Source organism: Benincasa hispida, chromosome 4, assembly GCF_027475165.1.
Source record: "Benincasa hispida cultivar pf3 chromosome 4, pf3_genome.v1.1, whole genome shotgun sequence".
NCBI classification, from domain to species: Eukaryota; Viridiplantae; Streptophyta; class Magnoliopsida; order Cucurbitales; family Cucurbitaceae; genus Benincasa; species Benincasa hispida.
The window spans coordinates 22,038,572-22,110,660 of record NC_143481.1 but is presented as its reverse complement, the minus strand read 5'-3'; the positions used below and the strand labels follow the sequence as shown (position 1 = coordinate 22,110,660).

The following is a 72,089-nucleotide window of genomic DNA, read 5'->3' as shown; positions in this document are numbered from 1 at the left end:
TACCTTCGTTTTGGCTTGCCCCCATGGGTATCATGTGGACATCCAACTATGAGCAAGAGTTATTTTCAAAATAAACTCTTACCTTGGAATTCAGTATAGGCAGTGGATTTGTAATTATTTTTTTGGGTAATTGCAATTGGTAGCATTTTTAGGAATAATAACCAAGTGTATAACATTATTTTAAAAAAAAAATGCAAATATAGACAAGTCTATTACCAATGATAGACTCCTACCAATAATATGGTCTATTACTGATAGACTCCTACCAATAATATGGTCTATCACTGATAGACTATTTAAATTTGGCCATATTTGTAATTTTCTTTACATTATGTTATATCTACTAATACTTTGGGTCTAATGTCTATATTTGCCACTATCCCTATTTTCATCTTGCGTTGATCATGATTCCCACCTTCATTTTGACTTGCCCCCACGGTTGTCATGCATTCATCCAACTAGCAAGTTCCAATCTCAATGCCACTTATTTTTAATTTTTTTTTTTTTTTATGAACAAGAAGATTATAAAAAAAATGAATGCCTTTAGCTCAAACCTTACCCCCGGCAACAGTACCAAAAATTTTTCTGTATAATTTTTTTATTTGTTTTTTGTTGCGTTTCTCTATATTGTTGTCGTGTTTTTAGCCTTTAGCCTTAAGTTGTGCCTAAATGATGTATGTAATGAATATGATAATGCAGCACAAGTTTTCCTTGTTTGAACCTAAGTCTAAATCCTAACAAGGTTTCCTGGTAAGTCTAGGATCGAAAACAGGGACTTAGTAATGTGAATGTCTTGAATGCTTTAATGATCTATTGCGGTGAAATGTGAATTATATGCAATACTCGTAGATGTGGTTTAATTACGTATGCTCTAAAAACTATGGAGACGATGAAATGGTGGCGATGAATATGATATGGTGTATGGTGAAGTGCATTGATATAGTGGTTTAAACAATCACTAAGAACAGTAGGCGCTGAAAATGAAGAAAAATTCAATTGATGAATTAGGGTTAAGAACGTTCATTAACATTTCCTTAAGCAATGCACATATAGGCGTTCATGTTTCAATTTCTTACAATCAATTCACCTCTCTGTGTTAAATGCCACATTTATTCTATCTCTAGAATGCATGATGAGTTGATTTCATACAAAATATCTAACTTTATCTCTTAAGCTAATTCTTTCCTTGTTTAATGATGTCTAAGTTATTTACTATCTCGAGCAGTTGACTACATTCTACTTAACCCAAGTTCTCACCAAATTAGGCATCGAATTAAACACAGATTAAACAAGATGTACTTCTACGTATGCATGCTTTTGGAGATGTTGCTTTATCTTTTCAACCCATTGAAAATTTAGTTACTCGTGATGAAAGAAGTAAGAAACATGGATGAGAGGAAATGAATGATATTCATATTCATATTAAGAATGATAGAATTCACAAACATATAATTCTTGATACAACTATGAAATGAAAGACAAAAAGTAAAAGTGGTAGAAAGAAGTGTCAAGTCACTGGTTGCAAGCTCTTGCTCCATTTGGCTTTAATGCTATTTGCTTGAAGTGATTGTTGTCGAGATGGAGGATGAGTTCTCTCACTTTCCAGAGAAGAGACTAAGTTCTCATTAGAATCTTCAGAGTAAAGTCAAGAGGTTGAAGATGAAGGAATTATGACAGAGCTTTCCTAATCTCTTGTAAAAGTCTCCTCTTTTGTTCTTGAGCTATTATGGGCTATTTATAGGTGTCAAAAAGAACATCCAGAGCATCTCTCTAAGGATGATCTAACACCCTTGCATTTAGTTTCATGCCTTGTTGCACCGTCTAAACATGTCACTGATGCATTAGATCTAGCATGCTTAAGTCAAATTCGGCTACCAACTTGCTCTATGATTTGACAGTTTACAAACAACGCTTGTCGTTTTATGGTTGTCATCGCATGTTTTGATTTTATCATGTGGTACTTCTACGCATTCAAGTTGTATCGCCTTTCTTCCTTTTCTGCGATCAAGGTTGTAGCTTCCATTTCTTAAGAATATTCACCTCTTTCACCAAAATCCTGAATTCAAAGATATCAAAATTTATAGATTTCAAGATATTAGCTTTTTAAAACATGTGATCATGTAGCTTAGATTATTCCCATGAATTCATCTCAAGTTAATGCATTTTCTTCTCATTTTCCTTAATTATTCTAAATAAAAAGCTACAATAAATTGTGTTTCCACAAGTTATCACTACAATCTACATTTTGAACTGCATTCCATCCAAGAGTGTTTCTGAAACACCTTTGAAATTATGGAATGGTCGTAAAGGCAGTTTGCGCCATTTTGGGATTTTTGGTTGCCCAGCATATATGCTTGAGGAAAATCCTAAGAAATTGGAACTTCATTCAAGATTATTCTTATTTGTAGGTTGTCCCAAGGAAATGAGGGGTGGTTACTTCAACAATCCTAAAGATAATAAAATATTTGTGTCGAAAAATGCTACATTTTTAGAATAAGACCACATCAGGGAGCATAAGTCCCACAGTAAAATTGTGTCAAGCGAGCTTTCCAAATAAGCTACTGAAACTTCAATAAGAGTTGTTGAAGAGGCTACTACATCAACAAGAGTTGTTGATGTAGGTTCATCTAGTCGAACACATCCACCTCAACCGTTGAGGGAACCTCAACATAATAGGAACCTCATCGTAATGGGAGGGTTACGAACCCACCTGTTCATTACAGGGGTTTAATAGAAGCCCTGATCGTCATATCAAATGTCGACACTGAGGATCTATTGTCCTATGAATAGGTAATGGAAGATGTGGACAAAGATGAATGGGTTAAAGCTATGGATCTCAAAATGGAATCGATGTACTTTATTTCATTCTGGGATCTTATAGATCAACCTGATGGGGTCAAACCTATAGGTTGAAAGGGGATCTACAAAAGGAAAAGTGGTGCAGATAGTGAGGTACAGACCTTTAAGGCTAGACTGGTGGCAAAAAGTTATACCCAGGTTGAGGGACTAGACTATAAAGAAACTTTCTCACATGTTGTCATGTTAAAGTTTATTCGGATTCTCCTGTCCATTGCCTCATATTATGACTATGAGATTTGGCAAATGGACGTCAAGACTGCCTTTCTAAATGGTAATCTTAAAGAGACCATCTTTATGTAACAACTAGAGGGATTCATCTCCCAAGGTCAAAAGCAAATGGTTTGCAAGCTTAATTGGTCCATTTATGGATTGAAGCAAACAACTCGATCTTCGAATATAAGGTTTAGTACTGCGATCAAATCTTATGGCTTTAATCAAAATGCTGATGAACTTTGTGTCTACAAAAAAGTCATCAACAATTTAGTAGTTTTTTTAGTATTACACTAGACGATATTTTACTTATTGGAAATGATGTAGGTCTACTGGCAGATGTAAAATAGTAGTTAGAAGCCCAATTCTAAATGAAAGATTTGGGGGAGACTCTATTTGTTCTAGGGATCCAGGTTTTCAAGGATCGTAAAAACAAAACACTAGCCTTGTCTCAAGTTGATGGAATACACAAACCATGCAACGGAAGCAAACAGAATCAATAAGCACTCTAATTACATTTAATTTGAGTTTTAAAGTATGCACATTCAAATAGGTTTCAAGTTACATATCTTTTGTGATGAAATCTCCAAATCCAAGCTGCTCTTTACTCCAATTAAGCTCCAAAATAGTCCGTGAACCACCAAGAGATCTTCTCTACTATTCTCAGCCTTGAATTTGAGTGGTAGAACTCAGATTTGAGTAAATTTGGTGAGTATTTTGTGGGTTTGAAGAGGAATAAGTAGTTGAAGCAGAAACTCTCTTTCAGCCTTGAATTTTCAATCCATTCACCTTCTGTCAACCAATTTTTGAAGTGTTTTTGTTACTCAACTACATGCAGGTAGCATCGGTAATGGAATTGGCCAGCAGCTACTTTAATTGGAGAGTGGATTTGTGTGAAGATGGATGAGTTGCACATCATGCTTTAAGATAAATTAGGGAAAACCCATTTTCATGTTTTTCCAATTTCCATTTTTTTTCCTCACAGATTGTTCGTAATACCGACTAGGTCAATGTGTTGTTTTACCCTCGATAATATGTCTTGTTCCTTAAGTTCCAATAGATTCTCTAATGAGCAATTGGTTTATGATCCAATTACTAAACTGGATCCCTCTCAACCAGTGGGAGGGTAGGGCCCTTTGTTCAAGACCTGGATTCAATACTTTAAAGAACAACCTTTCTCCTATCCCTAAATCGGGTAGGCGTGAATTCCGTCTTGCACCCTATGTCCCTAACTATCTACCCTGTCTTACCCCTGAAATGGGAGGCTCATTGAGTCGGCGTTGTTGAGCCAACCCTCACCTATGTAAATCTAACGATAATCTCGAATAAACAGAAGTTCATAGTTAGCTCAGGATTAAGATCGAGTTACCTAGATCATCTAAGTGAAATAGTCAGTCTTAAATAGTAAACAACATTAAAAGGTAAGAGTGCCTTATTTCTTGGCCCGGTCTTATGCAAACTCGTTGCATAAGACGCCCCTCACTCCTCATGTCAATACATGAACGAATCTGGATCACTTCGTTTGCAGTATCTTTACAACAACTTGTAACAGCTACAAAGTAGGTCACATCCAATAGTGTTACCAGAATAAGTTAATCATGTACTATAGATCGTTTTGGCTATTTACTCAAACTTGATCCATCTTTATATCCCTACATGAATTTCATATATTCATATAGTAGCCATAGATCTTAGTTTATTGTATTTAGACTCTATGAATGCAATTAATAGATTCAATACCTTTATTGAAGAAATGTTGAATAACATCTTTTATTGATAATAGAATATGTTTAATTTTACAAACTGCGAATTTTAGGACATAAAACCCAATACGGGCATCATACATTGACAAGATATTTGTCAAATATTCGATGCAGAATGTCAAGAGAGGTTTATTACCTTTCAGACATGGAATTTTCTTGTCTAAGGAACAGTGTCCTAAGACATCTCAAGAGGTTGAGGAAATTAGATGGATTCCCTATGCATTGGTTGTTGGCAACCTAATGTATGCAATGTTATGTAATAGACCTAACATTTGCTATACAGCGAGGATTGTCAATAGATATCAGTCTAATTCAGTATTAGATCACTGGACAAAAGTCAAAACTGTCCTCGAGTATCTTCGAAGAACAATGGACTACATGCTTATGTATGGATCTAAGGATTTAATCTTTATAGGATACACTTACTCTGATTTTCAAATTGATATGGATTCTAGAAAATCTACTTTAGGATCAGTTTTCACCCTTAAAAGAGGAGTTGTAGTATGGAGAAGCACATAGCAAGGTTGCATTGCTGACTCTACCATGGAGGCAGAGTATGTAGCGGGTTGTGAAGCTACCAAGGAGATTGTATGGATTAAGAAGTTTTTGACTAATCTGGAAGTTGTTCCAGACATATCAAATCCCATCACCCTTTATTGTGATAATAGTGATGTTGTGATGAATTCTAGGGAGCCTAGAAGCCACAAGCGAGGGAATCATATAGAGTGCAAATATCATCTTATACAGGAGATTCTGCATCGAAGGGACGTGATCATCCCAAAGATCGCTTCAGAGCACAATGTTGTTGATCCATTTACAAAGGCTCTCACGACTAAAGTGTTTGAGGGTCACCTGAAGAGTCTAAGTCTACGAGACATGACTCATCTTGTCTAAGGCAAGTGGAAGCAATTACTAGGCATGGTGTATGCCTTAGTTTATTGTTTTGTGTACTATACTTTGTTTTTGTACTTTATATTTGTACATCCCACTAGCTTTGGGACAAATAGGAGATTGTTTGGGTTAATGCCCTAAATCTCATGATCTTGTAGTTTGTAAACTTTATTTATACAAAAAAGTATTTATTTAATAAAATAAGTTGTTATTTTTTACATTTAGTTGCATTAACCCAAAACCAATAAACTAAGATTCAAGGTTACTTGATGAAACTTAAACATGTATGTGGTGACATACAGGTGAACCATGTTTAAGTATAACCCGAACGGTTTGTAGTAGATGGATAAGGTTGGGTGCTTTATCCTAGTGACACTACGGATACAACCCGTTTTGTAATTGTTACAATTATTGTAAAGTGTTACAAATGATCTAATCCTAATCATTCATGTGGAGACATGTGAGCGGGGATATCCTATATAAAAAGTTTGTATAAGATCGGACCATGAAATTATTAATCTCTCTTTATAACGCCGTTACTATAAGAGGTGGTTTGGATTTAGGGAATTGGGATAGGAATAAGGGTGAGAATGGGTAAAGGATACTCATCCCCTTGTTTAATACAAGTTTTGAAGCTTTAGACATGAGAATAAGCTTTTCCCATGCATCCTTTATACCCATGAATGATACCCATCCAAAAAGGTAAGTTTTCTTCATTCCTACTCTCTCTCCTCTTTTAATACATTTATTTAATTTTTTATTTTTATATATTATTAAAATGGATTATTTTGAATTATTTATTATATGAAAATTGAATTTATATTTTATCCTCTTTTAATACAAGGTAACATTGTGGTGGTGTCCTCATTGTTGTGAATCAGTGTTCATCAAAGGAACATGTTCTTCGTGATCTTGTTCTTGGAGAGGGGATTCAAGAAGAAACGGTTCTTCAAGGGTACATTTTTATCCCTTTCCTCTCTGTAAAGTTTAGTAGAAAAACATGCTTACGTTTATGTATGTTTATCTTGTTTCTACCTCTTCTATTTTTGTAAGTTTTGAAAATAAAATTCTAAAACACGAATGCGTTCATACGCTTCCGCTTCGAGAATTCAATTCCTTCAACACTGACATCTGATGTCGGGCTATCAAAGGAGCTAGGTAACATGTGGACAATATTTCTAACTCTATTGGATAGGGTTGAATCCTAGCAATGAAGCAAACTTGCCTGCGACATCGTGGTGAGTGTATTGAGTGAATATTGCACCACAACGTTCTAAAGGGGTCATTGTGGGATATTTTGTACAAAATTCTTTGAATACGATGTGACTTAGACCCCTTTAGATACACTTAGGTAGGATAACAGTCCCTTGTTTCGGCGTCAATTAACTATACAATTACGGGCTAACAAAGCCTTCTTTTAATACTTTATGCAACTATTTTTAGTAAAATATGACCTTCTTGCATTTTTTTTAATATAACAATTGTGCCAAATTGACACAGTTTCATGCACAATGTCATGTAACCTCGAGGTAAAAGTTGCTCGAGATCCAGTAAGATCTAAAGACTATTTGCATTATGTATTAAATCTTGTGGTATATATTGCCCGAGATCTAAAGACTATTTTCATTCTATATTAAATCTTGAGGTACATGTGTTGGGGTTGATGCCCTAAAGTCTCGTGTCTTGTAGTTTGTAAACAATATGTACGAACTCTTGTGATGTTAATATATGATATTTACTTCACATCTTGTTTTTTGCTCGGTTATTTGTTTTATTTGCTTTACCACAAACCAATAAACATAAAATCTCTGGTTATCTGCATGTGACTCAAGCATGTATGTGGTGACACACAAGTGGATCATGTCTTGAATGATAACCAAAATGGTCTGTAGTAAATGGATAAAGGAGGGAAACCTTATCCTGGTAACGCTACGGACACAACCCGCTTTGTGGAATGGTCACAAGTGTTATGACTTGTCACAGATGGTCTGATCCTAATCATTCGTGTTAGGGACATGCGAGTGGGGGCGTCCTATACAAAGAGTTTGTATAAGACCTGACCACGAAGTGTTAATGTCTTGTTATATAATATCGTTCATGACAGAGACTTCAATTCATTAGGATGACCATAGGTAACATGACCTCAATCCTGAGTAAGTTGGGACTCCTGCCATTGAGGGCGGTCCTTTGATTTGTATGGGTGCGAGTGGTCAAGTCACCGATTCAAACCTACCATTTTGGGGATTCGTCTGATTTAGGAGTTGGGAACTCAGCTACATAAGATGGAATTCACTCCTTCCTCGAGACAAGGGTAAGTAGATAGATGGCTCCTTTAAAGGCTGATTTGGGGGCATGAACGATGTGGCGCCACACACCTTCTCTTGGCCCGAGAGGTGTTCACACATAGTTGGACTATGTTGTATTGTTCATTAGAGGAATCAGTGATACTTAAGGAGTAAGATGTAACTACATGGGCAAAACGATAATTTAGCTCAACTGTACTTACGAGCATCCGTGAAGGGTCATCGTACTCATGATTGGTTATATCCGATGGATACAGAAATATATCTATAGTAAGAAGAGTTCAGCTATTGGTCTTTAGTGGAATCACTGATAGTTAACAGATGGTGGATCTCGTGGCTAAAGAGTTTAGTCAGCTATTCACGTACCGTTGAAGCTTTGAGCCACAGGTCCATTAGGTCACCTGGGTGGCTTGGATAAAGTTGAGAACCAGTGTTTGGGTTAATTTGAAATGTTCAAATTGACAAGAGGAAGTTCAATTATATATGATATAATTGGCTAATTGTATGAGATACATTATTTTGGAGGAAATTAGATATAAATATGATTTATATCAAGTAGAGGAGAAAATACTATAGTAAATATAATATGATTATATTTATTATTTAAATTAGTTGATTAATTACTTGATAATTAACTAATTTGTTCACGTTCGGACGTGGGAAGTGAGCTGCGTAGGTTATGGTAACCGGCGGATTAAAAATGAATTCGTTTTCATTTTTTACAATCGTGCATTCATATTTTCGTCCACGCCCAAAAGAATTCGTGAAAGCGATCGCGAGAGCCTATACAATAGAAGCTCGTCCATCTAAACGATCGTCTACCTCACTTTTTCTCAAAACGATCGTTCAGCCTTTCATACACGTCGTGTAGCTCTTTTATACGATAAGCACTTCCGCTATACGATAGCACAGTTTAATCTCCCACTTGCTTATCGTCTACACAACGCGTTGTCCTCCGTCCTCTACCAAACTCACCAAAGCCCACTCTTTGGGTTTTCACTCCGAGGATACCTAGGTTTCACTAGTGGTGGTGTCATCCCCGCTGCAGTGTTCGTGTCTGTACTGATCGCGTTGTTGCAGTCGACATATAACAAGGTGTTGGTAGATCCGTTGGAGGGTTTCCATTGCTTAGGGTTCAGACGTTCGAAGAGAGTCTTCAACAGGTATGAACCCTTTCCCTGTTATTTATTGTGTTCTGAGCATGCCGATAATTAGGTTTATATGCATAACTGTTTGTATTGAATGTATATCTATTGTGTTTCGGTCATTGTGAAATTGGAGCAATCTGAACATGTGGAACTCTCTATATGAGATCGTTCAATTGGTATCAGAGCCAGGTTCGCATAATCATGCATTCTTTGCCGGAGAGCTTCCTGCACTTTGTTAGCAATGTGATTCTTAACAAAGTGAAGTATAACCTTACAACTCTACTCAACGAGTTGCAGACATACCAATCTTTACTGAAAAATAAGGAGAAGCAGAAGGGTGAGGCAAATGTTGCTTCGTCCTTCAGGATGTTCCATCGAGGTTCGACCTCAGGAACGAAGTCTGCACCTTCTACTTCTAACTCTGCAAAGAGGAAGAAGAAGAAGGGTGGTAAGGGGAAAAGGAAGGCACCTGCTAACCCACCGCCTGTCACCCTGAGGAGGCGTCCAGCAGCTGTTAAGAAAAAGTGTTTCCATTACAACCAAGATGGACATTGGAAGAGGAACTGTCCTTGGTATCTGAAGGAGAAGAAAGCAGCCAAAGGTAAATATGATTTACTAGTGCTTGAAACTTGTTTAGTGGAGAATGATGATTCTACCTGGATAATTGATTCAAGCGCCACTAACCATGTTTGTTCTTCTTTTCAACGGATTAGATCTTGGCGACAACTAAAGGCTAGTGAGATGACGATGCGAGTAGGCACCGAGCACGTCGTCTCAGCTGTGGCAGTGGGAGGACTCCAGTTAGCTTTACAGAATAGGTTTCTAATTTTAAATGATGTATATTTTGTTCCTGAACTAAAAAGAAACCTTATTTCTGTAAAGTGTTTATTGCAATGTAAATACACTGTTTCTTTTAATTTGAATAAAGCGTTTATTCATAAAGATGATGTTTTTATTTGTACAGCAAATCTGGAATCAAATTTATATGTGCTAAAGTCGTTAGCCATTAATTCCCTCCATTTTCAGCTCCAAAATCTTCTGAATCCTTGTGTAGACCACCACAAGATCTTCCCTACTATCCTCTTGGTGCTCTAGATTGAGTTGTGGGACTCAAAATAAGTTGGAATCAAAGGGAATATAGAGAAAACTCACTAAACAGAACCCATTGAAGAACACCTTCTTCATCCGATTTTTTCAGCAAAAATTCAGTCAGTTCTCATGCCTTTCTTCACTCCAATCTCTTCAATATATTACAAACTATCATGCAAAGAGATGTGTTGCATGAGATGCAGCTCATGCTTGGAGTAAAGCAAAGGAGAAGTGGTGGGTTCTTTGTAAGCTACTTGAAGATGACTTGAAAAAACCCATTTCTTCAAGTTTGTGTGATTTTTCAATTTCCAAAAATCTAGTTTTGATTTTAAAATCATATTTTATTTCTAAAATCAAAATTTATTAATTTCAAAAATTAATTTCTAATAAAATTATTAAATAATTATTTAAACAATTTAAATGGTTCTAATTAATTTAATATTTAATATTAAATTAATTTTAACACAAATTCTTCTTCATATATTTAAATCATATTTAAATATATTTTCTCCAATTCCTTTTGATTCTAATTTGAACGTTTCAAATTAACTTATTACACTACTCTAGAGCTAATCCATTTCCAAGCTAGTAGGGGGACCTCATGGACCTACAGATCATGGGCTCCAACGATCCGAGATTAATCGGCTAAACTCATTAAACCGATCTAACCCCCATTCGTTAATTAATGGATCACTCCACTAAAGCCCATAGTTGAACTCCCCTCACTGTAGATATATTATGTCCACTCGATATAACCATGATTAGTAAGTTGACTCTTCATAGGTTGTTCGTAATAACGGTTGGGTCAAATCTCTATTTTACCTCCAAAATTACCTCTTGTTCCTTAAGTCCCCACTGATCCCCTAATGAACAATTGTTTTATGATCCAATCATAAAACTGAATCCCTCTCATGCCAAATGAGAGGGCGGGATCCCTTGTTCAAGCCCCAGAATCAACACTTAAGGGAACAACCTCTCTACTATCCCTAAAGCGGGTAGGAGTGAATTCCCTCTTGCACCCTATGTCCCCAGCTATATATCCAATCTTACCCTTGAAATGGCAGTCATATTTGACCGACGCTGTTGAGTCAACCCTCACCTATGCAAATCTAAGGGTAATCTCGAATAAACAGGAGTTCATAGTTAGCTCAGGATTAAGGTCAAGTTACCTAGGTCATCACTTTGAAATAACCAGTCTTAAACAGTAAACAGCATTATAAAGTAAGAGTGACTCATTCTGTAGTCCGATCTTGTACAGACTCTTTTGCACAAGAACATCCCCACTCCTCATGTCCAACATGAACGAATTAGGATCACTTCAATTGTAGTACTTAGTGTGACCAGAGTAAGGTACCCACATGTACTATAGATCATTTTGACTATTTACTCGAATCTGATCCACCTTTATGTCTCCACATAAAGTTCAAGTACTCATCCAATATTCAAGAAAATTTTATGTTTATTGGATTTCTATTCAAGTAATAGATCTATTCAATAACACCTTTATTGAATTTTCAAATTAAGCTTCATTGTTTACATATCACGAGTTTTAGGACATAAAACTCAACAATATAAAGACTATTTGCATTCTGTATTAAGTCTCGAGGTACATATTTCCTGAGACAGTTCGAGATCTATTTGTATTTGCATTTTGTATTAAATCTCGAGGTACATGTTGCCCGAGATCTAGTGAGATCTAAAGACTAATGAAAACAATCATACAAATAAAGGGAAAGTCAAATTCAAGATACTTCATATGAAAAAAATGAGTATACAACATAGACTAAATATATAATGGTTAAGTTTAAAAAAGACAAAAATAAATAAATACGAGGATTAAGAAAAAAAAAATATCCATCTAAATGTTCTCTAAAGGGTTGGTTGACATGTCTTCCTATTATGCCCAACCTTGCGACAATGAATAACCTGTGAATCTATTTATGGATTTCACCATTTGGTGGGATTCGCACAGTTGGACAACAAGCCTCGAAGGTAAGACTAATCTATCCTTAAACCCGGGTGATGTCTTCCACTCTGATGAATGACATATAGGGAATATAGGCTCCATAACTAACCAACCAAGACATAACTGTGTACGCACTAGAGCATAGACTATATGGATCAATATTTCTAACCCGAAAAGTGGCGAGAGCATGTGAGCAAGGGATCTCATAGTGATCAAATTCGCCACACATGCAAATCTTCTCATTCAAATTAATACGAGGGTTGAGATGACCGTCTACAATCTCAAGCTCGTGGTGATAGATCGATCACACAATGTATGTCTTGGAACTGATATCTGCATGTTTCATAAGTTCTTCACCATGGTCTAACAAAAACGTTTCTCGCTTTGATGCTAATGTCCGATGCTCAGAAAACCATTCTTGGTGAAGACCTCTGATATGATCCAATAGTGCAATGATCGAAAGGGATTGAGCATCTTTCAATACTACTTTGATGCACTCAGCAATAATAGTTGTTAGCTGACCGTATCTTATCCTCCTTGGTATACCTAGCCCACCTTGACAACCCGACATTGATAAGATATTCACGGACACCTTACAGGGAGCCAACTTGTTCAAATAGTATCGGAAGACAAACTCCTGACATGTCTAGGCTGCTAACATGAAGTTTGCACACACATTATCATTATTGAACTTCGTTGTTAGGTTCATACTCAAATGATGGATACAAAGGGCATGTAATGCGTCAGGAAAAACCGTAACGATGGACATTGCAATACTTTTATGTCGATTGGGTATAAACACTAGCCCATTAACCACACCAACGGTTGATTACAACCTTCTCATAAACCACGTCCATGAATCATCATTTTCCTATCACCCAATTTGAAAGCAAGCAGATATATGTGCTTATTAGCATCAATGGACACTGCTACGAGCATAATACCCTTATACTTCCTTTTCATGTGGGCAACATCAACCACAATGACTAGCCTGATGTAGTTCAAAAAACCTCTTATCGCAGCCCTAAGTACCATATTGTTGGATTTGGTATCCTAAATCTTATGTATCTTGTAGTTTGTAAATACAAATAATATATTTAATAAAATAAAAGGTATTTTATTAACATTTAGACTGCATTAATTCAATATAATAAAATAAGATCCAAGGTTATTTCATGCAACTTAAAACATGTATGTGGTTCACATACATGTGGATCATATTTAAGTAATAACCTAAGTGGTCTGTAGTAGATAGATAAGGTTGGGTACTTTATCCTAGTGACACTACAAATACGACTCGCTTTGTAGTTCTTACAATTGTTGTAAAGTGCTATAAATTATTTGATCCTGATTGTTCATGTGGAGACATGTAAGTGGGAGTATTCTATACAAAGAGTTTGTATAAGACCAGACCACATAATGAATAGTCTCTCTATATAACACCATTACTAGAAGAGACTTACATTTCATTAGGATAACCTTAATCCTGAATTGTGAACTTCGGTTTATAAGGGCAATCCTTTGATCTATGTGAGTGAGAGTGATTATGTTAGTTGACTCAACAAGTCTACTATTTTGAGAATTTCCCAACCTCAAGAAAAGTAGATAAATTACTCCCTTAATAGTATCCATGGACACAAAAGTATATCTGCCATGTGAAAAGTGCAACTATCGATCTTTAATAGAGTGATCGATAGTTAATGAATATTTATTAATTTAATTAAAAATTTTAATTAATTAATCTCATATCATTGGAGCTTGTAGGTCCATAAGGTCCCCTTATTATGTCGTTAAAGAATAGTAATAAGGAATGATTTGAATTGTTCAAATCAATTGAGGGAATTTTATATTAATAAGATTAATATATAATAATTAATTATAGATGTAATCTATAATGTAAATTATGTAAGTGAGAAATATTTGAATGAGATTCAAACATTAAATTCGAGTGAATTAGATTCATGAAGAATTAATTAATTATAATGTTGGAGAGGTAGATACATATAAATATGTGATGTTTATATGTTAATTAACTAACTATATATTAAACAGGATTTAATATATAACCTATCTAATTAGAATGCCAATTAATTAAGTATTGGTTATTTAATTAATTAGCATTAAATGTATAAAAGGAAATACTTGGAGATGTGTTTAACCATTCTCCATATAAATATATCCTTCATTTAGGGCAAAGATTTGATTTGTGCAAAAATATCTAGCTTTCACACTAAAATCCTCTCTATTCTATCTATTTTCTCTATAACTCTTCCTCTTCCAAGAGGCTACTATATGCATACATAGGCTTGATAATAAATTTTTTGAAGGAAAGAGGAAAAATAATTAAACAAAAGAATAAAAAAAATTATTTCATTAAGTAAAGCTCAAATAATAAAATCCTGAAAAATCCATTCAGATCTTACTCTAATTTAAAAATAAATTGAGTAAATAAATAAATTAACAAATGAACATATAAAATGACCAAGAGTTCTAACATGCTAGATGCCTAAACCAAATCCTATCAAATAAAGAAATATAAGTGCAGAAGCGATAACATATCACAATGACCGAGTCACGGATCCCTCTTGGTTTATCTTTACCTTTACCTAAAAAAAGTGAAGAGAAAATGATGAGTATATAAATATACCTAGTAAGCGACCCACTACTGGGTCCAATAGGTGAACTGTTGACCTTCCTATCGAGACTCAGGTGCACCAAAACACATCGTAGGCATAAGCATGGGTATAAGCTTAAGGGGCGAATCCGGAGGAACACTTTCAGGTACATGGTCATAAACAAAAGTGGTGATCCTAAGAGAGCATCGTACATAGGCATAAGGTGTGAACCCGAAAGTTCACATCATGTAATGTGAATAGCCCAGTAAGGTTAGAATGTTAACCACCACTATCAATCTAACATCGGCATAAGCATATTGTCATAGTCATAAATCATAGAGATTTCAAAATAGTGTTTAAATCCTTCCATCAATCAAACATGCATCAATACATAATATCAAGATTTTCGTGGCATAAACATAAGCTTCCACAATTCCAACTGACCAACAAGCATCTCATAATATTCCACACTAACATAGGGACCAATACTTAATACATACTTGGGTTTGAGGATGAACCGGTCGTAATACCTGAATTTAGGCCTACACGCGAATGTTGAAGCAAACCAATCCGCCTAATTTCATATATTTGGAATTGAATCCTAAAGCACAAACCACAAATACATTTTAACACCTAACTCAAAATTCTAATTCAAAAAATAAAATTAAATAAAATTAAAAAAAATTACCCGTTTGTTCCAAACCCACACCAACACTTCAATCAAACAACCCAACCTGAACATACACATAAACAAAGATTTAGTACCAAATTATAACAACTTAACCAAATTCATGAACGCATTGAAACCTTACCAACTTACCCAAAAGTATCCTGAAACTGCCAATAATTGACCCTTAATGTTGCTGGACAGCGGCTCTAAAGGCTCCAAAGTACCGACGCAAAACAATAAACTATCGAGCGGCGGCGATTTGCACCTACTTCCGTGAAGATGGGTCGGAGACGAAACCAACCAGCGCGCGTGACCTAATTGTCAGTGACTGACACGACGGTCGGAACGGAGAGACGCTACTGGTCGACGCGAATAGGCGTGACTGGGACCGCGAGCAACGAGCGGAGAGAAAGCGACATGGATGGCCGGCTGGGACGCGCGAACGGCTGGACTGAGGCTTGGATGGCGCGGGTGGCCGGTTGGGATGGGCGGACGTTTGGGCTGAGGCGTGGCGTGAACGATTAGGCGAGGCTGGCAGCGTCATTCCTGGCGGTCGCTACGTCAGTTGCGACTGAGATGGAAAAAAACAAGGAAAGAGGGGGAAAGCGGCGCGGTCATGTAAGAGAAGAGGAGATTTTTTTTTTTCTCCTTGGACACTTAATGAGGTAGCTCTAATAAATAAATATATACATATATTATTTCCTTAAACACTAACTCTCCATAAATATATATTATATTTTAATTTTCTTTTCCAAAAAAGAAAAAGAAAAAGAAATTTCCCTAAATCTCTCGACCAACCGAACTTCAATTTAAATTCAAATCTCCAAACCACTCATCACATATTTCTAAACCCAAAGTAAAATTCAAACTTTTTTTCAATGACAAAATCTTCAATTGACCCAAGATAAAACAAATTGATTTTACCTTAAAAATTTTGGGACGTCACATTCTTCCCTCCTTAAGAAACTTTCGTCCTTGAAAGTTCTAATCTTGGAAGAGCTCTGGGTACTGTGTTCTGATCTCATCCTCTCGCTCCCAAGTTGCTTCCTCAAACTGATGATTTTGCTATGAAACTCTTACTAGTGTTACCTCACAATTTTGAAAAATATTCACTTTTCGAGCTAGAATTTGGATAGGTTTCTCCTCATAACTTAAGTTTTCATTCAACTGCAAAGACTCGAAGTTTACCACGCGGGATGGATCTGTCATATACTTCTTCAGCATGGAGACATAAAAAACAGTATGGACCACGGAGAGAGACGGTGGCAAGGCCAACCGATAAGCCACCGAGCCAATTCACTCCAAGACCTCGAATGGTCCAAGGAAATGCAGACTTAGCTTTCCCTTCCTCCCAAACCTCACGACACCTTTCATAGGTGCTACTTTCAGAAACACTTTATCACCTACCTCGAATTCAAGATCTTTATGCCTGACATCGGCATAACATTTTTGTCTACACTCCGTCTGTAGCATTCGAGCCCTAATTTTCTGCATGGCTTCATTTGTCAACTCCACTAGCTCAGTTCCCACCAACTTTCTTTCACCAACCTCACCCCAGCAAATAGGAAGCCTACAACCCTTACCGTATAGAGCTTCAAATGACAACATGTCAATGGTGGCCTGATAACTGTTATTATACTTAACACTACCAAATGCAAGTGAGAGTCCCAACTTCTTGAAAACTCCAACGCACAAGCAAGCAACATGTCCTCCAATGTCTGATTCAAGCACTTCGTTTACCTATCTGTCTGGGGGTGGAAGGTTGTACTGAAGTTCAAACAAGTCCTCAATGCTGCCTGAAGGCTCTTCTAAAAACTTGAGGTAAAACGAAGGCCTCTGACGGATACAATTGACACAAGCACCCCATGCAATCTTACTACCTTTTTCATGTATAGTTAAGCCCACTTATTCATTGAATGCATGGGCTTCCCTACAATGAAATGCGACACCTTAGTGAACTTGTCCACTATAACCCATGTCATTGGAAAACCTTTCGTTATCCTAGGCAAATTCATAATGAAATCCATGGACACACTCTCCCACTTCCATTCTGGTACATTCAATGGTCATAACAAACCCTCTAGCTTCTACCTTGGGGCATTCACCTGCTGACAGACCAAACATCTACTGACATACTCGACTATCTCCCTTTTCATATCGAATCACCAATAAATCTTGATACATCTCGGTACTGTCAGAATGTATCGAGAAAGGGAAGCTATAAACTTCTGCCAACAACTCACTCTTAAGACCATTATCCACAAGTACGCATAACCGTCCATAATAAAGAAGACCATGATCCAAGGACAATGAAAATTCACTATTTCAACCTAGCTCACCTGACAAAATTTTCGAATAAGGTTCGAATCTCCTGCTGCGCCTTAATGATTCTCTGCCTTAAAGTCAATCGTACTGTCAACTGTGCTAGTTGCGAGGTGACTTCCCCTACTGCTAATACACTTTCCGCTCGTTCCAACTCATTACATAGCTAGACCTATTTAATGATCAAGGCAATCGAATGAGTTGTCTTCCTACTTAGAGCATCGATCACCACATTCGCCTTTCCTGTGTGGTATAAAATCTCACAATCGTAATCCTTCACTAACACAAGTCACATGCGTTGTCTCATGTTTAACTTCTTATGGGTGAAAAAGTATTTCAAACTCTTATAATCGGTGAAGATCTGTATCTTTTTCCCGTACAAAGAGTGTTTCCAAATTTTCAAGGCAAAGACCATTGTTGATAGCTCTAAGTCATGAGTAGGATAGTTTCGCTCATGGTCCTTCAATTAACGGGAGGTGTAGGTAACGACTTTACCGTGTTGCATAAGCACACAACCTAGCCCTTTCTTAGAAGCATCGGTGTAAATCACAAAAACTTTCGGATACTCCTTCACCACTGGCTCGGACGATAAAGTGACCTCAGGATCTCTAACATCAACCACACTAGCTAAAAGGCCCCAAGTTGTTGGGGCTTGTGCCCTAAAGTCTCGTGTCCAATAGTTTGGAAACAACTTTGTATGAACACTTGTAATGTATAATATAAATGATATTTACTTCACTACTTGACTTTGCACATTTAGATTTTACCACAAACCAATAAACATAAAATCTTTGGTTATCTGTATATGACTTAAGCATGTATATGGTGACATACAAGTGGATCATGTCTTGAGTGATAACCAAAATGGTCTATAGTATATTGATATAAGAGGGAAACCTTATCCTGGTAATGCTATGGATGCGGCTCACTTTATAGAATAGTCATAGTTGTTGTGACTTATCACAGATAATCTGATCCTGATCATTCGTGTAGGGGACATACGAGCGAGGCATCCTATACAAAGAGTTTATATAAGACCTGACCACGAAGTGTTAACGTCTCATTATATAACACCGTTCATAACTGAGACTTCACTTCACTAGAATGACCATAGGTAACATGATCTCAATCCTGAGTGAGTTGGGAACTTCTGCCATTGAGGGCGGTCCTTTGATTTGTATCGGTGCGAGTGGCCAGAACGCCAACTTAAATCTACCATTTTAGGGATTCGTCTGATTTGGGAGCTGGGAACTCAGCTACACAAGATGGAATTCACTCTTTCCCCGAGGCAGAAACAAGTAGATAGATAGCTCCCTTAAGGGCTGATTCCAGGGCTTGAACGATGTGGCGCCACGCACCTTCTCATGGCCCGAGAGGTGTTCACACATAATAGGACTATGTTGTATTATTCATTAGAGGGATCAGTGGTACTTAAGAAGGAAGAGATAATTATAGGGGCAAAACGGTAAATTGGCCTACTGTAATTACGAGCATCTGTGAAGGGTCGTCGTACTAATGATTGGTTATATCCAATGGACATAGAAATATATCTATGGCAAGAAGAGTTCAACTGTCGGTCTTTAGTGGAATATCTGGCAGCTAATGGATGGTGGATATCGTGACTAAAGAGTTTAGTCAGCTATTCACGTACTGTTGGAGCTTCAAGCCATAGGTCCATAAGGTCCCCTTGGTAGCTTGGATACAAGTTGAGAGTCATTTTTTGGGTCAATTTGAAATTTTTAAATTGACAAGAGGGAGTTCGATTATATATGATATAATTGAATGAGTTAATTAAATATGATATAATTAACTTTATGTATGAGATGCATTAATTTGGTTGAAATTGGATATAAATATGATTTATATCTAGTAGAGGAAAAAATATTATAATTAATATTTGATATTAATTTATAAGTTATGAATGTGATAAGATCACATTAATTGGACAGTTTTAAAGGAAATGGGAAGGCGCCTCTTCGTTTAAAATAACGGATGAGTGCATTATAAATAGCAGACGGTATGTTGATCTCGGTGTGCGCGAGTATTATGAAAAAGATAGAGTCATCGTTTAAAAAATCAATGCCTATACGATAGAACTGCATAATCGCTTACATATACGATATTGCTAAGCAATTGCATACCAATTACACTGTCACGCGCTATTATCTAAACAATCGTTTACCTTTTTACTAAGCAATCATTTAACTCCTGGTATTTACTAAACGATCGTATAGACGATCTCATAGTCTTTCCTACGTAATCGTTTTGGACGATCACTCAGCCTTTTCCTACACGATTGTATAGACGATCATTTACCTTTTCCTACACGATCATTTAGACGATCGCTTACTTTTACTACACAATCGTACACTTTACCTAAACGATCAAGCATATTGTCTATGCGGTAGACGATCGCATCTCCTACTTGCTTGATCGTTGTGTACGGTCGCTCTTCCTCTTTCCCTCTACCAAATCCGAACAAAGCTCACACTTTGGATTCTCACTTCAAGAATACTAAGGGCTCTAAGTGGTGTTGTCTTCTTCGATTCCTTCTGTTCGAGTGGTGACTATTCGAGGTAGACGACTGGGCTTCAGACTCGAGAAATCTTCATCTAGTATGATTTCTTGATCCCTTTAGCATTATGAAAGTATGTTTGAATGTATATGCGGTAATTCTATCACAATGAATTGAAAAGATCCGCTTCCGCTCGTAGGTACTCTTAAATAAGAGTTCTTCACAAGCACCATGACTAATCATCTTCCCACCTTTTAAAGTTGAGACTACCCTAGACGAAGCCTCAGTCTCAGCTCCTCTGGACTTAAAGCTAGCTTCTATGGGCGGACTAAACACCACTTCTTTATGAAAATAATCTATGATGGCGTGGTTGGTAGCCAGCCAATCCATGCCTAAAATAATATTGAAATCTGTCATACCCGGGACTAGCAAAGTCACATCTAACGTATGCTCTGCTATTACAAGCTGACATGCTTTTACTCTCTGTGTCACGTGAATAACATCTCCAAACAGAGTAAAAAGTGATAATACATAATGCAGCGGCTCTAATTCTATACTAGCATGTTTCACCAACATAAACAATATGAACGAATGCGTCGAACCAAAGTCAAACAATACATAAGCATAATGTCCCAAAATGGGAAGTGTACTTGTCACCACTGAGTCTGACTTATCTACCTCATGCGAGTCATAGGATAAACTCAGCCCTGCAATTACAGTCGACCTGAACCCTCATGTTGTGATTTTGGGGATTGGCCTCTACCATCACCAAAACTACCACTAGGGCATTATTCGATCATATGTTCTACTTATTTACATTTGAAGCAAGTCCCTATACCAATTAGACAACGTCCCCAATGATGCTTCCCACACGACTTACAAACGAGCCTGTCCCTCTAAACTTCTCTTGAATTAGCAGCTTGTTACTCGATGTGTCCTAGCAGTCTATCTATGTTCAGAACCTTCTGCAAAGGCTTTAGTGCTCTCTGATCAGCTTTCCTCTTATGCCCTGAGGTGGGTTCTATGACCAAGGACTTCAGAAACTCTAGCCCCATTGGATAACAAACTTATGCTTCTACATGGAATGTTGCTGCATAGGTGGTAAGCTCAAATGCTTGCACAATGCCTCACACCCCATCTTGAAGCCACTAAACAAATCTTTCAGCTTTCTTTGCTTCAGTGAACACCAAGTCGAGGGAGAAGCAAGACAACCTGTCAAACTCCTCATTGTACTCTTCCGCTGTCATGGTCCCCTGCTTCAGGTTCATAAACTCAACATGTTTGTTGTACCTCACGTGGGCAGAAAAGTACTTGTTTGCTTTGTGATTTGTATTTAAAAGTGCATGTAAATAAGGGTGAAAAGTGAGGTTGGGATAGATGAAAGTGAATGGTGAATCGCTTCTCTAGGTGAGAAGATTAGATGATGTGTTATACTTTACATAATGCGTACAAGTTTTCCTTAAATCAGATCGAAGTATAAACCTAACTCAGAATTCTGGTAAGTCCAGGATCGAACACAGGGATTTTATAACAAACTAATGCAGGCTTTGTTTTGCTTCAGTTACAGAAAGATCCTAGATAAATGCATGAGAGGTTTGTTTACACTATTCTCAATGCACGCATACAAGAGGACATAGGAGTTCAAGTGAAATTGGGGGGGAGGGGGGATTTATGAATGAGTGGTACTAGATGCTTGGGATATGTGTTGATTCCAAGTAAGATGAACACGTGTGTAAAAGTGTAAGGGTGAAGTGAAAATGATAGGATTGCTTGTTTACAAACCAAGTGTATGTGGATGCATTAGGTCTCTGTTCCTCATATCATATTATTCAACATTTCTCAATGCGAATGTCACATATATTCTTATCTCTGGGTTGCATGCGCTGGTCACAGAAAGTAGTAAAATACAAGTATTTATATCTCTAAATATACTGTGCGTTTTGAATAAATGCATTCTCTAGTTATCCTATTCTCTTGAATAGTTTAACTAATTTATAATTTCAACCAAGTGATCAAGATGAATAAAGCTTGAAATTTAAGTATGCAACAGGTCAGGAATGCACGATCATCCATTAAACTCTTTAACGAAGTCTTTGACCAATCGTCACATGCTTGTAGAAAATCTATCTAATTTACCTTTCCAGGTAAGTTACTAGGTAGGGGTGTTCCGTTTCTGCTTAAGAACCCCAACCTAGACAGAACCCGCCTTAGACAAAAGGTCCCTTATAGATATTTAAGATAAATTTAATCTTTTATGCCAATCAATTTAATCCTATTAAACCGATTTTAAAAGATTAATCTAGGTTATTAATCTCATTAGAACCATTGAACTTAGGTCTATCTCAATCCAATTTTAAAACTCTTTTAAAACAATGAGTTCACCCTAAGTCCGCATGCAACTCTTTTTTATTGATTTTAGGTCTAATTTCCTTTATAACACTTATAAATGGAAACAACCAAAACCACAATGCAAAGCTAACACATGCAAGGCATTCATAACGATTATAAACAGCCTAAGTGTCATGCTCAATGCATTGTTCATCCATTGCTACTTCTTTTATATAAAGCTTATACAAAAACAGCAATGAAACAAGCATAACATGCATCAAACACCCTTAGACTATAACAATTATAATAAACGGATTATCCGAGGCAAGTGTTCGGATGAATTGATCATCAGAAGAAGAATTAGGCCAAAAATTAGGATACTTCTCATTCGATCACGGTGGGGGAGCAAGTAAAAAAAGAGCCAAAAGATTCTTCCAATGTATCATTTATGGGTCCAATGCTTACTACATGCAAAATATAACTCTTATATTTTATGATGCATGTGCATACTTTCATGTAATTTCTTCATAATAGATTATAACGTTTATAATACATGATGCATGAATAATCACACAACCTAAGGTGGATTTTTAAACTATATGTCAAACATTTTGCCATATAAACACCATACGTCACACATATAATAAATAAATGTTGATGAACCGGGTAAAATTGCCTCAAATCCAAAAAAATAAAGCTAACTATTATAAAACAAGGAGTCTCCAGTTCAAACAGGCGAATCAATCTTGAACCGTCTGGGCGAAGCAAGGCATCTCCAACCATTGTGCACCAAACTCCTCGTGATCGTCTACACGAAAGAACAAACACTTCACTCTATCATTTACCAACGCTTCAAAAGCTAAACGATCGTTTAGCAATAATAGTGTACCTTTTACTAAGCAAAGAAGCCTGAGGTACGTGATCGTCTAGCGTGCTCTGCACAATGTAAGCCTTATACGATCGTTTAAATGACTACGATGCAGCAAAGCACATTCGCCTAAACGATCACTTAACGAGCGCCTTTGTATCGTACACCGCGTGATCGTATAGATAGTAACTATGCGATGAGGCATGCTGACTACACGATCGACTAGCGTGCACATTCTTCTAAACAATGAGTATCAAATGCTCCCATTACGATCGTTTACCTCAAGCATCTACGCAACCGGGCAACCAATGCTATGCGATAGAGTAAATGATTTACCCCATTGTTTAGCATTAGCTAAACGGTCATTTAGTAAATACTACACGATCGTACAAGAAAATCTACATGATCGTTTAGATAAATCCCAACGATCATTTACCTTAGGCTACACGATACGACCAACTTTTAGTCTTCTTCCTCGTTGAGAATCGCATCACCATGCTTCGAAAATTCATCACGAATGACTCGACTAACTCAAACTCTTTGAATTACAAACTCGATAACATGTTAATTACGCCCAAAAACACAGGGGCCCTTACAAATTAACACTTTGTAATTGAAGAAAGCTTTAAAAAAGGAAACTAAACCTAAAAACATCCATCAACGCCATCCATAAATGCACTTAATAATTAAACACAAATGTAGAAGACCCACCAAGACTGTAAAAGAAGTTCAAAACAAAATTGAAATTTGGAATATCAGAAGAATTTGACTCTGATACCAATTAAAGGAAATCGAACACGAGGATTTCCATGAGTAGCGGAAGGAACTTTCCAAATTTCAATCGTATATGAACATTACAATTACAATCACAAAATGGAAAAAAAAACGGTTATGCATAAAATAGAGATTACAACATGCTTTACTATAGATCAATGGAAGAATCAACAAACCTTTGTAGACACATCTTCAAGTTCCTCGATCATGAACACTCGATCACAGCAACGCAGCAACATAGCAACATATGAACGTTCGCCCAACACGACAATACACTGCACGATCACCGCGTACTTGAATTAAGTGATCGCCAAGGTCACGAACGCCTCAAACATCGCGAATAGCCTCCACTGAATCTCGACATTGTCGACTTGAGTATGACACCACCAAGAAGGTTACCTTGGTATTCTCGGTGTGAGAATCCAGAGGGTGGACTCTATGTGGACTTGGTTTGAGGCAGAAAATGGGAGGAGGAACAATCGTGTAAACGACTGAGCAAGTGGGAGATGGAACAACCTATCATATAGGTCGATGCACAATCGTTTAGTAAAAGCTATCCGATCGTCTAGCAAAAGCTATGCAATCGTCTAACTCATCGTTTAGCTGAGTGTTTATCATGTAAGAACACTCCACGATCGTTTAGCTAACTCCAAGATGTCGCTTAGTAAATCTGATTCACTTGACAACTATCCGTGAGAACTTTTCCGAGATTAGAAATCTCAAATCAACAATTTTGCAAATCTTTTTTTTTTTTTTTACTAAAATTAGGAAAATATTTTTTCTTTTATCTCAAAGTTACCATGAAACCACCAATAACCTCCCACTCAATTGGTTATTAGAGAAAAAGAGATAATTATCCAATAATTAATATTATTATAAATATAAATGATAACTAACTTACCATAATATATTTATAACCTATAGTTTTAATATTTCATCTCATGAAACATACAAACCATAGCTCTTTTTCTATTCCATGTCACTTAATGTAAATTTCATTTACATTAACCTTCCATTAGATGTATCTCATACATCATACCGATCATATCATAGATAATCGAATTACCTTTTGTCTATTTGAACATTTCAAATCAACACTAAGAACTGATCCTCAACTTGAATCCATTGAGCTACCAAGGGGACCTTATGGACCTGTAGCTTGAAGCTCTAATGGTACATGAATAACTGACTAAACTTTTTAGTCACGGGATCCACCATCTGTTAACTGTCAGGCACTCCACTAAAGTCCAACAGCTAAAATCTTCTTACTACAGATATATTATGTGTCCATCTTAACCGATCAACAGTGTGACAACTCTTCACAGATTGCTCGTAAGTATAGCTCAGCCAATAACCATTATGCCCCTGTAGTTACATCTAACTCTTTAAGTACCACTGATCCCTCTAATGAACATGAGTCATAGTCCTACTATGACTGAGTCCTCTCTTGCAAAGAGAAGTTGTAGCCACTGTATTCAAGCCCCAGAATCAGCCCTTAAGGAAACAATCTATCTACTTATCCCTGCTTTTGGGGTAGGAGTAAATTCCATCTTGTGTATTGAGTTCTCAGCTCCCAAATCAAACAAGTCCCCAAAAAGGTAGGCATGTTGAGTTGACAATCTTATCACTTTCACTCATACTAATCAAAGAACTGACCTCAAATGCAGGAGTTTCCAAAACACTCAGGATTGAGGTCGTGTCACCTATGGTCGTTTAGGTGAGATGTAAGTATCTAGTATCAACATCGTTATATACAGAGTCTAGTCATCTCGTGGTCCGGTCTTATACAAACTCTTTGTATAGGATAACCCCACTCGCATGTCTCCACATGAATGATCAGGATCTACTATCTGTAGTAGTTTACAACACTTGCAAACCTCTACAAAGGGGGTCGTATCCGTAGTGTCACAAGGATCAGGTATCCCACCTAATCCTTATACTATAAACCTATCTAGGTTATCACTTAAGGCATGATCCACTTGTATATCTCATATATGTGTTTAAGTTTACATAAGATGACCATGAAACTTTGTTGATTGAATATGAATAAATGCCAGAATGAAATAACAGTTATTTTATTCATAAAACAATGTGTATAATTATAAACAACGAGACTTCAGGAGAATTAGGATACCAATCCCAACATATCTCACCCGAGAGTTCAAACCCTAGGGTAAATTTCAGGGTAAAGATTATAAATCTCGGGCGGGATGATTGATTACCACTGAGATTACGTAAATGACTACTAAAACGATAATTATTGGACTTAACTACATGCAAATAACAATTCAGACACATTTATAAAAGACAATACAATATCGATAGGGAAATTTTCATAGATAGAAAAAATGTTAAACTATTTACATAAATAGCAAAAAAAAAAAAAAAAACTGATAGACACTGATAGACTTCTATTAACCTCTATCAAAGAAGATTAAATTTTGCTATCTTGTGTGAATAGTTTTCCTTATTTTTCTATATTTGAAAATCCCCATATCGATATATATATCTTATTTTTTACAAAGAGATAGGCTGTGAGTTTCAAGACTTCTAAACACTTGGAAATTTTTTTGAATTTTTTTTAGAACCAAACTTATAAAGTAAGCTAATTGTTGAATTTGTCAAATAACGATATTATAATAATATAATATTATTATTATAGAGGGCATATTTGTTAAATTACTTTTCGATTAATTATAACATAGATGCGGATGATTGTTTACTATCAAAATTCCAGTGCCATCCCAGGATCGATCTCGCTCGATAAGGCTCGAGATAAACTCTTTTAATGAATTTTCAAAAAGTAAATTATTTTTGTAATGTGAAAACTATAAAAGGCTATGTTGGACAATTTTCCAATAAAAGAAATCCATTGGTGTTTTTTACTTCCATAAGAAAATGTAATAAAAAGGGTAAATGATGAAAAGTTAGTAACAAATACGGTGTGAGTTCCACGTAATAATCAAGGTAATTGAATTGATGACTCTCTCCTCCACAAGATTATGTTTCCTCCACAACATGATTATGTTTGTTGATTATGGATTTTATAATGAGATCCACATCTCATTCCGTTACAAAACACTAGTAAACAACAACAAAATATAATCAAATGAGCCCACTTTTCAGATTATGCATTAAGTTTATAGGGAAGTAAATATGGCCTTAGTTTGTGTTCTCATTGTTTAATATATTAGTGTTATTCTTTGTAAGATATATCGTTGATATATTTGATATCAGGTGTCACTGAGATACCTTTTCATCGAGATATATATTATGAATTTTGTGTGTGTGTGTGTATTTGAGTCTAATTCGTTTGGTCAAAGTATTATATCATCGATGAAAACTTCAAATCTCTATCTTCAAGCTTCACATGCATGTTTTCTTTTAATTTGACAATAGATGCGTGGAAGAGTTATACATATAATCTTGAGATTAGTAGCACAAGAATGATATCATTTAAACTATGCTATTTTGGCAAAGATGCATGTTTTGTTGTGCAAATGTATTGAATTGCTATAAAGAGAAATGAACCTCATGACCTTAGGTTAAGACTGATTTAAAAGACAAACAAAGGAATTAAGAAAATAAGAATTACTAGAAAACCAACACAACATTAACAATTCGAGGAAAAAAAAAAGGCCTCAATGAGATGAGCCCTCCAGAGTCCCTCAACAGTAGTCCCAAGCCACTTAGAACAACAAAGAAACATCTCATATTGCACAACTCGACTGGATAGGATGTAGTTAGCCTCATGGACACAAAAATTACGCTCGCACCAAATATAATAATTAACAGTATACCAGACGGCTTTCTAAATCTTACACCTCAAGCTATTACTCGCACTAAAGTGATAAATCTAATCAAATTTTATATTTCAGTGAGAGATATTATAGAAACTTCCTCCCAGAGCATGTCCCCCATACTAAAAGGGGCGTCTCGTTAAACTAAAAATTATATGATTATTGAAAAATTATGTCTATTAACTAATTTCATTATTATACTTAAATTAAGCTACAAATAGACATCACTAAAAACGATTCGTTGATGGGTCCGGACCCGACCCGCGAAGAAATGTCCACTGAAACTCGCCGTCGGGGAGGAGATATTTTCTGAACGTTTTTTTCTTTTTTTGTTTTTGCGAAGAAGGAAAAGAAAACTTGTTGATTTTTTTGTTTTGTTTCCTTACTTTTCCAAATTCTTAAAAAGAGGATTAAGAATTGGTGGTAGAGATTTTGCAGTTTCGACGTCCACATTTCCACTCATCAGATTGCATGAGTAATTTACTACTTCACCATCAAGCTTCTGCCTTTCCCCGGCTCCGACTTTCATGATGGGAACAAGTTTCAGGCCAAATCTCAAGTGGGGTTTTCAAATTCAGACTCATTCCCGCAAGACTTCCCCTTCCAAGCTTTTTCCATATGCCTGTTAGTTTCTTTTTCTCTTAACCACTTCGTGAATTTTTGCTTTGACGTCTGGGTTTATGATTTGTTTGTGAAATATGAGATGTAAAGCTCGTTTTTAGTTCTTGTGATTGTGAAATACATCTAGCTCCAGCATGCTCTCTACTGGGTTTCACATTTTTAAGCTTACATTGTTCTACTTATTATCAATGGTGAGATACTTTAAGTTGTATTGCGATTATCTCGATCATTTGAATAAGGAAAATTTTTGGGGTGTACTTGGGAATTTTGTATTGAAGATGATGAACATCCCACCAAAATTTTACTCCCGAAAGATTATATACATCACTTGTTTTAAGTTTTTTGGGATTATTAGGCTCTGAAAATTTTCCTCGGGGACTACTGAATACAACTGGACTGATTATGAAGTGAATATTGGATGATCTATCTTTAATTTATTTTCTCCTGCTTGGGTGCGAGTGAGAAAGAGCCTCATTTCTTAACCTATAGTAATTGAACCATCTTTTTAAGGTTATATGATGATTATTGGCGTTGGGAATGCATTATTAAGATAGGGTAAAACTCCTTTGGATGGGAGTTCCCTAGACTTAAGGGGACATCTTCACTCTTATATCCATGCTTCATTTGGGAGGATAAATAGATCCCGTGGCTTAATCATATTTGAGTTTTTTATTAGAACCTTTGGTTAGAACACAACGCCTGTGTCTTCAGAGATAAGAACTGTGACATAAACTATGTTTTTGGGAATTCACCTCTCTTTTTGCACTTACCTGGAGCGAATTGTCTCCTTCTTTTTGTAACTATAGTTTAACTGCCCTTGTTTACCAATGGAGGTGTTTTTGTAATTATTATCTGATAGGATCATTTGTATTTCATTTCATCATATATGGTTTCTCTTTCCTATATAAAAATAAATAAAAATAGTAGTCATGGTCTCTAATTTGGTTCAGTTCTACATTTTAAAACAGCTAAAGGCAGGGAAGCTGCCTTTAATTCAGGAAGACTTTCCTTTTTCTCCAGTATTTGGGAGGAAGGAGAGTCTATCTCTAGAGAAACCTTGAAAACATACACTTGCTTGTCTGAAGCTCCACAAACATCGGCCGATGATCTGTTAAATTTGGAAGAGATAGAGGTTAGCCCTTTGCAATGAACTTCACAATACCCACATGTAATCCTGACCTCCCTTAGTTTCTTGCTCTTGACAGGATGGATCTTATATGTTAATGTGGGTTTATTACTCTTATCTTTCAGATGAACGGTGGGGCAAAGTCACTCAGTCCTTTGCATTATGGGATAAAAAATACTGCACCATCCAAGGTAGAGGACAATTTTTCTTCCTGTACGAGCTTTCCTAGTGGCAAGGCGTCACCTTTTGGCATGTTAATGGAAAACCTTGATGTTTTGGAGGAAACTTTTACTGAATCAGGGATGCTAAGCTTGGAAAGAGATATTGTGCTGCAACTAACAAAACTTGGAGCCTTGGAGTTTTTCAATACCTGTCTATCTAGGACGCTTAAAACTTCAAGTTTTCATGATTTGTCAGACTTACCCATTGAGCAACCCACTGAGGATGATGGAGATCATAATGTAAACCAGAAAACCACTGACGAGAATGACGATATCATAGTTTACTCTGGAAAAAGAGCAGTAAGAAGATCAGTAAAAAAGAGATCAATGGATAGTGCTGATAAAGTTTATTCCCAGCCGCTAGCTGCAAGAGCTGCTAAAGAAAAAATCCATAGTTCGGCTATAATTTCGAGAAAAAAAGCATCTAATTCTAGAAAAAGAAGATTGATAATTGCAAGAAATGAAGCTGAAATGTCCACAGGGGTTAAGGTCGATTCATCTTTGATGTTTGCACAACCATCTTTTCAATACATATTTTGTTGAACTTCTATCTCATTGCAGGTAGTTGCAAATTTAGAAAGAATTAGAGAAACTTTAGAAAAGGAATCCGGAAGAATGGTAAGCATGAGTTGTTGGGCCAATGCTGCTGGCGTTGATATAAAGGACCTGAAGAAACAGTTACAATTTGGTTGGTTCTGCCAGGATGAGCTTTTAAGGAGCACTAATTCATTAATTTTATTCCTTGCAAGGAAATACCGATGCTCTGGGTTACCAATGGAAGACTTGGTTCAGGTCTACTCACTACTATTCTATGAGAAACCTTGGTTATTTGAATTTCAATGTATATTTTTTTAATGTTTTGTTTCTAAAAGAGTATATGAGATCTCTTCCTTTGTTTAATCCTTGATAATAGCTTATCATTTACAAGTGCCATTTTTATCTGGTATGAAACCACTAGCATCGTCTAATTCTTTCTGGACAGATAATGCTTTTGTCAGCTTACCACCATAAATTACTCAAAAAAAAGAAGACGGGGATCATGCTTGATGTTTACATATTTCATCAAATTAATGCTTAATAAAGGAAATTGATGTCAACATAGAAATATGCACTCCTTTTTCTTCTATGCTTTTATTTATGCAAATTTTGAATACTGATGTCTTACGGATAAACATACATTTCTCAATAAAAGTACAGTAAGGAAAATGCAAGAGGTTATGCATCTTAATGTTATTTCTCTTGGATTCGTAGGCTGGATCTCTTGGTGTGCTGCAAGGTGTGGAAAGGTTTGACCCTAAAAGGGGTTTTAGATTCTCAACCTATATTCAATACTGGATAAGGAAATCAATGTCGAGAGTTGTGGCACGGAATGCAAGGGGAATTCAAATTCCAGTACGATTCCTTTTACACCAGGGGGCTCATTTCATAAAGCTTTCTTATTCATGTGTAACTGACTCATCTTTATAATTCTTTGTAGTGGTCATTAACCAAGGCAATAAATCAGATACAAAAAGCACGAAAAGTGTTGAACAACGGTGGTAGGAGGTATTCGGATGATGACATAGCAAAAGCTACTGGTCTTCCTTTGGCCAAGGTTAGAGTTGCCAGCAACTGTTTAAAAGTTGTGGGTTCGGTTGATCAGAAGATGGGTGATGGACTAAATATGAAGTATATGGTATGACTCTTTTGCTCTCTCGTTCTCTCTTCCATCAAGGATGTCATTAGCTCCCCATTTTCTTTGAACTTACTAGATAATTCTGAGGCATATTTTGTCTATTTTGTTTTGCTCTTTCATATGTTGATTAATTGAGAGCTAAAATTTTGTATACTGAAGTTGGTTCATCAAAAGTTTATATATTGAGAGCTAAAGTTGGTTAAAATTTGGTACAGAAAAAAATGCTCTCTTCTCTCTCCTCTCCCATCTCCTTTCCCCACCATAGGACTATCCTTCTCTGGCTCTGATCACCATGGCCCAGCCACCATCGATCACCCCTTCTTCTTCCATCACTCTGTCGATACATATCGACCAGAAAATTTTCTCCCTCACACCGATCTCTCCATCTAACTGGAAGCACTTCAAACTCTTGGAACAAACCCAATCCAACATTCATTTGCTTTTTATCTCTTGGAAATCTCTTGAATGGCTCGTTATCCTTACTGTTCTCTCTGCTGGGCCCCCCATGGCTCTAGCCAGACAGCAAACAACAGCTTTTCAGCCCCCTAACCTTGTATATTATTCTAGCGCTAGGCTAGCCTCCTCCTTCCAAGTTCAGTTTAAGGACCCTGCAACCACAACTTCTTCAGAAAGTTGATCGATGATGGTGATACTCTTTGGCTTGAAAAACAAAGCAATATGGGTATTTTGTCGAGCTTACCCTTTTAGAGCAATTTGGACACCGCTCCATTATCCTTGTCCCTACCATGAACGACAAAAGAGATTGGTTTTCATTCCTTTCTTTGGTTTTAGACTATCCTGGGAAGCCCAACTCACTGAACAATGCAACTTTTAGCACTACTACACATACTTATAAGGCAACCGTTCAATCAAGAAGCATTGCAATTTCCAACAATGACATTCCCCCATCAACTCTTGGTAGTTCCGGTTCCTCCCCAGCCCCCTGCTACCACATTTAAATTGGCAAGATATGGTGGTTGTTCAGAGGTTTGCTTATAATGATTCTTGGCCGAGTATCCGAGATTCCCTTCAAACTTCTCTATCATCTCGATGTACTATCAACCCCATATTTGATGACAAAGCCTTGCTACATGTCTATAGTTCGGCAATCTCTCAAAAACTATGTGCTAATTCAAATTGGATAACCAATGGCCCTTTCAAACTTAAGTTTCTCTCACCATCCACACCTTCTTCTTTCCAATAGCAAATGGCGGCATCACGTGGAGGCTGGATTGATGTGTATCATCTCCCGATTACTCATACTGAAGCGATCTTTAGGCACATTAGTAACATATGTGGTGGTTTTATTCAAATCTCAAATCAAACGGAACGTGGGTTAGTTCTTTCTTTTACTCGCCTGAAGATTAAGGAAAATACGCAAGGCTTCATTCCATTTGAAGTTCATCTACCAAAGGAAATGGCCGGTGAGGAATTATTGGTTCGAATTCAATCAGCCAGTGCCGGAGCTCAGGGACAACGATGCACCTCCTTTTATCCACAAGGAAATAGCATTAAAGAGGTTGCTGAATACATGGATCTCATTGATTCTCGATTAAATGAAAAAGGCAAGTCCATAGTTTTTGAACCAAGTCAATCGGCCGTCCCTCTCTCTCGCCATATCTGCCACCTTTGACCGAATCTCCTACAATTTTGGAGAAGATAAATCTCCCTCCTTCCCTCTCCTTAAATGACCAAATTGTGGGCCCACCATTTGACCCTTGACCTCTTTCCAATTCAACCGAAAACCCTAGCCACAATACTTTACCCGAGTCAACTCCATTATTTAGTTTCCAAAACCAACCTAACAGCCTTTCCAATTCGTCTTCTCCCTCCTTCACACAACCCTCTCTTTCCGCGGTTATTTTTAGCACGAGTCCCACCACTTTGCAAGCTGGTACTTTGCATTCCACCTCAACCAACAAACAAAACCTTCCTTTTACTGGTTCTGATATTGAAGGTTACCTTTCCAGCCCCTCCAAATAAACTGAATTCGCTACTCAATCCCTCGATATGGCCACATTTGGCGATCAGCCGATTGACACTAACCACCTGCCAATGCATACTTTTCCCCCAAATTCCATCAGACCCAAGTCACAATCAAAACCCCCCACTTTCTTCTCCTATCAACCACGAGGCCAATTCCCCTTTACTTGCCTTTCACCATCAACCAACAACTATCATTTTCTCCTCCCTCCTTACCCATCAATCTTCATGATTTGGCTTCCCTTTTGTCCCTATGTGGTTTATGTGCTATTCCTTCTATCCCACCTTCTACCTCCAAAACCAAGAAAATAACCAATACCATTAGTAAAAAACCAAAGCTTCAAAGGGAATAGCAAGGACTTTTTTCTTCAGTCCACTATGATAAATTTTCCACTTTGGCTATTAGGGGAGGGCTCTTCCGAGAATCCATGAAATTTCTTATATGGAATGTTCGAGGTCTTAATTCGTGGAAGAAACGTGCTTTGGTTAAGAAGCTAATTCAACAACATAACCCTGGTATTGTTCTTCTACCAGAAATAAAGTTGTCATCTGTTGATTCCTCTTTGATTAGATCCATATGGAGTTCCTCATTCATTGGTTGGACTGCTCTGGATGCTATCGATTTGTCAGGGGATTCTTATTCTTTAGAGTGAGCCTGACTTTATTATCCTTGAGGTTATTTAGGGCCACTTTTCTACTTCAATTCATGTATCTTTGTCTGATGGTTTTTCTTTCTAGCTTTCAGCAGTTTATGGCCCTTCTGGTAATGCTTTTAGATCTGATTTCTAGCAAGAGCTTGATGATTTAGTTGGTTTGGGAGGTGTTAATTGGGTCATTATATCACTAGGTGGTCTTGGGAAAAGTCACATGATAGAACAATTTCCTCTAGTATGCATGCCTTCAATCAATTGATTACTGATTATCAATTACGGGATATTCCTCTGTCGAATGGTTGCTTTACATGGTCAAGCTCCAATCCTACACAATATCTGTCTACTTGATTGTTTTCTGCTTACAGAGAATTGTCTCTGTAAATTTGGCACAGTTAGACTCAAACGTTTGGATCACATCACATCTAACCGTTTTCCATTGGTCTCATCTTCTAGAAGTATTGATTGGGGTCCTTGCCCTTTCAGATTTGAAAACTCCTGGCTTTAAGTGTCTTCTTTTTGTCCCTTGGTGGAGAATTGGTGGAATTGCCACTTGATGATGGCCTGGGCACGGTCTTATCTTGAAGCTTCTAGGTTTAAAACTATTATTCATGATTGGAATAACAATTGGCGCAGCGAGGTTACTAATCTTCATTCTCTTGTCTCGTAGTTAACCAATTTAGATGCCCTGGAAGACAAAGAGGCCCTTAATGAGGAACAACTTAATAGACATTGTATTCTTCGTGAATAGATTGAAACTCTGACTATTCAAGATCACATTCATTGGCAGCAGCGTTGCAAGCTGAACTGGCTTATTGAGGGTGATGTTCACACGATTTTTCCATAGAATTGTTGCTGCCCAACACCGTAAGTCCTCTATTATGGAAATTTTCTCTAGAGAAGGCACTAGTCTTTTGACTTCTCATGATATTGAGGCTAAATTCTTGTCTTTTTACTCATCTCTCTTAAAAAAAGACATGGGTCAGCGTTTTCTTTTAACTAATTTTTAGTGGAATCCTATTTCTTCCTCACAAGCCATAGACCTTGAGCGTCCCTTTACCGATGATGAGGTATTTGTTGCTGTCTTCTCTCTTGGTGTTAGTAAATCTCCTAGTCTAGATGGTTTTACAGTTGAATTTTTCAAGTTTTTTTGGACTACTCTTAAATTTGATATGATGTTAGTCATTAATGATTTCTACAATTCTGGGGTTATTAATGTCAAACTAAATGAGACTTATATCGGCCTGATTCCTAAGAAAGTTGACTCAAGATCTGTTTCTGATTATAAACCTACTAGTCTCATTACTTGTGCTTACAAGATTATGGAATCGTTTGAAGAAGGTTTTTCCTTTTACCATCTCGCCCAATCAGCTTGCATTTATGGCTAACAGACAGATTCTTGATGCTTCCTTGATGGCGAATGAGCTCATTGATGATTGGACTTTTAGGAATAAACCAGGGGTTGTCTTGAAACTGGACCTTGAGAAAGTCTTTGACACGATTGATTGAGGTTTTCTCGACTCCATTCTCCAGATAAAAGGTTTTGGTTATCGTTGGCGCAATTGAATCAGAGGATGCATCACTAGTGCAAATTATTCCATCATTATTAATGGCCGCCCCCGTGATAAGATTATTCTATCACTAGGTATAAGATAGGGGGACCCTCTCTCTCCCTTCTTATTTATTTTAGTTGCTGATTGTCGGAGTTGTCTTATTGACCATAGCTTTGCATTGGGTCTTATTGGTGCTCATCCTATTGGTCATTCAGATTTTACATTGACTCATTTATAGTTTGCTAATGACACTTTGTTGTTCTTTACTACTGAGAGATCTGTCATACAAAACTTGTTTGACATTGTCCATATTTTTTTAATGTGCTTCAGGCCTTAAAATCAATCTTGCTAAAATTGAGCTTCTTGGGATACATGTCTCTGACTCTGATTTTGACTGGTTGTTGCGTTCTTTTAGTTGCAAACGAGGTTTCTGGCCCGTTTCTTATTTAGGACTTCCCTTGGGTGGTAACTCTAAGTCTGTTTTGTTTTGGCAGCCTGTGATTGAAAGATTTCAGCATAAACTACATAATTTGAAGTATTCATATATTTCAAAAGAGGGTCGTCACACGCTCATTCAAGCTACTCTTTCTAGCCTCCCAACTTATTATTTGTCTTTGTTTTAGGCTTCTTCCTCTGTTATTAATTGTCTTGATAAGTTGGTCCGTGATTTCTTTTGGGAGGACTCTCGTGGTGATGGTGGTGTGCATAATGTGAATTGGGTGATTTCTTAGCGTCCTCAATTATTGGGCTGCCTTGGCATTGGCAATTTTAAACATCGAAATTCTGCTTTTCTTGCAAAATGAACTTGACATTTTTAAACTGAGCATGACGCTTTATGGAGGAAGCTCATTGTTGCTAAGTATCATTCCTCTTATTGTGTTCGGCCATCTCCTATCTTTGGTGTTTCTTCTAGATCACCTTGGAGGTACGTTTGTCAAGTTACCGAATTGATTGCTAATCAGGTTAGCCGTCGTATTGGTGATGGTTCTTCTACGTCTTTCTGGACCGACTCTTGCCTTAGTTGTGGTGTCCTTGTCACCACTTATCCGCGGCTTTTCGTCTTGTATAGCAACCTGAGGTTACTGTTGCTAATGCTTAGATCTCTTCTATGTTTGCTTGGAGTTTGAACTTACATCGTAATCTTACTGAGTTGGAGATTGTTGAATGGACTTCATTATCCCTTCATTTGAAATCTGTCCGATTGCGTTCCTTCCTTGATACTTGGTTGTGGCCGATTGACCTTTCTTTGGGCTTTACTGTTAAGTCTCTTATGGCTGATTTGGATTCAAGTTTGACTGATCTTTACTCGGTGATTTGGAATGATAGATATCCTAAGAAGATTAAAATCTTTCTTTGGGAACTCAGCTAGGGTGCCATCAATATTGCTGATTGTTTGTAGCGCCGTATGCCTTATATGTTTCTTTCTCCCTCTTGGTGTCATATGTCTCACAAGCATGCTGAATCGTCGGTTCATCTGTTTTTCCACTGTTCATTTGCTATTGGCATTTGGGATCTTCTCTTGCCTCTTTTTGGTTGGTCTTTCACTTGTCCTAATGACATTTCCGATGCTATGGCCTCAGTTTTAGTGGGTCATCCTTTTGGTGGAACTAAAAAGGCCATTTGGTTGGCCTTTATCCGTGCTTTCTTTCGGTGCATATGGGGCGGAACGAACAAACAACATTTTCATGATATTTGTTTTTCTGCTGCTCGGTATTTTGAGTTAGTTTTGTCTACTTTTTCATGGTGTAAATTGAAGCACATTTTCCCTCATTTCAGCTTATCTTTCTTAGTCAGTAATTGGAAATCCTTGTTGTAATTTCTTTCACGGGGTCTTCCCCTTATACTTATCAATAAACAGTTTCTTTTCCCCAAAAAAAAAAAAAAAATGCTTATATATTAGTTCGAAATGGCAATGCCAGCTTGTAAAGTTGAGCTAACTTAAAAGGTGCACATTTTGAATATCCCTTCGGCCTTTTACCGTAGGGGAGAAAATCTTAAGAATGATATTTTCCTTCCAGATGTTACAAATTTAAAAATATATGAAAACTCTGATTTGATATATTATGTTCTTTAAACATCTTGTGACTCTTATGGTGCAGGAATTTACAGCTGATATGTCAATACAGAGCCCAGAAGAGACTGTGAAGCAAAAACTAATGAAGAAAGACATCTTTAATGTTCTTGAAGGGTTGGAATCAAGGGAGAGGCAGGTCCTGGTCCTGCGATATGGACTGGTGGATTTCCAACCCAAGTCACTCGAGGAAATCGGAAAACTTCTGCACGTAAGCAAGGAGTGGGTTCGAAAAATAGAAAAGAAAGCCATGACAAAGCTGAGAAGTGAAGAGACTGTGAGGAACTTCAGCCATTATTTGGATTGATCTTCTTCTTTCAAGCTTGAGAACCTCCAGTTTTTTCAAAACTTGCAGCAGCCCAAAGAACCCTAGGGGTTTGCAATGTGCTTTCGGGCCATAGTGACGAAGTTGGCTACAATGAGCATATCTCAATCCTTGACGAAGACAATTTTCGTCAAGTAAAAAAATTCTGTACAGTTCCATACATGATGCATTACACACCAGCCTCTACACCACTGAAACATCGGCCCATATGGTTGCTGGTTCATGCTTTTTGATGTAAAATATGATCTTTACTTCCATCATGCATTGATGGGGCTGTAGATAGAGATGTGCACTTGAGCATGGCCAAACCTTACATATATAAATATATACATACATAAGTATATATATATATATAACAATTTTAACCCATATGGCACAACATGTATTAAATTGTATTTCATATACAGGGCAATTCATGCCATTGTTGTAGAGGTGTATGTCTGGATGAGCATATTAGATTTATTAACACAATTTCTTTTAGCTTTTGTATTCACGTGTGAATTCAGGCCAGATTCATGACTTTGCTTAGATTTCTTTACTGGGAAGAAATTTGAGGAATTGTTCAATACTTTTCTTGCTTGAGAAGAAATGGACAGGTGAAATTGTGAGTTTAGAGACAAATCTGTTTTGGTTTGACAACTTTGTTAAAAGCATGCTTTTGCACTGGTCAGAATTGAATGCTATAATTTATTATTATCAACTGTTTTTCTTGATGAAGGGGGAAAGCTGACACCAATTTAGATTGGAGAGGCCAGCTTGTAGGCTAAACCGTACAAAAGGGTAGAAGATTAATCGATGGGTACGTCAGAAAACAACTTTTCTTTTCCCCCCTTTATTCTTTTGGGGTAAATCATTGAGGATACCGGGCATGGGGTGAAGTATATTTTAGACTCAATTCAATTATCTAAATTGTAAATTTTTTAACCCACATAATATTTATTAAATAATAAATTCAATTCAATTCAATCATGAATAGTTAGGTTGGATTATTTATTTAAATTTTTGTTATAAAAATAAGTAAAATATTAATATGTAAAAAAATTATTTAATTATTTTCATATATTAAACTAAGATTAATGACTCAATTTCAATTTATATTATAGACATTTTCTTTTAAAGTGAAAAAAAGTTGTTGGATAATAAATTAACTTTTAAAAATTATGAAATAAAATAAAATAACAATGAATATATGTAAAAGTAATTGTATCGTAAGTAAAAACAACGAACTTTTTAAAAATGATAATAAGTTTTGATTGGTTGGTTTGGTTTGGTTATTTTAGGTGAACTAATCAGTTCAACCCTAAAATTTCCATCTATTTGAACCTCATCCGAACCATACGAGTTGAGTTGATTTGATCGGGTTTTTTAAACACCCATGCAGGTTGGTTTCAATTATACTTGGAGTTTTGTAAAGTTTCATTTTAACTTTTGAAGTTTGAAGTGTCTTTTTAAATAACCTTTGAAAGCTATTGTCGTTGAGTTTATGGATAGAAAAGTTTATGTTTGTTTATAGTGTTGTTTAAGCAAACAAATCTAGGTACATACGAAGAGTAAATTTGGGACTGGATATAGTGAACAAATCATGAATAAACAAACAAAAAATCAGAAGCATGAAATTGAAAATAGGGAAACGATATCGGTATAGTTCACATAAGCGTTATGTGTGTCTCTCACATAAGTGTATAATTTTGTTCACATAAGTAAATATAAACTTTTTTATATATAAATTTAATGACAAAAATCTGTTATTGATTTTTTAAAAACAAGTTTCGTAGGTTAAAATGAAACATTTTAAAGTTCAAGGTCATAATTCAAATAATTGTATAAGTTATGAGCATTTTTTATAACTTAATATTTTCTTGTGACTTCGACAACTCTGAGGTGAGTAATTTGATGGTAATTAATATATTGAGCTATACTATATCTAAAAATAAATTCTTTTATTTGGGATGTAATATTTATGGGAGGAACAAAAGCTTATGACTACTTTTATTTGGGATATAATATTTCTTGATTGAAGATACAAAAACTTATGACGATAGTGAAAGGTCTATTGAATTTACCGAATACAACTTTACTAGGTGTTAAATTATCGCTAGCTAATTCAATGAGTGTGTCACACCATGTTTGGGTAATTGTGTCAATGGCATAATATCGCGAATATCAAAGTTAAGGGAAACAAATAGTCGATATTGATCTTAAAGGGAAACAAATGATTTTTTTTTTCCACGTATCAACCAAGTTGTATCAAATTTGACTCAGAAACCATCAATTTCATCAATTTATGTCTTAAATTTAGACATATTGTAATTTTACCCTTTTAATAAGTCATTATCCCAAGTATCTCTGGATGAAATTTGACAAAATTATACATTAGTTAATTGAAATATTTTCAAAAACAAAAAAAATAAATGAAACTATTTATATAAAGTAGTCAAATTTTAATTTTATTTGGTAGAGGCTGATAGGAGTCTGTCAATATTTATCACTATCTATCAGTATTTTTTCTATTTTTGTAAATAGTTTTACATTTTTTCTATTTGTAAAAAATTTCCTAGTTAATTTGTGTATTTTTCGGATTTGTTTTTGTCCACGACTTTATTTTATTATTGTTGACGAGTTTATAGAATTTTGTAATTTTGTTTTATACTAAAATTAGTAGGGGATTTGGAAAAAATAAACTAGGGATAAAAATTACATAATTTGATTAATATTAGTATTCCGTTTTATGAAATTGAAAGTTCATGGTTTACTCACAACCTGGAAAGTTTAGGGTATACTTGATTTTCTCCCGGAGTTAAATGATATATATGATTGAATTTGACCAAAATTCGGGCCTTTCATTAGTGTTCGAATTTGATGCAGTCTCTACGGGCCTACGAGTTTCAAATCGATCACTATGGTTAAGTTAAACTTAAAGAATCATATGAAGATGTATTTTCATATTTAAAGTGGTTGCATTAGTTTGAACGTTGATGTATGATTTTGGAGGTTTGATCCAATTATAAGAACTAATTTCAAATTCAAACTATTTCATATGGTTTTCTTTTATTTTTTATTTCACAAGCGTATGGACAACTTCCACATCTTTCAACCATTCTCATGGGACAGTTGTCTGGTCATACTACACGTCTAATCATCGTTAAACAAAATTCAAATTATTTTGATTAAATTGAAACATTTTGTTAGTATAACGAACATGAAAGATTCAAATCATAAACCTTCTAATAATTAATTTATTGCTCAAAAGTTAAATTGGAACCTAATTGCATCCATCAGATTGAAACCATAATCAAATTATAAAGACCAAATGTGTTTTTTAATACGTAATTAAAATGGAAAAATAAAAAATTGGAATTAATTGTTGTAAAGTTTAAAACAAACATTCTATTAATAAACATGAAAGTAATTTATAGTTTAACCCAAAAAAATTGATACAAAAAAAGAAAAAGGAAAAGAAAAAAAAAAGATTATTGTTGAGTTGGTGGTAAACTAGCAATAGTGTTGTCTTTCCAAAAATTTCCCACGTCTTCTCGCTTTCACTGCTTGTGTGACTGTGTCAATCAAAACGATCACCACCAAATCCATTCCAAAAGTGACCCGGTCACCCCTTCTTCTTAACTCACAGCCCATTCACGCATCGCCTTTCCGTTGAAAAATAGTAAAACAACATTGACCAACCTCCTAGCTGTCTCATCCTCATTGGGCGGTGACGAAACTACACCTCTTAACTGAAACAACTTATCACAGCCCCTGTCCGTAATGAATCTCTTCAACGCACGCGATTCCACCGCGCTTGAAGAACACTCGAGCATTATTTTCGAACAAGAAACGTCTAATTCCCTTTACACGACGTCGTTTGATGATAGCGAGTGGTTTTCACGATCTTAGAACAAGAGTAAGGTTCATTATGATTTAATGATGAATGTGACAAAGTACCACGATTAACCTCCACACGTGCCAACTCCAGCGCGGGAAAACAACGAATAGTCAAAAAAGAGAGTTGACTATAGAGATGGACGAATGAGATGAATACACGTGGGCGAGCTTATTGAAATCAAGCCGCTTTATAACATTTCTCTGTCATTTTAAGTCGTCCAGGAAATAAGTAAAGGCTCCTTCCTTAATTTCCCTTACCTTCCTCTCTCATTCGCTAAAAAAAAGGAAAAAAAAAAACCTCAATCTTACCTTCTCTGTCCTGTGTTTTTGAGCGATTTCTAGGGTTTTCAGTGGGAGGTTGAAGGAGGGTTTTTCATTTCTGAATTTCATGAGATTGTATTCATGGTGGATTCAGTCTTGGCTTTAATCGCATTTCATAATTCATCTACCAATCCTTATACTCTCTGACCTAATGACTATTGCCAGTAGTGAATGGCTCGATTTCACTCCCGCTCCATTTTTGTTTTGCTTATAGTAGTTGTTGTTCTTGTTACAGAGTCTCAGTTTGTTCTTTCATCCACGGCCGACGATGAATTTTCCATTCTCGATTACGATGCGTTTCTTTTTCATCAGGATTACTCGCCGCCGGCCCCACCGCCACCGCCGCCTCATCCACCTTCAGTTTCCTGCACCGATGATTTAGATGGTGTTGGTTCGCTGGATACTACATGTCAGATTGTCAACGATTTGAACCTTACTCATGACGTGTATATAGCCGGGAAGGGGAATTTTTATATCCTGCCTGGGGTGAAATTTAATTGTCCTAAACCAGGGTGTTCGATTACTATTAACATTACTGGCAATTTTACGTTGAGCAATGATTCTTCTATATTTACCGGGAGTTTTGAGTTGGCTGCCTGTAATGCTAGCTTTCTTAATGGGTCTGTGGTGAACACGACGGCTTTAGCTGGGAATCCGCCGTCACAGACTAGTGGAACGCCACAAAGTGTTGATGGAGCAGGGGGAGGACATGGAGGGAGGGGAGCATGTTGTTTGACGGATACAACTAAGCTTCCTGAGGACGTTTGGGGAGGGGATGCTTACTCATGGGCATCGCTGCAGAAACCTAGCAGTTTTGGGAGCCGGGGTGGTTCAACGAGCAAGGAGGTAGACTATGGTGGAAAGGGTGGCGGGAAAGTGAAGTTGAACGTCGACGATCTTCTTATACTTGATGGCGTTGTTCTGGCGGATGGGGGTGATGGAGGGACTAAAGGTGGAGGTGGATCAGGTGGCAGCATCTATATCCTTGCTCACAAAATGTAAGTATCTATCTTATCTCCCCATCTGTTTGTCTGATTTCGTTAATTTCAACTCCACATTGGAAAACTGTATATCGTCCTCCTATTTGTTTGATGATTTTATGGGCGTGAGAGCTATATGAGTTTGCCTTCTTGTGGATAATTGAGAATATTTGAGGGCTTAGTTCAGCTGGTCTCCATGTTACCCTTTTTTTAAAAAAATAAAAAATCATTTGGTTCTTTTTTTGTTTCATAAAACATGGACATGGAAAAAAATGAATAATAAAGTATTTTGCTTGTGAAGAACAGGATTGGTGATGGCAAGATAAGTGCATGTGGAGGTAATGGATATGGTGGGGGTGGTGGTGGAAGAATCGCTGTTGATGTTTTCAGCAGGCATGATGATCCTCAAATTTTTGTTCATGGTGAGAGTTATAAGCGATTGGTGAACTTCAGTGTTGTATATATTACAAAATCGTGGATCATGTTACAAAACAATGTGCAGTATCTATATTATATGTACATTAATATACACATACTGGCACACGTATACAAACACATGCCCATCATCCATACCCAACCACAAATTCATACATACATCTATATATATAAATTTATGTATGTATCTATGCATGCATGAATTTTATTCTTCCAGTTATGCTTCATTTTCTTGTTAACATATTTGTTAAACTACAATGTGCAGGGGAAAAGGCTGGATATATTACGTTTCAGTTGCATAGTTTGCTAAGCTCATTTTGTAAGATTGGTATTTTTCTTTTGGATAGGAAACAAAGTATTTTATTGGTAGTATGGAATGTTACAGAAGTGTGAAGAAAGCAAAACCCCCAGCAATGGGGGGTTAGAAAAGAAGAAATCTCATATAAGGCCAATAGATCATTAAGACAATGAAAATTGGAGTGAAGAGGAGTAAAATTTACAGAATTTAAGAGTAGAGACTTGGAAAAAATTTCGATTCTACAAAATTTTTATTGTTTCCTTCCCATTTCATTCTGCCAGAACCTAAAATTATGTTTAGTCTTAAAACTTGAAGCTTGTTTAGAACCAAGCTCAATTTTCTATAATTGGGAGACTTACTCTTGTTTCTAGTAGCATAAATGCCGAAATATAGGATGGACTTCAGAAACATCCTGCTTGGGAGTCTCCTTGTTTTTTTATTCTTTCCCTTTGTTTAGCTCTTCCTGATGTTTGGTCGCTTCTTTTTGGTACTCAATGTTGTGTTCAACATTTTTTTTCTCCCTCCCACGTGAGTGAATGAAGTGAGATTGGACCAACTTCTTTCATCTATCTGCAACAAAAATTTTCTACAGTATTTCTTCAGTACTTGGGAACTTATTTGTTGGCAGGGATTGTAGGAACTGCTCATCTGGCATGTAACTTCGATTGCTTATGGATGTCATTGTGTTAATTCATTTAGTCGTATTGCTAAGTGTTGCTAAATATATGTTGTTGATGTAGGGGGACGTAGTTTGGCGTGTCCAGAAAATTCTGGTGGTGCCGGGACGCTATATGATGCTGTTCCTCGAAGCCTTACAATTTCCAATCATAACTTGACAACGGATACGGACACACTTCTTTTGGAGTTTCCTAATCAACCACTTATGACAAATGTTTATGTTCGAAATAATGCCAGGGCTTCGGTTCCTTTGCTTTGGAGTCGTGTTCAGGTTTGTAATTAACTTGAAACTCAGTTTAGATTGTTTACTCAAGCATGAAATTCTGGATATGGAGAAGTGTTGCTGTAGGGAATAGTACAAACTATTTCCTTTGAGCTATATAGTTCAACTCTCTTCCTAGTGGGACTCTTTTATTCTACATTCGTTTCCCCACTCTACTTCTAGTTTTGAAGCTTTTTATTGATAGTTGATACCTCCTTCTACACTTGTGGAAGCCTCTTTCACCAACAAATCAAACATGCCGGTTATATTTGTGTGTGTAGTAGTTTTAGAGTTTAGAGTCTCCTTCATCAATCTAAGAAATTCCATGATTTTGCACAAATTATTTGTTTGACACCAAAAGATTCATCGACATGCTTGTTGCTGCTATATATTGCAACGTATAGATTGTTATCACTATTTTCCTCGTGACTGACCACCACAATATCTACCAATTGTGAACCATGAGAGTTGAGAAAGCATAGATAGATTGACGTAGTAGATTTGAGATCAAGGCACATCTTTGGCCAAATAAGGGATGAATCCATTCTTAAGTGATGTAAGAAGAATTGGGGTTAATTGGGTAATTAGGCAGTATTCTAGGTTAATTCCCTTTTTACTCCTACTTGTAATAAAAATCTATAAATAAGAACATTTCCCTCTTGTATGAAATACATCATCATTTTAATAAAAGATTCACAATCTTGTTTTTTTTGGAGGATTACTCCTTTAATCTTTTTAGGCTACATCAATTTGGTATCAGAGCAGCCATTTGGGCCAACATTGACCGTCGCTGGTGGAGGATTGGTAAACTAGTAAACTCTTGGTGATGCTGATTGCAAGAAGGACCTTCGTGAGTTGTGCTCGTTGTTGAACAATCCACAACTAATTAGGGGAACCCTTGAAGTTCCAAGAAAGAAGAAGGAACCAAAGTTTTTTCAAGATTTTGCAAGAACGAGTCATGGACTATTGCCAATCAAAGAAGATGTCTAAGAAAAATACAACAATTAGTATGGGCAAGAAAATCAAATGTACTTCCAAAACAATGGCATATGGCTAAACCAACCTCCTACATTCTTAAGTGATTCAAAAGAAGAATTCCAACATACTAATTTTGCCCATGCTCGATTTTCTCAAAGAACCTATCATTATCCATATTGGAATTTTGACTCTAGTGATTGTAGTGATTCCGATGTTTTTTCCAAGGCAGTTTGGGATGGAATAAGAAGGAAACAATATCAAAAAAGGGTCCAACAATCCCATCACCCCCATTTTTCAAGTAATTGACGTAAGGATTGGGTGTTAGATGAATTAAAAAATGAATCAAGAATGAATGTTTACCACCCAAGAAGAATGTCTGAGACTCGTGATTACTCTTTTGGTTATGAAACACGATCAAGAAAGGTTGATTAAAAAAATCAATGGATGAGTCCTATATCCACTACGGGATTGAAACACATCCAAGAATCCAACAAAATGATTACTTTGATCCCGTAGCATTGAAGGAAATAAAGAAAATAACAAAAGAAAGCCAATGTTCATTGGGAAAAATGACTTAACATATTGATCAATTACAATTCATTTGCAAGAGTTCAAGAATGGATTGATTTCATATAAGGAAGAAAAAAAAAGGAATCACGATTGGAACATTTTCAAATAGAATATCTTGAAGATAAAATTGAGAAAAATCTTGTTGAAACCCATGTAGTTGGGGGTGGGGGGGGGGGGGGGAATTGGGCTAAAATCACGCGAATGAAATGGATCAAAAAGAAGAATTTGAAAATGTTTATTTGGAAGTAGTCTCAAGTGAAGAAGAAAAATCCAATGAAGAAGATGGAAAAGAGATATTGAACATCGAAACTCTAAATGTCGAGGCTGAAATCAGTAAATCGATGAAGAATGACACACCGATTGCGTCGAAAATCGTTTACCACAACGTCAAAGAACTTGAAGCAAAAGATGAAGAAAATGTGATTCTTGAAGGGTTTATTCGGAAGCTAAATCTTTTGTGATTGGTTTTATGATTATGGTTTTGAATGAGCTTGATCAAAATTTCTTTTTTGGGTTATGGCCAAGGGAGAAGTTCATCTTTTGGTGGCAATATTGGACTTTTTTTGTCTCGGATTTACTTCTTTAATCGGAATAGTTTTGTTCAAAATGTAGGAGGTTGGTTTAGCCTATGCCATTGAACGAGTTTATTTTACTTCTTGGATTGATTTTTTCTTTTGAAAACTCGAGGATGAGTTTTCTTTTTGGAGGGGTAGAATGATGTAAGAAGAATAGGTGTTAATTGGGTATCTAGGCAATATTCTAGGTTAGTTTCACCCCATTTGTGATAAAATTCTATAAATAGGAACATTCCCCTCTTGTATGAAACACATCATCATTCTGATAAAAGATCCACAATCTTAGATTCCCGGGGATTACTCTTTTAATGTCTTTAGGCTACATCACTAAGGTTGAGAGAACACTCTCTAGAACAATGTTCTATTTCAAAATGCTCCCACTGCAAGTCTTAAAGTGGCTATTTGTAGCCTTACAATAAAATAAACTTATGAATTCCAACTACTAATTAAACACTAATTGATCTAAAAATTAACAACTACACAAACATAACGTAAATTATATTAATTATCTTGCATTTCATCCTGCATCACAATGGCTTTTTCAGTGATAAGTTTTGGCGTCCCTTGGAAATATGCAATCTAACATTGACGTATTGTTTGTATCCATACTCATTTTGCTTTTACTTGATGTCTTCTTTTATTTTCACTTTCTTGGTTGTATCCATTCATTTTGAAGAGCGGTCAAAATACGACCAAATTTGTTTTATTTTACCTTTGTGCACCTTGAATTTCCGTGCATATCATTTCTCATTCCATACATTGCTCTCTCTCTCTTTCTTTCAACTAATTTGATCGCACTCTCTTCTTCTTCTTCGACTTATCCTGCTATACATGATACAGATAAGGGCCTATGCCCTCATTCTTATCTAGTCTTCTTCAGCTCTGGTTTGTCTCCTTTATATGGCCGACTGATGACTAAAATTTACCATCTCTATGCATTTCTCCTGTACTTCTTATGACAACTTTATATATGATGCTCTTCTGATTTGTCCCTATAGTGATAGAATTAAGTATCTAGCCCTTCTGATATGTTATGCTCCACCTTTTCTTATTTTATGAACCATAGTTGTTGATTTTTTCTTTTAAATTTTTTTTTTTTGGTTTTTGTTATTTCACCAAATTAGCTAATATATTAGGTGAATTTTACTGAACATAGTATTCTAGGCGATGTTGATTTTTGAGCCTTATGTGCCTTGCACTATTTTGTAGATTATCATTTCTTGTGGATGGCTTGGTCGTTGGTTTAAAAAATGATACTAGAATCATATTATACATGCCAAGTTCTCATTTGATTCTTTGATGTATATTTTTTCTATCTCTCATTATGTTGAAATGAGCTCCATCAACAATCTTAATCTTGGTTCTCAATACTATTAACTAGGTTCAAGGTCAGATTAGCCTTTTATCTGGCGGAGTATTAAGTTTTGGGCTGGCGCACTATGCCTCATCAGAGTTTGAGCTGTTGGCAGAAGAACTTTTAATGAGCAACTCAGAAATCAAAGTAACCTTTTTTCTCTATGGCTTACAATTATGCTCTTCATGCCCGCAGTACATCTATTTTCTCGCCTGTTCATGATTTAAAAATGGGAATCAATGTTGGTTAAAATCACATTTAGTCCCTGAAATTTTCTGGAGTAATACTTCAATTGACAACTTTAAGTTTGTGACGATTTAATCTTGGTACTCTCAAATTTATAACAATTTAGTCCTTGAATTTTAACAAGTATCAGTTTAGTCCTTGTATTTTAAAAATTCATAATGATTCATTCCCAATGATGAGAATACTAAAAAGATTTAATGAATTTTCTTATGCATGTAGATTGATAAACTAATTAAAGGTAAGGTTTTCTATAAATTATAATGACGTAGTCGTTACATAATCCAAATTAACAATGAAGTTTGATGTGATTTTTCATGATAGAGATTAAATTGTTACAAATTTAAAAGTATAGGGACTAAATTATTACGTGCTACAGTTCAAGGACTAAATTATTATAAATTTATAAGTATAAGGACAAAATCGCTACAAATCGAAGTTTAGGGATAATATTGTTACTTCTATGAAAGTTTAGAGACCAAAAGTTATTTTTAACCATCAATGTTTGTTAGGGTGAAACCTTTTATGTTTCATGCATGTGTTGATCTCTTTCTCTCTCATTGCTTGTCTTTTATATTGTGTGCTTGTACTTCTGTTTTATTGTCAATTTTCAACTTATTGAATGATGTTGAAACCCTTGCAATAATGCTTAATGGTTTGTCTATACATTTATGCACACAGTACCATGGAAATAATCATTAGTATAGTTTCGCTGTATCTGAAATATGAATATTTAGAAAATGGGTAACTAGGGGGATGATCCTCGATACTGTTTGTAATCCTAGTTTTAGTATTTTTTTTCCCCTTGTTCTCAACAAGCTTTCAGTTTTCACACGTATATATATGCAAGTTAAAACTTTTTTTTTAGTGGTGGTGGTGTAAGAAATAGCTATTTAACAAGGAAGGAGAAAGAAGTTTTTCCTTTCTTGGCACTGAAAATAGGTGCACTTCATCGGTAGTATTAATATTATATGCTTTTGAGTTCCCATTATTTTTGTGTTCTTTTGTATATGCAATCGGCTCAGTGTAATTTATTCTAGATCTTTCGGGTATATAGCACTTTGGAATTGTCAATTTCCAATATATTATAATTTATTGACGTCGTGATTTGAGAATTCTTGATCTACAATTCCAGGTGTATGGGGCTCTACGCATGTCAGTGAAAATGTTTTTGATGTGGAATTCTAAATTGCTTATAGATGGAGGTGGGGATTCTGGCGTTGTGACATCCTTGCTTGAGGCCAGTAACTTGATAGTTCTTCGGGTAATTTAATCATAACTTCCTTGACATTTATCTTTTGTAGCCTTCCATTTTATGTTATCTGATTCCTCTACTTTTGATATAGGAATCATCCGTTATACATTCTAATGCTAACCTGGGAGTCCACGGACAAGGTTTATTGAACTTGTCAGGTCCTGGAGATTGGATTGAAGCACAGCGTCTAGTTCTGTCTTTATTTTATAGTATTCATGTAAGTATCACTCAGTTTGCTTTTTGATCGACTATCATTTTTATACTTACCTCATGTGATAGTTGGATCAACTATGAAATGCTTACCCTTTGAACTTTTTATACTAGGAGTAATTTCATTGATGGTATGAAAATTATGAACGAGGGAATGAAAGCCATGTCCCTTGTCAGGGGATTAATGCATTGGCTTGTCTATGCCTATGACAATAATGGTATAATTAAAACTAGAAATATAGACGAATGTACATTCTCTTCCACAAGGGCTAGAGCCTTTGGCAAGAAAAATCACGTCTAAGAAATCTCATTTTACTTTATTAGAGGCTTTTGTGAAATCAATTACTAGTCCCTTTCTTCCTCATTCACTCATCTATAAGCTACTGGGCAACAAGAGAAGCATCCATGATCAATCTATCTCCTGCAATGAAATAGGGATGATCTGGGTAATTGTGTTTGGAGGAGCATTTATGGTTTTCCCTGTGTCTTCTTTGGAATGGGCAATTATAGGTCTCATCCAAGTTAGTATTGATGATTATGTTTTTGATAAAATCATAGAACACCCTAGGCATACCAGTCTTGATGGTTATCCAAAATCTTTTATAGCATTTTATTGTATAGCTAATTGAACTTGGAGCTTTTTTATTTCCTTTTTAAGAGAAACATAGATTTCTTTGTATCATGGGAAGTAAGGAATTGCAAAAGTAGGCATCGCCAATGCCAAAGTAGTTGCAAGAAACAATTCCAATGGGCTATGTGAGAAGTGAGATCTTTATACTATTTGAACTCGAAGTTGGAGCTTTATTTAAGTTAGAGCTTTGTTTGAACTGAAAGTTGATGACATTTATAACTTCTATCTGAGTGAACTCAACTTTGAGTTGACGATTGTGCTTTAGAAGAGATTGGATCTCATGTATTGTACGGGCATAAATAATTGTCCCTCTCCTTGTTCTTCTTATTATTATTCCTGGAGTAGAGCTGAATGAGGAAACCTACAAATCCTCATTCTATATCTTGATGGAGACAATTACACAAATTGAGCAACTTTTACATTTCCCTGATTGCGGGAGAGGACCACTCTTTATTGACCATCTTTTTATTTTTGAGGAATGAGAATTCCTCCAAGTTTCATGTTTCTGTTAGATATCTCAAAGTTTGTGCTATGTGAGTTATGCAGACAAAGTTTCCTTGTACCTTGAGAAAAGAACTATTTCCAGAAATTTTAGCTTTTGCATACATCCATGACCCAACCATCCATATAAAAGAGTACCATTTCACCAATTTTCTATAAGAGATGAGAAACTTTAGATAAAGAAATCAGGGTGGAACCCCATTTTATCCCACTGCATCTAACATAATAAGCAAGTGATCTAAGATGGTTCTGCCTATTCTCTTGGCCTCGGTATTGGTGAATTTATGATAAGTGCATCTAAAACCAGAAATCTGTCCTTAAGTGTTAGAAAAAGCGGTTCTTTGAGATCTGACCATGCAAAACGGCCATTTTAAAGGGAAGATAACAGAAGGGTAGATCAACAATGTTCTCTCTCTCTCTCTCCCTCTTTCTTTTTTTTTGAGAAGTTGCTATCTTTCCGTAGCTGGTTTGACAAGTGGTTTCTCCCACAAGACTACCTTAAAACATTGAAGTTAGCTTGAAGAATCCAAGTTGCCACATAAGAAAGGAAAAAGGGACTGGATAATTACTTCAATCAAGTTTGAAAGTTGTGTTATCCAAAAATGTCTGATCATAACTTGTAGATTTCTCCTGAAAATTGAAGTACTTTTACTGTCTTCATGACAAGGAATAGGCAAAGAAATGGTAGGTTGTGTGTTTGACTGTACTTCTTGATGCGGATAATTTATTGCAATTGTCATTGCATTTTCTTTTTGCTATAATTTATTATTATCAACGCTTTTTCTTTGACTGCCACATGGCTTAATTCACATTTCAATAGGTACATGATTCTTTGGAATTCTCTCAGTCTTTTGTTTCTAGCAGATGTTTTCTCAGTCTACAACCTTCCATCCTTGCATAGTTGCAACTTGCAACTATTCTTTGTGAAGTTCATTAGTTTATTAATAGAATCGTTAAATCCTCTGTTTTATTTGAGAATTATTAGCGGACCATTGGATCAATATTACTAGAAGTTTGGCTTGATAGGTTTATTTTCTTTGTGTTTGGTTATTAATTTGGTTATCTATTTTGGGGAAAAAGGTTGGTCCTGGATCTATTTTGCGAGGCCCTGTAGATGATGCAGCAAAAAATGCTGTGTAAGTTTGAATCTGGCCCTTCGTTTCTCTTGTGCATAATTTATCCTTTCGAATCTACTAGTTTTAATTTTCTCATTTGATAGGACTCCTAAGCTCTACTGTGAAGACCAAGATTGCCCCATGGAACTATTTTATCCTCCTGAAGATTGCAATGTGAACTCATCACTTTCTTTCACCCTCCAGGTGCTTATCAGAATGAAACGGAATCTGCCATGGCATTTACGTTTTGTTGTTATGTGACACTTTGTTTCCTTTTCAGATCTGCAGAGTCGAAGATATCACTGTAGAGGGTCTTATCAAAGGTTCAGTTGTTCATTTCCACAGGGCAAGAACTATAACCGTCCAGTCTTATGGGATGATCAGTGCATCTGGGATGGGTAGGTTGATCAAGGTTCTCACATACCATGTGTTTTTGGTTTTCATTCATTTGTTTTGCTTTGCATGCATCCTCACACTCACACCTGAAAGTTCTGACTGACACGTAAGGGCTTAATTCTGAAGTTCTAATAATATGTTAAACTAGCTACTCCTATCATATATTAACTGACAATGTGCTGTTCTGTTTCGCATTGGAATTTAATTTGTGCATGACTTTGTGGCATGCGGAATGATTGGAGTCTGTTAGAGTTGTAAGAGAGAAGTGTTGTCACCAAGTGGAATAAGGAAAGAGGGCAGTAACCGCCATGGAGAATTTTGCATGAGGTTTGCTCCAGGGGAAGCTTCTGGTTTCAATGAATTGCCTGGATTATTTCCTGTTAGGAGAGAAACCATAGATTTCCCTAGCAGAATTTATAAATAGGATCAAGAAATTTGGGAAATGTTCAGTACAAGATTTTTTTTTATTTTTTTTATTATTTTTTATTTGAGTTCTATCTCTAATTTATTTGTTCTTATTTATTTCATTTTTTTCTTGTAGAAAAATAATTTCATTTTTTTATAACTACGTTTTTATAATCCCTTGGTATTTTATTTGGGATGATGCCTTATCACCGATACTACTTACGTCTAATAGAAGATTAATTGTATCCTATCCAGTATCCACTTCTTCTCATTAAAAAAAAAAATCCAGTATCCACTCCCTCCTGAATAATCAAGGAAAGAGCATACGAGGATTACTAACAAAGGAAGGGTGTTTAGGTTCTTTTAGTTGCCTAGAGAACTATCTTTCCACTTGTTTGTTTCTAGCTTATACTACGTACCTGTACTCGGTTGGAAAGAACATTTTATTTCTTTTCTAATTCGAATGTTTATCAATTGCAGGGTGTGCAGGAGGTGTGGGAAGAGGGAATGCCATAGGCAATGGAATATACAGTGGTGGTGGGTATGGTGGTAGAGGTGGGGAAGGATGCTTCAATAATAACTGTGTCCCAGGTGGCATCTCCTATGGGGATGCAGATCTTCCCTGTGAGCTTGGTAGCGGGAGTGGAAATGATAGTTTAGCTAGTTTCTCTTCAGGTGGAGGCATTATAGGTGAGTTTATATTGAATATTCTTTATGGGTGTTCTATTTCAATTGAGACTTTAATCTAGATAATGAGCTTCTATTAAATTAGCTTAATAGACATTCAATTCCTTTACCATTTTTTTGTTACATATGCAGTGATGGGCTCATTAGCGCATCCATTGTCAAGCTTGCTCATTGAAGGGTCGGTGACATCTGATGGAAACAATTTCAATGGAACTGCAGAAATGAAAAAGTTGACCAATATTCAAGGTTCTAGTACAGGCCCTGGGGGAGGTTCTGGTGGAACTATCCTTTTGTTTGTTCATACACTGGCTCTTGGTTCATCAGCTGTTCTTTCAAGTGTTGGTGGATATAGTCTAGCAAATGGAAGTGGTGGAGGTGGTGGAGGAAGGATTCACTTTCATTGGGCTGACATACCTACAGGAGATGTGTACCAGCCCATTGCTAGTGTGAAAGGTCATATTGGTACCCGGTTAGTACATTTGCCCATGCTAAGTTCTCTGTTATGGGGTTCGTTTCCAAATTTTCTGTCAATGGTACAGGGTATGTGTTTGTCAATTTAATTATCAGGCTTCCTATTTTGGATTTTTTTTTTTAAAAAAAAGAAACAAGCCACATGCCTAAGGGACAAAGGGACAAGCCTACAAGGCATCCTTTCTCCAAACAGAGGGAGCATGGGTTGGGCGACCCAGTTAGTGATTGTGAACTGTACTAGGTCAACTAAAGTATTCAAAAGAAAACTTATATGAGAAGATCCTAACCTTGCTTTGTTTCTTGTTCCTCAGAAAAAGAAAGAGAGATCCTATTGTTCCATTCTCTTCAATAATTCATAAGGTTGCTGCATTGGAGCATAGCACTTTGGCTTTTTTCTCTAAACCACCACCCATAGAGCACCTCTAAAAAGCGAATTTTATGGTTTGGTCTGCACCATCGAAGCACAAATAAATTACAAAAAATTGCCAAACTTTGAAAGCAAAACTGCAACTAGTGAAGAGATGTGAAAAGGATTCTTCACTCCCTTTGCACACAACACACAAATATGAGGTGGATCTGGAGGGGAGGGTTTTCTCTCTTGGTCAACTATTTAAGGCCGTTCCCTTCTCAAATCAACTTACAATACCTGCTTCCCTAAGACCCTCCTATTTTTTTCCTTATTTGAGATTTTTGACCTCATTTAGATAAAATCGATCAAATGTTTTTATTATATATATATACACACACACATTTATATAAAATCTCTGACAGGAGTGTAAAGGATTGGAAAACTGAAAGGAAAAACCGTAGAAACTTTTTCTCATCCTTGTAAGATATGGATGAAAATTGTGAATATAGCAAAGAGAAGTTAGTTGGATGAGTTGGTCTGGTTGGTAAATGGATGATATAAGTGTCATCTCTCCTTGAAGTAGATATACCACTCCTGGTTAACCTTAAAACTCCATAATATTTAAAGTTTATGGATTTTCCGTTTCTGTCATCTGTGTTATGCTGCTCTGTAGCTTTTGTTTTGTTGTAACTTGACAGGATGCTGCCAGTTGTATTTGTTTCAGCCATTTTAATTGCATTGTGAAGTTCGGGGGTTCTCTTTTTCCAGTTTAGCAAGATGAAGAAATCCTCCCTTTTAACCATCGATTGCTTGTTTTATGCAGTGGAGGTACAGGTGGTGAACAGGGTGGTGGAGGTGAACATGGTACTGTGACTGGGAGCGCGTGCCCTAAAGGTCTTTTTGGAACATTTTGTGAGGTCTGTTTCTGTTTCTCTTGATAGGTTACTATCTAGTTTGTTTTGTGATCTAAAAATGTTTATTATTTTAATTTTTCAGAACATGTCTGACATGAAAACACCACAATTTCCCAATATTGTGAATTTGTTTCAGACAGTTTCTAGAGAGTATCTTAGAAAATGTTGAAATGTTACTTTAAGCATGTTTAGATTATCCTTTCCTTTTATCAGTTATTCCATTATTTGAAATTCTGAAATGTTTCAAATAATTATGTTGCTTCTTAAAATATTTTAATTTTGATGACATTTTGCTCTACGCATATTTTTAGATTTTAGAGAAAAATTTCACGTGAGTCTTCTTCTGTGCATTGTTGTCAAAGTCCTACTTTCAAACAACTTTACTTTTACATTTGTTTTCCATTTTTCCTTCTTATGTCTGCATCTACTGGGCTTGATGTGGCTCAATCCATTGTATATATGTTTATTTGCATCTCCTAAAGTTGAAGAGAAGAGGACTCAATCTAAGGAAAATACATTTAGCTAACTTAATGAGTCCGTCTTCAACATTCTGAACTTCATACGCGACACAGTAAATACGTCTTCAAAACTAAACTAAAGACTATCAACTATGCATGAACCAACCAATAAATTACACTGTACTTCGAAATGATGTCAAAATAACCAATAAATTACTGTATATTTTGATGATGTCACACTATGCCCATATACTCAAGTTCAGTCACCAAAGTACTTGAACCTAGCTAATCAAGCAGGTAAAACAAGGGTAGTTTTTTCAAGTGAGCGTCTAGTCCACCTGTAAACCTACAATTCTTACGGGATAACTGCCTGCTACCTTGGTTGCCTAGAAACTCATAAAATAGTATCCTTGGTGTATGTTAAGGAAAAACAAAAATCTTAGCTGAATTGCTACTATGACTTGAATCTCATTCTTTTAACCATATTGAACACCCACCTGGCTAATTCATGGTGGTTAGTTTAGGGTGTTTTTTGTATTGTCACAGTCACTTGGTTTATTTTTAGTTTAATATGGTTTATCAAGAAAAAGGAAAGGTAGTGATCAAACTCATAAACAAGAATGTCCGCAACCTGAAATCATCCAGTGTCATGAAAAGTATCAATATGTCAACAAATAGCCTTGTTCCACCATAGCCACGAATCTTAAAAAGAAAATTTTCAGGATTTAATTAGACCATTAGGTTCTCTAATCTCTCCACCATTCTCTCTCTAGTGGGTAAATATCTATGATGTTTCCAGGAATGTCCCGCGGGTACTTTCAAGAATGTCAGTGGATCTGATAGAGCTCTTTGTCGACAATGCCCCCCTGATGAGCTTCCACATCGTGCCATTTATGTATCTGTTCGAGGTATTTTATTATTCATGTTCTAATGGTCAAAATTCAATGAAGAAATTGTGACTAACTGATGTACTGTTTTTTATGTATATGGTATTTGTTATTCATGTTCTAATGGTCAAGATTCAATGAAGAAATTGTGACTAACGGATGTACTGTTTTGTGGATTTTGAAAGTGGTTTTATATTTTTTTGTGCACAAATAACATGTTTACCTCAATCTATAAATTTTATTCATAAGATTCTATAGACTGATTTTAAGATTCAAGGTTTGTATCGCATGCAATGTCGGTTAACCTCATTATTAACTCTTTCAGGTGGCATTACTGAAACTCCATGCCCTTACAAATGCATTTCAGATAGATACCATATGCCGAAATGTTATACTGCTCTTGAAGAGTTAATTTATACATTTGGTGGTCCTTGGCTTTTTTGTGGTCTCCTACTTGGTCTGCTTGTTCTGCTGGCATTGGTGCTTAGTGTTGCACGGATGAAATTTGTCGGGGTGGATGAGCTACCTGGCCCTATGCCAACTCAACATGGATCTCAAATTGATCATTCCTTTCCTTTCCTGGAGTCACTGAATGAGGTTTTTCTCTGAATGAAATGACCTTTAATCCCTTGGAGACATCCTCAATACATAAATGAATGAATTTCTATTGATAAGGTGTTTTTCATGATTTAGGTCTTGGAAACAAATAGAGCTGAGGAGTCTCAAAGTCATGTGTATAGAATGTACTTTACGGGTCCAAACACCTTTGGTGAGCCTTGGCATCTTTCACACTCCCCTCCAGAACAACTGAAAGAGATTGTGTAAGTAATAATGATTTATTGCTTCAATGCATTTTGTTAATGTCAACATATATGCAATGTAACTACTTTGTTTTTAGCTACGGCTACCGATGAAAACTGCTTATCTAAAACTTGTCTATAGCCATGCCCTTGTTCCTGGATTAACACTTGGGTTACTCTATTTTATTCAGATATGAGAGTGCATTTAATACATTTGTGGATGAGATCAATGCTATAGCAGCATATCAATGGTGGGAGGGTGCAGTATACAGTATTCTTTCTGCTCTTGCATATCCTCTAGCATGGTCATGGCAGCAATGGCGTCGAAGGCTGAAACTGCAACGTTTACGCGAGTTTGTTAGATCAGAATATGACCATGCTTGCTTGCGATCTTGCCGCTCTCGTGCTCTTTATGAAGGCATTAAGGTTTGGATCTATATTAGGTTTTATTGTCTAATATTAGTTTCATATATATCTTTGGAGTTTTGTAGTCTTTTCTATATTTGCTACTATTACTTGCTATTGTATGGGAATTCTTCTTCCTATGAGAAACTGATCTTTTTAAAGGAAAATAAAAGGCATACAAAACGACAGCCTACAAATAATAATAATAATAATAGTAGTAGTAGTAAGGAGATGGATTGATGAGAAGCCAATGAGAAGTGTTTTGTTGGAACATTCTCGAGCATGATATATTGTATAGGTTGTGCACCTTTGAGTTCTAAGAAGTATTATGGTGGGAGTGGAGAACAATCGTGGAGTCTATTGCTTTGTCCCTTTGATGCAACGAGGAATTCATAATTGTGAGTAGGTTGTAATTCACTTCATATAACTGTGAGTAGGTATGATTTTCACTCTAGTTGAAGAGACTTCCAATCAGGTTTTTGTAGTTTTCACTCCGGTTTGGAGGGCTTTGTTCTCTGGTTCTCCTTTTCTTCGTCTTCTACTTATTTATTTGTTTTTTAGCATTCAATATGAGGGGTCTGTCTTTATTCTCTAGAATCTGTCCTCGACATTACAGCCTGTCCGTTGCTAATCCAGGATCTTTTTGATTGCCGCCACTCTACTCTTTTTTGGTATAGTTGGAAAGATCATTATTGCATGTCATTTGCATCTACTTACAAAAGAAGGAAAAATTATTGAAATTTGATGTGAACACTTTTTGAAATTTTTGTTTCCTGATGGTCTTGTTTCTTCCTTCTAGTTGGGATTATATTTATAATTTTCTCGTCCTGTGCAATTCACTTTCATGTTTGGAGTCCTAACTCTTCTTGTGATTTTTCTTGTAATTTTGTTGCTTACTAGACCAGTCTTGTCTTTCCTTCTATGTAGAGGACAAAGATTCCAAAGTAAAGTTTTTTACTTGATAGGTGTTACATGGACCATTTAACACTTTGGATCAACTTTCAAAGAAGTTACCTTGTTAGTTAGTCAATTCTGTTGCCTTCTCTATCGGAAGGCAGAGGAAGACTTGGATTATATTTTATTCAAAAGAGATTTGAGTTTGTGATATTTGTTTGGAATTGCTTTTTTTAGACTTCGGTTTTAGGCTTATCCCTCACAAGGATACTAGTGATACAACTGGGAATTTCTCCCTTTACCTTTTCCTAAAAAGGGCCATTTTTTATGGCTTGTGGTGGTCGGGGGGAGGAATAGGAAAATATTTGGACGTTCGAAGAGGGATCCTTCGGATGTTCCGTCCTTCATTAGATTTCACGTTTCTCTATGGGCTTCAACCTTGAAGAGCTTTTGCAGTCTATGGGTGTTATTTTGCACAATTAGAGCCTCCTAAGAACCTTTTAGTAATGCATTTAAGTTTGACTAACGTGTCCATGTTGATGTCAGACACTTGTTGCACTTATTAGTTATGGACTTATGGATGCGTTAGACACTAATTGTACGAAGTCAACATAGGTCCAACACTTGTTAGACCCGTATCAAACTTATTATTATTATTATTATTATTATTTATTTTTATTTTTATGTAAATGCATAATTTATTGACTTAAATTTTCTTCGGCATGAAATGATATATAATTTACAAAATGTATATTTTAATAAACGTGTCCATGTCTTAGTTCTTTACAAAACGACTTGCCACTGTGTTTGTGTTCTATCATATTTGTGTCTCGTATTCGTATTTGTATTTCAGGTTGGAACCTTTTCTTTTGGTAGGGTTTGCTCTCAAGGACTGGTCCTTTTTGTGCCCTTATAATTAAATTTTTCTAAATGAAAAGTAGTTGTACATTTTATTTATTTATTTTTTTAAAAAAACTGTTCTACCAATCGTGAAGTGTATATTATCCATCTCTTCTTTCTTTTTTTTTTTTTATTGCTCTATCCGACCTTGGAAGTAGCTAGTTTAGTGCATGATGTCTGGCATCTGGGAATTTTGACTGGACTCTTGTGCAACCATAGGTCGCAGCAACACCCGATCTAATGCTTGCATTTGTGGACTTCTTTTTGGGTGGAGACGAAAAAAGAAATGATCTTCCTCCTCGTTTGAATCAAAGATTTCCACTCTCTTTACTCTTTGGAGGCGATGGAAGTTACATGGCTTCTTTTTCACTTCATAACGACAACATTCTTACTAGTCTCATGAGTCAGGTTTGCTAATCGAGATGAGGAACTCAAGTTTAATACTTCTTTGTGTAAACAATCATGTTAAATAGATTTTTGTCTTCTGGAATTCTGATGGTTCTGTATTTTGATTTGCAGGCCCTACCGCCTACAACATGGTACCGCATGGTTGCTGGCTTGAATGCACAGTTACGGTTGGTTCGTCTTGGTCAGCTTAGATCGACATTTCTACCCGTTGTTAGATGGCTGGAAAATTTTGCAAATCCTGCTTTGAGGAATCATGGCATTCGTGTGGATCTTGCTTGGTTTCAGGCTACAGCCTGTGGTTATTGTCAGTATGGTCTCCTTATATCTGCTGCTGAAGAAATCAGTCCTTCGGCCATTAGAAGTTATCAAGAAAATGCACAATATGATCAAACTTCACGGTAATACATATGGTTTTTGTTTTTGATCAACTTGTTTAACAGACAAGATTGGGTTGTAGATATATTTGCACATTTCTGGCATACTTTTGTGGTCAGCATCATTTGGGTTGTCTTTTATCTTCTACCCTTGTTTTCCAGTGTGAAGAACATTCCTAGAGAGAATCAGTCAGCCCATTTGACGGAAGAAACACATTTAAGACAAGACCATATTTCTGGTGAAGGCCGTGCTAGGCGAAAGAAGTCATATGGGGGCATTTTAGATGTCAGCAGTCTACAAATGCTCGAGGAGAAGAGAAATATATCTTGCCTTCTATCTTATGTGCTTCACAATACAAAACCTGTTGGTCACCAGGTATGTATGTCTCAACGTTGTCCAAGCTTCTACGCATGGTTAGTATGGTTTTAAGTTTGGAGGGTGTGTCAAAGGACCTTACATGTGATGATTGTTCTTTTTCCAATTGCAGGATCTTGTTGGTTTAGTCATATCAATGTTACTTCTTGGGGATTTCAGCTTAGTTTTGCTTACTCTGCTCCAGATGTTTTCATTCTCATTGGCAGACGTTTTTCTAGTTTTGTTTATTTTGCCTCTCGGCATTCTCCTTCCGTTCCCTGCTGGAATCAATGCCTTATTCAGCCAAGGACCTAGGCGTTCTGCAGGCCTCGCTCGTATCTATGCATTGTGGAACATCACATCCTTGGTCAATGTTGTAAGTTCATAACTCTCACTTCCATTACCTGAACATTCAAGCCAACCCTGTTTGTGTCCACTACTCTCTTTACTTCCTCATCAATCCCATCTGATGGTTTCTTTACCTTTTTGACCAGTTGGTTGCATTTCTCTGTGGATATGTTCACTCTAAATCTCAATCGTCGAAACATCCAAGCTATCAGCCATGGACTATTAACATGTGAGGTTCTTCATGTGCTGAAAATAAGTACCATTTACTTCCATTGGAATCCCAAACTGATGAGACGGGATAGATAATACGTGATTTGTGTTTTTGCAGGGATGAAAGCGAATGGTGGATCTTCCCAGCGGGATTGGTTGCTTGTAAATTTCTCCAATCCCGACTCATTAATTGGCATGTTGCGAATCTCGAGATCCAAGATCGATCCTTGTACAGTAATGAGTTCGATATGTTCTGGCAGTCCTGATGATTATTATTCGCCCATCTTGACAAAGACTATTTTCTCTTACCTTGTCCTTTTTTCTGGGGGAGGGAAAGTTCTTTACCACAGCAGGCAGGCGTTCTTTCTACCATTTCTCCACAAATACAGCTTCATCATCATCACCCCACACTCAAAATTGACTCTTAGGGCAGAAGTAGATAACAATCAAATATCAAAATCTTAATTCAAAATCCAAACAAAATAGATAAAGAAAAAGAAGAGGCATTCACAATTGTAATCAAATCCATTTCTTTTTGTTTCCCCTAAAGACAGCATCTTCTTTTCCTTTTCCTTACGTCTTGTCTACAGTGTTGTATATAATTTGGGATTTATTGTTGCCCTTTGAATCCCATTTCTGTACCTCTTTTTCACAATCCAGGGCTTTCACCATTTCTAATCAACTGACTATAATATTCAAGATTTAAAGGTCATTTTTTACTGTAATAAGCTCAGTGGCTATGGCAATGGCAGAGAAATTTGTGCTCTCGACTGAAGTGGTTGGATTAATAATTCTGACAATTTGAGTTTCACTCATTTCTCCTCACTTGACGCTTATGTTACAAAATTTGGTAGTTTCAGTTTACAAGATCTGAAATTTTTGATTTAATTCAAACTTAAACAAACCATCACAAAAAAGCTCAAGTAAAACACACAATTACAGCACTTAAAAAGAACTCTTAAGGAAGCCATTTAAGGCTGTTCTTGCGTAGTTGTCTCTTCGGCCTTCGTTTCCACCTTATGCCATATTCTTCCGCCTTTTCCTTAATCTGCTTCGCCGTCTATTCAATTTTGTTCCTCGCATGGTCCAGCTACTGCGCCCGTCATGTATCTGTACAACCACGACAAGTTGCTGAGAAGAAAGATCCGGCAGCTGCCAAGACCAAAACAGTTGCCGCTGGTACCAGAATATGACTAAACAGGACGAGAATTGGAGTGGAGAGTATCAGCATTAGAACTGTTCCGGTTATTGTCAAGCCAGAAGAGACGAGGAAGATGGTACGAATAGTAGCCACCGTCAAGAATTTAACGGTCTGGCGAGAGGGAGGAGTGGTGTGGTAGAGCGTCCAAGTGGTCACCTGCTTTGATCGATCGGACATGATGATGAAGATGAGGAAGGCTATGGTTTTGGATTTGTTGAGTTGAAAATAGGGGACTCGGCAATCTGATTTGAAAGAAAACCCAACTATATGATCTAATTGCAACTTTATGAAGTTAACGAATTAAATGTAAAATAATGACTTAATCGATAATTGGCATGATAGTCGAAGGGTTCAATGTTTATGTCCAACTACCCTTAAAATAAAGGGTTTATATTCTACATGTGAAATATGAGAGTTTGACGGTTACAATTAAGGTGATGAATTATGTACCAAAAAATGTATTTTTAGAACTCAGAAAAATTATGAATTATTTAGAATATGGTTGTATGATAACTTTTATTAATACAATAAATATGAAGTATGAGACTACAATTGAGAGATGTCCATTATGGAATTTATACATCAGACACCTCATGAAATTAGAGAGTCAAATATATTTTAACTTAATTAAAATCATGGATTAAAATGTATCCCTAAATAAATGTCAAGGTTTCAAGGAATATATATAAAAATCAAAAAAATAATATTTTATATGTTATGAATAAAAATTATTGATTTCATATCAAAATGAACATAGAACAGTGTGTACTATTAACCTTGAAGTTAAGATTTTATTTCAACCTATATATTAGCAAGAAAAAGAAAGTTATTAATTTCATGACCATACCTATGACATGTTATCGTTATCGGTGATAGGTTTCACCAAAAATAAAATTCACACAAAATATTGATTTATTAGAGGATGGTCACCCCTCTCTCGATGAAGTTTGATACAATGAGGTGGGTCTTGAGTCTATTGTCCATGATGTGATGTGAATGGAGCAACCGTGGTATCTATGGAGAGCTCTCAATCTTTGGGTTGGATTTGTTGAGTTAGTTGAGACATTTGCGCTTTATGAAGACATATCCAAAGCCCTTGTAGTTGGCATTTATCTACTCTGAACTGAAATATATTTTACTTATCATTTTCAATCTTATTAGTGAGGTTTAGCATTTTGTTGATTCTGTTTGTCATCACATACGTAGTTGTACAATCCATACTTTTTTGTTGAACGTTAATTACTTGTAAAAACACAAGTTATTTTGCACTTTTTGTCTAAAAGAATTAGGAAAAATCATCGTAAATGCGTTAGCTTAACTTGAAAATCATGTAATTAATTACATTATACAATCGCTAGCATACAAAAATTCATGATCTCTATAAATTATGTTGAGGTTTTTAAACGCAATAATCTACTTAAAGTGATGAAGCAACTACTGCCGTTGGAGCGCATGGGAAAACCTAATGCCCAAAATGGAATTGCATAAGTTCAATGCGACGAAAGGAGTCAAGACATTAAATACAACTAACACATGGGTGGTGGAGGTCTAATCAAAGTTGGTAGCATACATGAAAGGTTTGCGATAGAACCAATGAACTGCTGATGCGAGTAAGGTGACACAACATGGTATGAAAATTAATGCCTGATGTCAACACAATAATTAGTGAGAGATGAAAATATTTTTCATCGATGCCTATAAATAGCCACAATATTCCTGTCCAAAAGATGCACGAGTGAAAAAAAGAAAAGTTGGCGAAAGCTCTGTAGAAATTCTCCATTCCTTCTCCGAGATATCTTCCACCCAAGCTTTCTATTTGAGAAATCTTAAGTAAGAGCTCAAGATTTCCACTAGTAGCAAAGGAAGAAGGACATTAATCCCATCACAACCAACGTGAAGCAGTCATTCAAAGGAGCAAGAAGGCACAAGAAATTGCATCTGACGACTTGACTCTCTATCTTTATCTTTCATTTTACATTTTCATTAACATTTATATTGTTGTGTAACGTTGATAAACTTTCATTACCAATATGAATGCCATCACATTTTCTTGTCTATCCATGTTCTTTTTACCAAATATGAGTAACTAATTTCATAATGGGTTGAGGAAAATGAAACTAACATGTACTGAGTAATTCATATGCTAGCGTTCAACTTGTTTAATGCATGCTTCATAAACTATTTTGATCAAGTCAAAAGATTGCTCTAAATAGAACTAATCGCTGCTGGAAAAAATAAGGGATTTCAGATCTCATTAAACAAGGAAAAAAATACCTTTAAACATAAAGATACGCCTTTTGCATTTAATACCCATTGCACGTGTCCTAGAAGTAGGACATTTTGACTGAATGCACTGAGAAGTGTAGCTTGTGATCATGGTAAGTTGCTTGAGCGCGTGGTATATGCATTGCTTCGGAAGTGTTAGTAGTTATTTTTTCTCAACCCTATTTCATTCATTGAAATTTTATATTTTTCTCCGAATCTTGCTTCATTTGAACTGTGGTACTCATCACATCCCTTTTTCATGCATTTTAGTAATAATGATAGAATAGAACTAATCTTCCACATTATTGACACAAAGTTGCATTAAGATTTAAAACAAGCATTGATGGAGTAAAATAACATGTAGCAGAGAAAATCAGAATCAATAAGCACTCTAATTACTTATCTTGAGTTTAAAACATGCTTTAGAATAACTAATTCATAAGAGGGTTTGTTGAACATAATACCTTTGATGAAACTTCTTTACAACCAGTTGAGCTCCACGAAAAGATGCTTCAATCTACAAGTAGACCACCACAAAAATCTTCTCTCTATTCTCTTGCAAGGATTGTATGGTGGAAACATTAAATTGAGCTGGTTTTGATTAAGTTTGAAGAAGGTCAGGAGAGAGTTTCAAATTTTGCAGAATTCTTGTAGAAATTCCTTATGATTCAACCCAACATTCTAATTTATAAAGCTTTCATCATGCAATCTCAAAGCTTGCATGAAGGTTAGTTCATTCTTCATGAATTGAGTGGAATTGGATGAATAAGGTGCTTGCACCCATAGTGGAGATTTCCAACTTTTAAAAATTTTCATTTTGTGTTTTCAAAATTAATTTCTAAAATCAATTTACAAATAAAATAATTTATTTGTTTATTAGTTTTATAAAAATTAATTCAATTAATTAATTTTAAATAAAATTAATTAATTAAACATTTTAATTAATTTTGTTAATTTAATATCTAATAATTAATCAATAAAATATCAATTTCACTACAATGGATTCAATTTCATACAATTAATATTTAAATTAATTTAAATATTAATTGATTCTCTAATTTTGTTTAATTTTGATAAAATTAAACATTTTAATTTTATGAAATACAATTAACAGAAATCCTAATTGAATTTGAACATTTCAAATTCTAAACCCTAATTTCAAATCTCATCAAGATTACTCAATTTACTAATCCAAATTACGGGCTAGTAGAGAGACCTTATGAACCTACAGATCATGAGCTCCAACGATTTACTATTAATTGGTTAAATTCTTTAATTCGAATTAATCACTATTCATTAACTACCAAGACATTCTACTATAGCTCGATAGTTGCACTCTCCCCGCTGTAGATATATTTCTATCCATTTTAACCATAATCGGTAAGTCAATCCTTCATAAGTCGTTCGTATTTACAGTTGGTCAAAGATTACCGTTTTACTCTTGTAAATACATCTTGTTCCTTAAGCTACCACTGATCCTCTATTGAACAATTGATTTATAGTCCAACTTATAAATCATAACCTTCTCTTTCGTGAGAGAGCAGAGCCCGGTTGTTCACAAGACATCGACGCTTAAGAGAACAACCCATCTGCTAACCCTAAATCGGGTAGGAGTGAATTCCATATTGCAAAGTTATGTCCCTAGCTATCTATCCAGTCTTATCCCCAAAATGGTGGGCTTATTGAGTAGTGTTGTTGGACTACTCTCACCTATGCAGATCAAAGGATAATCCCGAATAAATAAGAGTTCATAGTTAGATTAAGATCGAGTTACCCTAGGTCATTGAGTTTGAGATAGTCAGTTTTAACAGTAAACAATTGTTATAAAGAAAAATGACTATTTCGAGATCTTGTCTTATACAAATTTATTACACAGGATGCCCCCACTCACATATCTCCAGATGAATAATTTTGGGATCACATTATTTGTATCAATATACAAAATGGGCCGCATCCAATAGTGTCACTAGGACGAGGTACCCAATCTTATCCATATACTTATAGACCATTTTGGCTACATACTAAAATTTGATCATCTTTTATGTCGCCACATAAAGTTAAAATATTCATGTTATAGCCATGGATTTGTTTATTGGATTTTCATAAAAGAATGCAATATTAATAATAATTGAATAAAATACTCAACAACATTTTTATTGATAAATAGAATATGTTAACAACATTTACGGACTGCGAGTTTAGGACATTCCCAACAATCTTCCACTTGAACTAACACTCTAGTGAGACAAACATATAAATATATAATGTTTACAATGTTGAGAAATAAAGAGAGAAAAATACAATAAACTAGGGCATCTAAAATACCCTTTGACATTCTCCTACCTGCCCTAGATTATGATGCTCGTAGTCCTAGTCTAACCAAGTGGCCCTCGAATACTTTAGTCGAGAGGACCTTCGTAAAAGAATCAGCAAGGTTGTCCTCTGAGGCTATCTGCGTGATTATCACGTCTCTTCGGTGTACGATCTCTCTGATGAAATAGTATGGCTTGGCTGGGGTGTCGCGGGGTAGAGCCCCGGGACCCAATTTTTGTGCGCGAACCTTCCGTCACGAAAAAGCGCGAAAACGGACCCAGGGGTTAAGAACGATGAAAAAAATCCGTGTGCCAGACGGTTTTGGGAACGGAGCTCGTTTGGTGCCCGAAGCAGCCCCCGGGGCCCACTTTTCGCTCCCGAACCTTCCGGCACGGAATTGCGCAAAAACGGACCCAGGGGTTAGGAATGATGAAAAAAAGGCGTGTGCCAGACGGTTTTGCGAACGGAGCTCGTTTGGTGCCCCAAATGGACCCCGGGGCCCCATGGGCTGTGCCGGGGGGCCGTTCTTCGTGCGCGAGCATTCTATAACGAAAAAGCGCGAAAACGGACCCAGAGGTTAAGAATAATGATAAAAAGTCGTGTGCCAGACGGTTTTGCGAATGGAGCTTGTTTGGTACCCAAAACGGCCCCCGGGGCTGTGGGGCCCACTTTTCGCTCCTGAACCTCCTGGCACGAAAATGCGCGAAAACGGACTCGGGCGTTAAAAACGATGTGTTTTCCACGTTTGTGACTCCTTGATTCCTTGAAATTAGCAACTGCACCACTGTTGTCACAGTACAGAGTAATGGGCAGGTGAATATTTGGAACCACTTCCAAATCTGTCAGGAACTTACGCAGCCACACTGCTTCTTTAGTTGCTTCGCATGCAGCCACATATTTTGTTTCCATCGTGGTGTCAGCTATACAACTTTGTTTAATGCTTCTCCATACTATAGCTCCTTCGTTAAGAGTGAAAACTGATACTGAAGTAGATTTCCTAGAGTATACATCAGTTTGAAAATCAGAATTAGTGTATCCTGTAAGGATCTAATCCTTAGGTCCATACACAAGCGTATAGTTCCTCTTTCTCTTGAGATATTTGAGAATTTTTTTTCTATAGTTGTCCAATGACTGTGTCCTAGCTTAGATTGGAACCTGCTGACGATTCCAACTGTAAAGCATATGTCAGGATGTGTACACAACATAGCATACATTAGATTCCTAATTTCCGATACATATGGAATTCTTTTCATTTCCTCAATTTTTTGAGATGTCTTAGGACATTGTTCGTTTGACAGATGAATTCCATGTTTAAAAGGTAACACACCCTTTTTGGAATTTTGCATATTATATCTCGACAACATTTTGTCAATATAAGATACTTGAGATATTGTTAGGATTATGTTCTTTCGATTTCTAAAAGCTGAGTCCCAAGAACATATTGAGCATTTCCTAAATCTTTCATTTGGAACTTGGATGCTAACCATCTTTTTACGTTAGCGAGAAAATTTGTCTCATTCCCAATGAGCAAGATATCATCAACATAAAGTACCAAGAAAACTACAGTTTTTGTTGACTATTTTCTTGTATACATAAGGTTCGTCAACATTCTGTTCAAAACCATAAGATGTTGGCCTTTTGGCCCTTAATCTCAAATTAATTAATTATAATTAATTAATTAATCAATATTTTGATGATAACAAACTCATTTTTTAATTACTGAAAATTTTATGGTTTAATATATTCATAGCGTAGAGCTCGGAACAACGATTCCATCACCTCTTGAATAACTCAAATCGGAGTTAAAACGAAGACGATATGACCGAAACAAGTCTATAGAGAAAATACCATGGTGGATGACATGGCATAACTAGACCATTTGCATGTAGACATGTGCCAACATATTGGTTGAATGGTGGATCATTAAGAGATTAACATATGATGGACTTTTGATTTTTGGATTGATTTAAAAAAAAAGAGATTAAAAATAAATTTAAAAGGAAAAATAAATTTAATATTATTTTATGTTTGTATCTAACGACTAATTTTTTACACATGGTATGTTTTTTATTTTTGGATTGACTTTAAAAAGAATGAATTTAAAAAGAAAATGAATTAAAAGGAAAATGGATTTAATATTATTTTATGTTTGTGTCTAACGGCTAGTTTTTGACACATGGTATGTTTTTTTAACTTTAAAAAGAAAATGAATTTCAAAAGAAAAGGAGTTTAATATTATATTTTTTTTTTGTTTTCAAAATCCAATGGTCCAAATTAATTGTGGTTTCTAAAAGTTTTTCCATCTATATATAAACCATCTTCCTCTCCAAATTTTAAAGGAACAAATTTTTACATTTCATAATCCTCCAAAACTCAAAAGTTCCATTGTTGCTCTCTCTAAATTCCCAATTTTTTTTCTTTTCTTTTCATCTTATTCTTGAGAGAGTGTTATTGTATTGTGAGGATAAATTTGTTGAGTGCTTAAACTTGTAAATCCACTCTAGTGAGAGTTATATTGTGTTCTTAAAAAATTCCAACATTTGTAACGGTTTGATGCTAAATCGTGGAAAGGATCGAGTTTGCTCTTGAACCCGTAAAAGGAGCGGTGGTGTAACGGTTGGGCTCTAATCCATGGAAATTTTCCATTTTTTTAATTTTGAGTTTCTGCTGTTTTAAACATCTCTATATTTAAAATGACTTTTGATTTAGTTGGTTTTAACTCATACAAGTTATTTTCAAGTCTAGCAAAATAAATATGAAAACCTCTTGAAAAAGCGAACAATTCATTAACTTTTATTTTCCAGTAGACATGATATGGAGAACAAGTTTCTTTTCATCTTTGGCACATAATATACATTTTTTAAACAAGATAAAAGATTCTCGAAAAAACAACTTGACATCTCCTATTGCTTCAGCTGAAATGACTTCTCCTATTTCCACGTTGAAAGTCATTTCATACTTTGAGAGTTGATTCCAAGAACTAGTTTTTTATAGAAAAATACAAACATGGTCAGCAGCTCCTGAATCTGATATCCAGGTCAAGCGAGAATTTTTCACTAAACATTTTTCAATTACAAGTAAATCTGATTTACCTTAATTTTCCTTTTCTGCTTTCTTCTCATCCAAATACTTCGGGCAGTTTCGTTTTCAGTGTCCATCTTCTCCACAATGGAAACATTTTCCTTTGGGAGCTTTATTTTTCTTTGCAGTAAGTTGTTTATTCCCTTTTCCCTTTTTCTTCATCTATACACTTTTGTCTTTAGATGATGAAGGGGTAAACTCCTTTTTTTCAGAGGGTTTCGTTCCTAATAATGAACCTTTCAAAAATTTCTTTTGTCATGAAACAACATTTTCTTCACTTTCTTTCAATTTCATCATTGATTGATAAGTCTGTAGTTTGTTTAACAAAATAGTCAAATTGTAATTAATTTTATTCATTATGACATTAGTACGGAAGGTTAGGTAGCTCTTCGAAAGAGACTCTAATATCATATTAACTTGACTAGTTTTGTCTATGGTAGCCCCTTGAGCTTATGTGACATTAAAATGAACCATCATGTCTAGGACATGTTCCCTGACATTGGTTGCATCTTTCACGCGTGAGTTATAAATATACTTTATAGCCTCGTGTTGTACAAAAGATGAAGGTTGCCCGAACATTTCCTGTAATGACACCATACGGGTTGTGGACATAGTTTCATGTTTCTTGTTGAGCACATCGGATACGCTCGCTAAGATATAGAATCTTACCTTTTCATTCACTCTTATCCATCTATCATAAGCATCCTGAACACTTCAGTTTGCATTCAAACTGGTAATAGGAGGACATTCCTTCGTTAACACAAATTTCAAATCATCAACTACTAATATTATATTTAATTTGATTTCTAGTTGGAATAACCCTCTCCATTAAATTTGTTAGAAGCAAGAAGTTGTATTATTAAGTTGACATTGCTGAAAAAAATTAAAAAAATTCTATTAATCTTGTGCTTCTTTAATCCAATTTTAGCAAAAAAAAACTAATAAAGTACCCATATATCTTTATTTATTTGCAACGATACTATAATGAGTTAGAATAAATGCTACCTGAGGCAGTCAAATACTCCTTCACTAAAACAAGACAATCTTGACTAAATACTATCTCTAGAATAACTCATATTCCGACAGTCATTTAGCTACCGTTTTTCAGTCAAGAACTTACTAACACTTAGTAATTCTGTAAGTATGACCTACCATTTTCAAATCTTATAGAACGGTATGAACATGCCCCTGAACTGGAAGAACAAAGTGCAAAACGGAACTATAAGACCCTATTCATTTATGAAGCTTGGGTTGTTCCGAATCCTATGTTACAATCTTCCGAAGGGATCACCGCTGTTAACGACTAGCTAGTGCCGCCTAAAAATGATAGCAGACGC

At 36.0% G+C, this 72,089-nt stretch overlaps 2 protein-coding genes and 1 long non-coding RNA gene across 7 annotated transcripts; 2 read left to right on the top strand and 1 right to left on the bottom strand.

The window, feature by feature from the left end:
• Nucleotides 1-14,572: 14,572 nt before the first annotated feature.
• Nucleotides 14,573-16,173, bottom strand: LOC150036575 (uncharacterized). The gene is made up of 3 exons (XR_016529413.1): nt 15,665-16,173; nt 15,533-15,578; nt 14,573-15,445 (listed from the first exon to the last, which is right to left on the bottom strand). It is a non-coding gene; the product is annotated as an uncharacterized LOC150036575 (long non-coding RNA).
• Nucleotides 16,174-28,358: 12,185 nt separating this feature from the next.
• SIGC (RNApolymerase sigma-subunit C) lies at nt 28,359-38,826 on the top strand. Of its 4 annotated transcripts, none has more exons than XR_005481326.2 (8): nt 28,368-28,745; nt 29,711-29,874; nt 29,994-30,578; nt 30,651-30,881; nt 31,341-31,481; nt 31,567-31,764; nt 35,068-35,264; nt 38,050-38,826. XR_005481326.2 is itself a non-coding variant. In XM_090312787.1 (8 exons), the coding sequence occupies exons 2-8, from the start codon at nt 29,889-29,891 to the stop codon at nt 38,326-38,328; spliced, it is 1,347 nt and encodes a 448-aa protein (XP_090168913.1). In that variant the 5' UTR covers nt 28,564-28,745; nt 29,711-29,888; the 3' UTR covers nt 38,329-38,826. The 4 variants fall into 4 exon arrangements, 3 of the variants coding, with proteins under 3 accessions (XP_038884658.2, XP_038884659.2, XP_090168913.1); XM_090312787.1 differs by lacking the exon at nt 35,068-35,264 and having other exon boundaries at nt 28,564-28,745; nt 29,711-29,910; nt 29,994-30,059; nt 30,169-30,578; XM_039028730.2 differs by lacking the exon at nt 35,068-35,264 and having other exon boundaries at nt 28,359-28,745.
• Nucleotides 38,827-42,445: 3,619 nt separating this feature from the next.
• Nucleotides 42,446-62,599, top strand: LOC120075785 (uncharacterized). Of its 2 annotated transcripts, none has more exons than XM_039029457.2 (22): nt 42,446-43,544; nt 43,833-43,948; nt 45,000-45,208; nt 48,704-48,823; nt 50,055-50,183; nt 50,266-50,391; nt 52,597-52,652; nt 52,736-52,835; nt 52,912-53,029; nt 53,913-54,122; nt 54,252-54,588; nt 55,763-55,856; nt 57,111-57,219; nt 57,524-57,795; nt 57,892-58,019; nt 58,190-58,424; nt 60,417-60,605; nt 60,717-61,003; nt 61,142-61,355; nt 61,468-61,710; nt 61,829-61,911; nt 62,011-62,599. In XM_039029457.2, exons 1-22 carry the CDS (start codon nt 42,718-42,720, stop codon nt 62,156-62,158), a joined length of 4,350 nt encoding a protein of 1,449 aa, XP_038885385.2. In that variant the 5' UTR covers nt 42,446-42,717; the 3' UTR covers nt 62,159-62,599. The 2 variants fall into 2 exon arrangements, with proteins under 2 accessions (XP_038885385.2, XP_090168912.1); XM_090312786.1 differs by having other exon boundaries at nt 42,482-43,544; nt 43,828-43,948.
• The last annotated feature ends 9,490 nt before the right edge of the window (nt 62,600-72,089 follow it).

What these genes read in the sequence shown, in the direction of transcription:
- SIGC (XM_039028730.2), top strand. Translation starts at nt 28,649, where the DNA reads ATGATGGGAACAAGTTTCAGGCCAAATCTCAAGTGGGGTTTTCAAATT. An exon ending in AAATGTCCACAGGGGTTAAG is followed by an intron (nt 30,579 to 30,650) that starts GTCGATTCATCT and finishes ATCTCATTGCAG; the next exon opens with GTAGTTGCAAATTTAGAAAG. An exon ending in CAAGGGGAATTCAAATTCCA is followed by an intron (nt 31,482 to 31,566) that starts GTACGATTCCTT and finishes AATTCTTTGTAG; the next exon opens with TGGTCATTAACCAAGGCAAT.
- LOC120075785 (XM_039029457.2), top strand. Translation starts at nt 42,718, where the DNA reads ATGGCTCGATTTCACTCCCGCTCCATTTTTGTTTTGCTTATAGTAGTT. An exon ending in TGCTTTGGAGTCGTGTTCAG is followed by an intron (nt 45,209 to 48,703) that starts GTTTGTAATTAA and finishes ACTATTAACTAG; the next exon opens with GTTCAAGGTCAGATTAGCCT. An exon ending in AAAGGTCATATTGGTACCCG is followed by an intron (nt 54,589 to 55,762) that starts GTTAGTACATTT and finishes TGTTTTATGCAG; the next exon opens with TGGAGGTACAGGTGGTGAAC.